Raw genomic sequence first — 72089 nt, forward strand, 5'->3', positions numbered from 1 at the left:
GAAGAAGTATCCCGTGCTGTGGATATAGGGGAACCGTTGGATGTACTGTACTTAGATTTCCAGAAGGCATTTGATAAAGTGCTTTATCAACGGTCCTCATGGAAAATAAAAGCTCATGGTGTAAAGGGAACACATTGGCATGGATAGAAGATTGGCTAGCTAACAGGGAACAGAGAGTAGGCATAAATGGGTCATGTTTTTGCTGGCAAGATGTTACAAGTGATGTGGCACAGGGATCGGTGCTGATGCCTCAACTTTCTACAATTTATATGAATGATTTGGATGAAGAGATGGCAGGTATGGTTGCTAAATTTGCTGTGACACAAAGATAGGTAGGAAAGTAAGTTGTGAAGAGGACATAAGGAACCTAGAAAGGAATATAGATAGGTTAAGTGAGTAGGCAAAAATCTGAAAAAATGTAGCATAATATGGGAAAATGGAAAATTGTCCATTATGGCAGAAAGAATAAAAAATCTAAGTGTTGAGAGATTACACAGCTCTGAGATGCAAAGGGATATTGGTGTCCAAGTGCATGAAACGCAAAAGGTTAGTATGCAGGTACAGCAAGCAATTAGGAAAGCTAATAGAATGTTATTGTTTATTGCAAGAGGAATTGAATACAAACGTAGGGAGGTTATGCTTCCATTATACAGGGCATCGGTGAGACCACATCTGGAGTGCTGTGTGCAGTATTGTTCTCCTTATTTAAGGAAGAATGTAAATGCATTGGAAGCATTTCAGAGAAGATTTACTAGACTAAAGCTCTACACTGAAAGGACTCACCTAGGCTCCTTAGACAGCACCTTCCAACCCACGACCACTACCATCTAGAAGGATAAGGGCAGCAGATACATGCGAACACCACCACCTGGAAGTTCCCTTCCAAGCCACGCACCATCCTGACTTGGAAATATATCACCGTTCCTTCACTGTTGCTGGATCAAAATCCTGGAACTCCCTCCCTAAGAGCACTGTGGCTGCACCTACACCACATGGACTGCCGCAATTCAAGAAGGCAGCTCACAACCACCTTCTCAAGGACAATTAGGGATGGGCAATAAATGTTGGCCCAGTCAGCAATGCCCACATCTCATGAATAAATGAAAACAAAAAAAAAACACCTGGAATGGGCAGGTTGTCTTATAAGGAAACGTTGGATAGGCTGGGCTTGTATTTGCTGGAGTTTAGAAGAGTAAGAGGTGACTTGATTGAAACATATAAGATCCTGAGGGGTCTTGATAGGGTGGATGTGGAAAGGATGTTTCTCCTTGTGGGAGAATCTAGAACTAGGGATCACTATTTGAAAATAAGGGGTCACCCACTTAAGACAGAGATGAGGACAGTTTTTTTTCTCTCAGAGGCTCATGAGTCTTTGGAACTCTCTTCCTCAAAATGCAGTGAAGAAGAATCTTTAAATATTTTTAAGGCAGAGCTAGGTTGATTCTTGATAAACAAGGGGGCAAACAGTTATCGGGTGTAGGTGGGAATGTGGAGATGAGGTAACAATCAGATCAGCCATGAATGGCGGAGCAGGCTCGAGGTGCCGAGTGGCTCGAGGTGCCGAGTGGCTCGAGGGGCCAAGTGGCCTACTCCTGCTCCTAGTTCGTATTTTTGTGGTGCAGATAAAGAGGAAAAGTTCAAAGAAGATTAGGTATGCAGATAAAAACGATTTTTGGAAGTTTGGGTAAAGGGAAAGATCTTTTATATGGATGCATGTTTAGCTAGAATGAAACAAGAGGAATTTGGAGTGAAGAATTATTGTGTTTTCATGACACTGTTGCCGTGAATGTCAGGTGCTTATTTCAGTCTTTAAGTGACTTTAATAAAATGAAAGAAGACAATTGGGCAGCTGTGGCAGGATTTATTGTAAATTTCACAGAGAAATCATCTCCTCTGAATATTCCCAGCAGGTGAGTTTCTGACAACATTGAGTTTGTTCATTGAAAAATGAGCAGTCCTATGTATCGTAGTTTGGATTTCTTGTCAACACTTTTCTCAGGTTCCCAGATTTTCAGAAGTAAACTGAATCCCCAGATTGAACTGAAGATTGTGTCTTTTTTTTTTCTCTGCTGGTGAGTGTAACTCAGGTTTAACCATTCAACTCCAATCATTGCTCATCACTTATTGGAGAATACATGGGATGCCCACATTAATCTATCAGCAGAAGGCAGAAAAACAACAAACCGCTAGCCCAAGCTGTGCATACTACTTGAGCATTTATTTGTAGCTAAATGAAGTATTAAAACAAAAATACATAGCAATGTATTAATACAGAACGATAACCAAACATGCACGATATATAAAGACTGGCCGAACTGTTCAAAACAAAAGGAAAGACAGAGTGCTAAACGTTCACAGACCTTTTCAACAAGGTCTTGGCATTATTAATTGTGTATTTTCTTTGCATCTTTGCTTTTCTTTTGTTCCACATACAGTTTACCTATCAATGCCATAAATCAGTGGACAACACTTTTCTGACCCTGGTCCATTTGATCCAACAGCACATGGATAGATTAGGCAACTATGCTCGCACTATCTTTGTTGATTTCTCCTCGGCTTTCAACACCACACAACTGAAAAATCATGATGTCAAACTTACTCCCCTGCTTTGGATCAGTGATTTCCTTCACAACAGGACCCAACAGGTTTTAGTCTCTGGGATTTACTCAGAGCCCATGTTAACAAATACTGGATCTCCTCGGCATTGTGTACTGTCACCTTTACTTTTCATCCTCCTCCTCTATATGAATAATTGTCAATCAGAGCTCAACGTCATGACATTCCTGAAATATGCAGATGATACAGTTCTTGTGGGTCTCATAAGGAATAATGAAGTAAACTATAAGAACTCAATGGAGAATTCATAAAATGGTGTGATAACAATTCCCTTAAAATGAACAAAAACAAGATGAAAGAACTACTTACAGGCTTTAGGAAAAAACAATTAATGGCATTGTTCCCATGAAGCTTCATGGTGTGGGCAGTGAAATAGTTACTAATTACAAATATCTAGGTATTGAAGTAGATGATAAGTTGAATTGGGGGGAACAGTGTACAGATGTGATGGCCAAGAAACATGCATGGATCTACCTCAGAAAATTAAAACCCTTTCAAGTAGACCCCGCAATCATGAAACTCTTCTATATATCTGTAGTTGAGAGTGCCATCCTTTTTAGATGTCACTTGTGGTACCATTGTCTTAAGAAAGTAGACTCTTTAAGGATACAGAAGTTATTGACTCAGGCAGGAAGTGTATTTGAAGAGCAGATCTTCTTGATGAAATCTGCTCTTGACAAATTTTGACAAAAGTAAACAGAGTCATGAACAATGAGAATCACCCCTTGTTTTAATGTGTTCCAGGAACAGATTACAATCTCTCAGATGCAGGACAAATCATTCCTGAATTCATTTGTGGCCTTCTCTATGAAAACTTTTAACAGAAGTTTGTTGTATGGATAAGGATATGTATTCATGGGGAACTCATTGACTGATTATTTTAATGCATGGGAATAGTTTTTAATATCTACTTTATTAAAGTTAGACCTCTGTAACATGGCAATTTTCTTTCTTTTTATTGTTATTATTCATTTGTATGTAATTTTTTAACAAACGAGCAATGTACCCGAAATGAATTTCCATATGGACAAGAAAATGAAATTGAATTGATGTGAATTGAATTTTACTACTGGATTAAGGAGAAACCGTTCTTCCACAGCCAACATAGTAAATAATCTCACCCTTGAAAGAAACAAAGTTCACAAAGCTGGATGTGGAAGGCAAAAGATTCTAAACCTTTGGAAAATGGAAAATGCTGTCAAAGGAGCCCTGGCGAACTGTTGCATTGCAGCTTGCAGATGGTACAAATTGCTGATACCTTGTGCCGATGCTGGAGGGAATAATATTTAAGGTAGTAGTAGGGCTTCCAATCAAGCAGGCTGCATTGTTCTGGATTATATCAAGCTTCTGGAGTCTTGTTGGAGCTGCACTCATCCAGGCAAATGGAGAATATTCCATCAGTCTTCAGATTTGTTCCTTGTAGAAGCTGGACAGACTTAGAGGAGTCAGGGGCTGAGTTTCTCACTGTAAAAATTTCCCAACCTCTGACATGCTTTTGTAACCACAATATTTAAATGGCTGGCCCAGTTAAAGTTTTGGTCAATGGTGGTGCATTCAGAGATGGTGATGTCATTGAATGTCAAAGGGCACTACCTAGATACTCTTTTGTTGGAGATGGTCATTGCCTGGCACTTGTGCAGCACAAATGTTACTTGTCACTTATCAGCACAAGTCTGAATGTTGTTTGGGTCTTGCTGCAAGTGAGCACAGACTGCTTCAGTATCTGAGGAATGCAAATGGGATTGAATACTTTGCAATCATCACCGAACATTCTCACTTCTGTTGGAAGGAAAGTCATTGTTAAAGTGTTGAAAATGGTTGGGCCTAGAACACTACCCTGAGGAACGTCTGCTGTTGATATCCTGGGACTGAGATGATCGATTTGCAACAACCAAAATTACCTTCTTTGCATTGTGTATGAGTCAAGTCAGTGGATAATTTTCTCTCTGATTCCTATTTATTCCAATTTTGTGAGGGCTCCTTGGTGCCACAAATGGTTAAATGCTGCTTTGATGTCCAGGGCCCTCACTCTCACCTCACCTCTGGAATTCAGATCTGATATGTTTGGACCAAGGCTGTAATGAAGTCAGGGGCTTATTGGCCCTGGGGGAATCCAAACTGAGCATCAGTGAGCATACTATTACTGTGTAAGTGCCGCTTGATAGCATTGTTAATGATGCCTTCCATCAATTTGCTTTTTTTTATTAATTTATGGGATGTGGGCATCGCTGGCTAGGCTAGCATTTATTGCCCATCCCTAATTGACCTTGAGAAGACAGTGGTGAGCTGTCTCCTTGAACTGCTGCAGTCTCTGTGGTGTAGGTATATCCACAGTGCCGTTAGGGAGTGAGTTCCAGCATTTTGACCCAGCAACAATGAAGGAATGGCGATGTATTTCCAAGTCAGGATGGTGAGTGACCTGGAGGAGATCTTCCAGGTGGTGGTGTGTAATATAAGGGGTTAACATGGTGTCCCAATACATGCAAGATTGGATCCAGGCACCAGTTGACCTTGAACACAAGACGTTGCTAAGAGACTTCCTGTTATCTACTGAAGGGAGTCGGAGCCGAAACCGCATGGGAACAATGCCCAGTACTAAACAATGTGTTGGACGAGTGCCCAACGCGGACTCAGTGAACTCGGCAAGTAGCGCATATATAAGCCTGGAAAGTCCCCAGTTCGGGGAGTCTGCTCCGGGTTAAGCTAATCGCTGAGCGTGGGTCACAGGCGGCACCTCCGCAGAACTGACGGCTCCCAGTTCCAGTAATTCGTGGAGTAAGTATATAGCCAATTATGCCAGACCCGTTGTGAGTATCGGACCTGGTTTCTATCCTATATAGGCTAGGTAGGAAACAAGCAAAATAAAATAATATTATCCTAGCAAGCTAGTCTCCTGTTCTTTGTTTCCGCATCAAACTACCCGCCTGCGAACCTGATCCTCATAATTTCTTAGAACATTTTGGCGTAGTCGGCAGGATCAATCGCAATTGAGGAGGGATTTTGATGCGAAACAATGTTTGGGAAAAGGAATAAGAAACCAGAAGGGCAGGCCGAGGCGGTTGCGGTCCCAGGATGGCAAGGGCCGTGGCATAGTGTAGTGGCCTGTTTGCGGAAGGGTGGGGGGCGACCGGAAAACTGGGAGGCCGAAGGCGTAGGAACCACCCCAGGGTCGCTGCTGTCCACCCTTGAGAAAATCCCGGTCCCCTCAAGGAACCCCTTGCCAGGGATCCAGAGGCGGATGTGGGCTTGTGCGGCGGCTTGTAAGCAGCAGTCTGACAGGCGTCAGAAGTTGGAGGCTGAAATAGCAACCCTTAAGCATGAGCAGGGGCTCAGTAGCGGGGATGCCTCCGTGTTAAGACAAGAAATTATAAAACTAAAGGCAGAAATAGCAGCACTAACGGAATTAGCGGGGCGGGCGATCACACATTTGTCGTCTAGTAAGCGGAAGAGTGAGCGAAAGCGCCCGCGCTCCGTGAACCCCACTCAAATAAGGGCGTTTGTGGCACAGCTAAATAATGGGGACGGCTGGGATATTGACCACTGGGACGGGAATATATGGGGGGACTCGGATGATCAGTACGAAGATGAGCTGCCACCCCAGGTGCGAGCGAATCCGGTCGTCCGGAGAAAACAGGTTCAGAGACGGCCTCCTGTTAGGTTTGAAGTGTTGTTGGATGATGAGGGAAATCCCCAACGAAACGAGCGAGGCGAGCCTATCCATCATGAGATCCCCCAGTTGCAACCTCCTCCGGAATTCTCCGAGTTAACGGAGGATTTTACTACGGAGGAAGTATTATACATTACTCAAAAGACCCGCCGAAATCCTGGGGAGCCCATTGAATTGTGGTTGGTGAGGCTTTTGGAAGAAGGAGGACAGCAAGTCCAGGTAGACTTTCAGGATGCGCCCAAATTTGGGGGATTGGCCAAAGATGCGGCAATAGACCTGGCATATAGACGACAGGCCAAAGATATGGTAGGGGAGAGGGGTACGGGGACTCTGTTCGGGATGTACGCCCGAGCGGTAGTAGAACAATACCCGTTCCCGTCTGACTGGCCACCCCTGGAAGGAATATGGACCACGATTAAGGAAGGAATACAAAGATTGACCCGGCTATGTGTACGGGATGCCTTGTTGTTAGGAGTCTTGGATGAGGTAGAAAATGTCAACGTGAGCAAACAAGCCAGGGATCACCTGGTAAAAACGGCTCCCCCACATTATAAGCCGTTACTGCTTACCATAATGTTGAGTGGCAAAGGAGAAACGTTGGGGGAGGCTCGGAGTATGATGCGGGAGATGGGAGGACTGGGAGACTGGGGGGCGCAGGGCCGGGGTAATAATGGGACTAGGGAGGGACGTCGCTCGGAAACTCGAGGTGACTCTAGATCCAACCCCAATCAAGGAGCCAACCCCGGACCCTCCCGCCGAGCCCTATGGCAAGCGTTGATGCAAGCACAAGTCCCGGTTGCGGACGTTGATGGGAGACCCACGAGAGAGCTGCAGGAAATGTGTAAACGAAAGGGACTTAAAGTGTCCAGGGTAGAAACTGAGGCCCGTGAACCACGGGTGACGGCAGAGGAATTGGTAGAGCTACTAATACAGAAATGCCAGTTCAGGGAGGCGGGGAACGTTGCTTCAGATAGAGGGAAAACCCCCACCCGACCGCAATGGGAGTCCTCCGAGGAGGAGGAAGGAGAGGTGACAACCCCTTACAGGGAATGTTGCAAGGTAGACCGGCGCACTCGCAATGCGAATAAGAAGGGGAAGAATAAGAGAGGAAGGGGTGCTAAACGCCTGTACCCGGCGTTGTCAGAAGAGGACGAGTGGGAGGACCAATAGGGATTGGGCCAAGCCCCGAAGATTTGCCCACAAACGAGCCAATGGTCGGCCGATGACATCAGACCACATGTGGCGGTGACCATTTATTGGCGCAAATCTGTTCAGACGGTTATGGCTCTAGTGGACACTGGGGCGGAGGCCACCCTAATCCATGGAACTCCCCATAAGTTTAAAGGAACCCCAGTCACATTAGTGGGATTGGGAGGAAACTTAATAGAAGGAAAAATGGTGCAATTACCCTTAGGGATAGGGGCAATGCCGATCAGGACCCATTCGGTAATCATAACACCGGTCCGCGAGTGGATCCTAGGAATGGACGTGTTGGCAGGGCTAACCTTATACCTGCGACACGGCAAATTTGAATTTGGAACCTTAATCCATTGTCGCACGGTATTGGTGGGAAAAGTGAAAATGGACCCCTTTCCCATCCCAATAGCCGAAAAGGTGATCAGCCTGCGACAGTATAGAATTCCTGGTGGGCACAAAGAGATCTCCGCCACCATTAAGGAATATTTAGAAGCGGGGGTACTAAAAACGTGTTCGACTGCTTGGAATAACCCGTTGTGGCCGGTCCGTAAGGCTGATGGATCCTGGCGGATGACGGTGGACTATCGGCAATTGAACCGCCATACCCCTGCCCTGACGGCGGCGGTACCTGACGCCGTTACCATTATAGGACGAATACAACATCACCCTGGTACTTGGTACGGAGTGATCGATTTAGCTAATGCCTTTTTTACTATCCCAATCCCCGAAGATAGACAGGAACAGTTTGCCTTCACGTGGGAAGGTAGACAGTTCACATTCACACGGTTGCCTCAAGGCTATCTGCACAGCCCCACTATATGTCATAGGATAGTGGCGGAACATTTGGCAAGGTTCGAAGTGCCGGACCATGTAATGGTCTCCCACTACATTGACGATATAATGATACAAGGTAGTGGGCAGGCCCAGATACAAACACTGTTGGACGCATTAGTCCAACACATGAAGGGGTACGGATGGGAAATCAACCCGGCAAAGATACAAGGGCCTTCCCAGACTGTGAAGTTCCTGGGGATAATTTGGAATAAAGGGGAACGAGAAGTTACCGAGAAGGCCAGGGATAAAATTCAGGCCTTCGCAGTTCCTCACACGCAAAAGGACGTACAGCAATTTATCGGACTATTTGGCTTTTGGAGGCAACATATACCACATTTGGGACAGATACTGAGACCATTATACCAAATTACCAGGAAGAAGGCAGAGTTTGAATGGACTAACAACCATCAACTCGCCTTCGAGATGGCCAAACAAGCGATACAGCAGGCTGTATCCCTAGGAAAAATACAGTCAGGACCGGTCGAATTGCAGGTTTCGGCACAGGGAGACTATGCAAATTGGAGTCTATGGCAAAAACAAGGACGCGTAAGGAAGCCGTTGGGGTTTTGGTCTCGTAAACTACCCCCGGCGGGGGGGAGGTACACCCCCTTTGAGAAACAACTGTTGTCCTGCTACTGGAGCTTGGTGGAAACCGAGGCCCTGACAGCGAGACACGAAGTAATTATGAGAACGGCTATACCCATTCTCCCGTGGGTAATGAGTGATCCCACTACACATAGGATAGGGACGGCCCAAGAAAGTAGTATCATCAAATGGAAATGGTATGTGTCAGAAAGGGTGAAGACTGGGCAGAAGGGGGTGTCAGTCTTACATGAGCAAGTGGCGGAGGCCCCTGAGGGAGGGGAAGTGAGATTCGAGGTGATTGAATACACAGAATCACCTGTGAAACTTGGGAAAAGGTACGATGAGCTGACGTCGGAAGAGCAAGCCACTGCTTGGTTCGTGGACGGCTCGGCTCAATGGAAGTCAGGACGGCGTAGGTGGAAGGCCGCTGCGTATAATCCAAAGCAAGGGATTACATTGGAAGAATTGGGAGAGGGTAAGAGCAGCCAGTGGGCCGAGCTCAAGGCGGTGCATATGGTAATCATGCAGGCCGGAATTATTGGGGTACACCTATTTTCCGATTCATGGTCAGTAGTTAACGGGATGACTCAGTGGATGCCCACATGGCAGGCCAATCAGTGGATGATCCAAAGTCGGGAAGTATGGGGTAGGCCGCTGTGGGAGGAAATTTGGGAGAAGGCCCAGCATTTAAGGATATTTATCACACACGTGGACGCCCACACGTCCCGAAATGACGCAGAAGCCCTCCATAACCGATATGTTGACGGCATAGTTCGAGCTATGGTAATACAGAGGGACACCTCGGTGGACCTAGCCAGATGGGCACACCAAAAGGCTGGGCATTGGGGGGTACAAGGGACTCTACAATGGGCCCGGGATCGGGGTATAGACCTGCTGGTAGACGATGTAAAAACCGCAGTGAATCAGTGTGAGCAATGCCAACACCAAAGACAGGGAGTGCCTCAGCATATGATGGGGCACATTCACCGAGGAGAAGGCCCCGGCCAAAGCTGCAGATGGACTTCGTGGGCCCATTGCCCACGTCCCAGGGATGCAGGCACATTTGCACAGCAGTGGACACCATGTCTGGGGTCCTGGTGACCCATCCTTGTCGCCATAATAATCAGCAGGCAACCCTGCGATGCTTAGATATGATAGAACAATTCTATGGGATGCCTATGCAGGTCCAGAGCGACAACGGTTCGCACTTTACGGGAGGGCGGATAAAGAAATGGTGCAACGATAATCATGTCGAATGGATATACCATGTGCCGTATCATCCGCAAGCAGCAGGACTGATTGAACGGATGAATGGGATCTTGAAGTCCTCTCTTCGGAAGGCGGGGGGGGCGAATGATTTGACAAATTGGAAAAAGAACCTCATCCGAGTTGTAAAACAAATTAACAATCGTCCATTGGGGAATGGAGTTACACCCTTAAATAGGATGATAAAGGTATGTGACACGCCCGAGGCGCGTCCCATTAAAATGTGGAAATTCGATGCGGAAGCGGAACTGCCAGTCCGGGCCACCCCGGCATCAGCGGGGCTTGATTTGCGGGCCTTGACTACCCGGACGTTGGTGCCCCAAGTGCCAACGGCAGTTAAAACCGGCTTGGGATTAGTTTGCCCTTCCGGGACTTATGGACACATTCTCCCACGATCTGGGTTATCACTGAAAGGGATCGATGTCATGGGTGGAGTTATTGACGCAGACTATCAGGGAGAGATTGGGGTTATCCTAGTCAACATCACCACCGAGCCCTACGTGGTTAATAAGGGGGATAAGATCGCCCAATTGGTAATTAAACCTTGTGACATGTCCACTGTGGAGGAGACGGGGGCCCCTACGAAAATAACCGAACGGGGAACGGGAGGTTTCGGATCCACTGATGTAAAGGGGGCTAAAGTTTGGGTACGCCAGCCAAATGGCCCTCCAAAACCGGCAGAAATAATCGCCCAAGGGAAGGATAGTTTGGTGACAATAATGTATCCAGGGGACTCAGCCTGGCATAATGTGCCGGCAAACCAATGCTACCTCCGAGAAACATGAGCCCACGTCTTCTCGTCACCATAGATCCGGATCATGGCATGGTGGTGGGCCCTGAATGTGCTATGGACTGTTGGAATCCTGGGTCGGAGTATGTCAAGACCCGGGTCGGAAGAAACGAAACACAATGCTGGTGCTCTGGGACAGATCGTCAGCTGGGAAGCCAGTGACCAAGAGCGAAGGCAGGACAATTTTACGTGCCCCTCCGGACAACGATGTGACATTATGACTATCACCAGCAATTGCACGTTGTATCGATGCAAGGGCAGCTTTGAGGATGCAAACACAACAGTGGCCCCGGGCTGCGCACTGACCATTCACACCCGGGTGAATATGTGTTCCGAAGGACAGTGTCATGAGGGTGGTATTGAATGGACTATTATTACCGCCAACGACGAAATGAGGATTACCAATGGGACGCCAATCACTGGCAGAGGCCCAATGGACTGGTTAATCAGGGGAGAGTCTGGCATCCCAAAACATCAACCACCTTCCGACTGCCAGTCATACCCGAATGTAACCCTAAACGGCGACGACGGGCATGGTACGATACCTTGTTAGGAGGGGCAGGGACAGTAATGGGGATATCCAATGCTATAGACTCTGAAGTGACCCGTACTAAATTATCCAGTACGGGGCAAGCAACTGCACAAGGCCTGTACACTATTGGCCGATGGATGCCGTCGGCCATGATGACGCAGGAAGAGACTGCACGAATTTTGCTGCATTCCTTAAAATGGGAATTGGACGTGTGGGATTCGACTCAACGGCTGTTCCAAAATTTTACTGTACAGATGAACTGGACAATTTGCGGTATCCAAATGCTGCATGCACATTTGCAAAAAGAACGATTTTTACGAATAGTCACTTCGCCTAATGTTCAGGCCTGGCGAGGGGTGTGGAACGTATCTGAGAAATTATGGATGAACACCTATCCGGACAAAACATGGTGTAATGCAACGCTGTGTAAAGGACATTTTGTAACCTTGAATGTAACTGATTTTGTGACGGTGTGCCGATATTACGTATTGCCGGTCATTACATCTGATGGATATTACTTTCTCAAAACAAAAGGGAATTGGTTCAGTCCGGACACCAATCTTACCTATGACTTGTCCGCGTGTGAGCAGGCGGATCAAGGAAAGGCCTGTCTGTTGATGGATCGATATCGAGACCCGTGCCTTACAGAAGACACGGCTTTGTGTGAATGGATGATTGAGGCACCCCGAGATATGATGTGGCAGATTGGTCCCCATACGCTCTGTGTGGCCACTAGTCATGCCCATGCCTTACTCCCGACGACCCCTTTTTCAGGTTGCCTTACTGGCATCTATCGATGGCGGTGGCAGAACCATACTTACCTATTGACCAATTACAGCGGAACGCAACACCTCACCACTATGCAGTGGCAGGTATGGCTGCACCCTTGGAGTATCTCGCTAGAGCGTTTTAAACAGGCCCTCGATCGCTCGGAAGAGCTAAAGCAGATATTGCGACAACATCAAATCAATGTTACCCGGGTGACTGTGTCCACCTTTATACATGGCCAAAAGGTAGTACACGCTGCTCATGTAGTAGAGGTGGAATCCGCCCATCACTGGTGGGATCTGTTCAATGGGCTGTCAACTACGGCACGACGTTCCCTATTTCCTCCGTTGTTCATTTTAATCGGAGTTTTAGTGATTCTGACCTGTTGTAATATACTGACCTGTACGTATGTTTGCCGTGTGCGGCAGCAACTGGAACAAAACATGTACATGTTATAACAATGTATTGCTTATTATTATGTATTTGTATAATCGTTACATGTATTGGGCCAATCAGTGGAATGTAATATAAGGGGTTAACATGGTGTCCCAATACATGCAAGATTGGATCCAGGCACCAGTTGACCTTGAACACAAGACGTTGCTAAGAGACTTCCTGTTATCTACTGAAGGGAGTCGGAGCCGAAACCGCATGGGAACAATGCCCAGTACTAAACAATGTGTTGGACGAGTGCCCAACGCGGACTCAGTGAACTCGGCAAGTAGCGCATATATAAGCCTGGAAAGTCCCCAGTTCGGGGAGTCTGCTCCGGGTTAAGCTAATCGCTGAGCGTGGGTCACAGGCGGCACCTCCGCAGAACTGACGGCTCCCAGTTCCAGTAATTCGTGGAGTAAGTATATAGCCAATTATGCCAGACCCGTTGTGAGTATCGGACCTGGTTTCTATCCTATATAGGCTAGGTAGGAAACAAGCAAAATAAAATAATATTATCCTAGCAAGCTAGTCTCCTGTTCTTTGTTTCCGCATCAAACTACCCGCCTGCGAACCTGATCCTCATAATTTCTTAGAACATGGTGTTCCCTGCTTCCAGAAGCTGGACAGACTTGAAGGAATCCCCCACCATCAGCACAAGGTATCAGCAATGTGTGCCACCCACAAACTGCACTGCAACAGTTCACCAGGGCTCCTTTGACAGCATTTTCCATTTTCCAAAGGTTTAGAGTCTTTTGCCTTTCTCATCCAGTTTTGTGAACTTTGTTTCTTTCAAGGGTGAGAATCTGCTGCCCTTGTCCTTTTAGATGATCGCAGTCGAGGGTTGGGAAGGTGCTGTCTAAGGAGCCTTAATGAATTCCTGCAGTGCATCTTGTAGACGGTACACACTGCTGCAACTGTTCATTAGTGGTGGAGAGAGTGAATGTTTGTGGAAGGGGTGCCAATCAAGCTGGTTGCTTTGTCCTGGATGGTGTCAAGCTTCTTGAGTGTTGTTGGAGCTGTACTCGCCCAGGCAAGTGGAGAGTATTCCATCACACTCCTGACTTGTGCCTTGTAGATGATGGACAAGCTTTGGGGAGTCAGGAGGTGAGTTACTTGCTGCAGGATTCCTAGCCTCTGACCTATTCTTGTAGTCACAGTATTTATATGGCTAGTGCAGTTCAGTTTCTGGTCAATAGTAGCCCCCCAGGATGATTGAAAGTAGACTGAGAGGGCGGTAATTGCCCAGATTAGATTTTCTCTGCTTTTGGTGGACAGAAATATACATGGGCAATTTTCCACATTGTCAAGGAGATGCCAATTTTGAAGTTGTACTGGAATGGCATGATTAGGGATGCAGCTAGTTCTAGAGCACACATTTTCAGCATTACAACTGAGTTGTTATTGGAGCCTACAGCCTTTGCTGTGTTTGCTGCACTCAGTCACTTCTTAATATCACATGCAATGAATTGAATTGGCTGAAGATGGGCATCTATGGTGCCGGGGACCTCAGGATAAGGCCAAGATGGATCATCCACCCAGCACTTCTGGCTGAAGATGATTGCAAACACGGCAGCCTTAGCTTTTGCACTCATGCTGGACTTCCCCATCATTCAGGATGTGATGATCATGGAGCTTCCTCCTCCTGTTGGTTGTTTAATTGTTCACCACCATTCATATTTGAATGTAGCAGGACTGAAGAGCTTTGATTTGATCTGAGCTGTTGATTGTGGAATCATTTAGCTCTGCCCAAGACATTCTGCTATAGGCTGTTCTTTGGCATGCATGCAATCTTATGTTGTGGTTTGAGCAGATTGACATGCCTGTTGCTGCTGCTGGCATGTTGTCTAGCCAGGCTTTTTCCCTGGCTTGATGGTAATGGTAAAATAAGGAATATGCTGGGCCATGAGTTTACAGACTGTGGTTGATTGCAATTCTCCTGCTGCTATTAGCCCAAAGCACCTCGTGGATGTCCAGTTTTGAGCAGCAAGGACTGTTCTGGGTTTATTTAGGATTGGGACAATGCCACACAACACAGTGTACTAAGTCCTCAGTGTAAAGGTGAGACATGGACAGATGCATCCTTGCAGGGAGATCGATGAGGTGAGGACAAGTAGATTTTTATCTTGTGCTGGTTCACTCACCTTCTGCCACAAATCAAGTCCGGCAGATATGGCCTTTAGGACTCAGCCAGATCACTCAGTAGTGGTGCTACCATGCTGCTCTTGGTGATGGGACATTGAGTTCTCCAACCCAGAATACTGTTACACTCCCAATAACTTTTTTTAAAAAAGAAATGGAAACTTCCAATGACTGACTGAAAGGATCACATCACGAGATTTCAAGTCTAAGACTTTTACTGTAACAAACAAACTGAAAGCAATTCTAACTGAACATTATTTTTGCAGGCAATTTATAGTCTAAACTACAGAAAAGATCTTGTTTATTTTTAAAACAATCAAAAATCTCTCTCCACTAATATACTTTACTCTGTCCCTTAAGTGGACACTTAATTCTCCAGGAATCAGTCTAAAATGATGCTTATCTCCTGAGGGCTTGTTTCCTTTCTTTTCCTTTCCCAACTGGGTAACTCATAATCCTAGAACTGACTTTCATGGAGAGGGATGAATTATAGATTCTTCCCTCTAGCCAAAGCTTGGAGAATCTTCTAGCCTCATTTAAATCCTCACAAACCTGGTCTCTTTAATCTGAGCACAAGCTCTCATCTGCATTCTGCATGGGAAACAACAGAGACTTGCCACCCCTGCCTCTCAGCTCTTTCTCTCTCTCTCTCTCTCTCTCTCAGATTCTTGCAAATCGTCCCTCTTTGTGAAATTCAATGGTATTTTCGGAAAACCTGCAAACCGATTGTACAATAGCTTCCTATGGACTCTTCCTCTCTCAAAGCCCAACTCTATGGCAGCATGAATCACAAGGACCTTGTATCCAGATAGAAATGCTAATAAGCCATCATCTCAACCTCCAACTTCGTTCTATCTTGAAATTAAATATAAAGTTTAAAGTATAACCATTTAGAAAATCTGACATTTCTAACACCACCCCCCACCCACCCTATGACTTGGAGACTAACAACCTATCCACTGTCAGCACAACTGCTCTTGTCATTGTTTACAGATGCTGCTGAAAATAGAGACATATTATCGAAGCTTTTCATTTTGCATTCAACAAAACAAACATGAGAATGGCAAATTTCAAACAATTACTACCATTTATACTCCGGGAGAAAAAGGTGCTGATTGATTGGCAAGTTGACTCTGGTTATTAGTTACTAGATACATTGATTGATTATCTTAAATTAATTGCTAATCTATTAGCATGGCTCATTCACACTTACTAGAAATGACATACATTTATACACAAGGACTTGTTTTCTGCCAACAAAAGGAATATATTCAAGCCTTGCACCTTTTCTTTTTAATTACCGGGGAGCTTGGGGAGCTGATACTTTGTTTTCTCCTTGGCAATGCCTCAGCCAATCAGAGTTGATTTGTCAACCAATCAACACCTATTTTTCATGTATTATAAATAGTTGTGATTGTTTGAAATTTGACTTTCTTGCGTTTGTCCTTGTGAGCGCAAGACTACGAGCTTTGGCAACATGCCTCTCTTTTCAGTGTTATTCAAGTTATATACTACCAAATGACTGTTTGTTTACAGTTGTGATATCTTCCACTTTCTTCCCAGTTAGGCAACCTTTAACCTTTGCCAACCAAACCACCGAGGCTTGTTGCTGGGCAGAATTCAGAATAGGTCACATGGTGCCCTTCATTCCTCCATATTACCTTAAATTAAAGAGACAGCCCCAAAACGTAACAATGTTACAAACTTCATATTTGTAACAATACATTCAGTGCCCTTGGCACCCTCAGTGTCTCTTCCATGTGGTGTCGAACATGGAGGAGCACTGATTTATCAGCTGAAAGAGGGTAGTAAGTGGAAGATTAATATTCATATTAACAATGTAAAGATTTGCACTTATAGAGCACCTTTCACAATCTCTGTATGTGTCTCAAGGGTCTTCACATATTCTGATATAGGAAATAGACATATAAACTAATGGCAGGAATAGATCTTTTTCTAGCAAGATTGCTTGAGATAATTTTGTCACGTGATACGTGTTCCTAATGCACTTTCAATTTAATGAATCACATTCTCCAGGAGTATTCTCTGCCCCAGCTCCTCGAGCACATCGGGCCACATTTGCTCTGAACATCTCCCCCGCCCTAGATCTCTCTTGCCCTAGACCTGATCTTACATAATTACCTAGTTTCTCTCTAATCACCTCCCATGACCCCTCCAAACACATCTTGCCCAAAGAACCATCTCCTGATTCCTTGACAGTATTCCCATTATGTTTATGACTACCCAACATTGCTCCCTATTTACCATGTTAGCTGACGTTTTTAATAGTCCTCCCTCCTCTGTTATTGCCCCCATCTCTTCAAATCTGGCTTTATGCTCCTGTGCTCATCACCACAGATGCACTGGTGGAATACTGGAGGCTATTAGGCCCAGTGAACTGAAGCATAGCAGTCTAAAGAAAGCTGGAGGTATTCCTTAGTGAAGGAAGCTATGGCTAGGAAAAAGGTGTCTGCAGCTGTCATATAAATGAGATAATCTCTTACTAATTGCATAAACTTCAGCAAGATCAGCAGCCCATGGTACTATTGACCTGTTTACAGGTTTTCTGGCAGGTTCTTTGTCCAACAATTTCCTGCATCTCTATTTACTCATTTTAATGTTAACCATATAGCTGAGATCATTGTGGTAAAATATTCGCTTTGAGTTTACCAGGTATCAATGCTGTTTGGGACAATTTCTATGAGGGTCCAAAATAAGTGAGTTAAACAAGATGAAAGTATAATAGAGAGTATTTTATTAGGTTCACAAATGTTTTTCAATAACAGTCTAGAAATCTCTCATTCTCCTGAAAGATCCGATAGTTGAGTTATAACCACCCCAGTCACCGTATCTCTTATATTCTCCGGGTCTCATGAAGTACTGTCGGCCTTTGTAGTTGGGATGTTCATAGAAGATCCAGTAACCATCCATCACATGGCAGGAGTGAATGTCACGGTAACGGAAACGATCGTAGACAGATGAACAGTCATCCATGAATTCCATCATCTGTCCTCCAAAGTCAGGTTTCTCGTAAATCCTCATTCTATAGTTTCCACCTCGGTACTGTAATAGAAATAAGATGCACAAATGTACATTTGGTATATGCAGAAAAAGAGGAACACTGTAAAGGAAGGAATATAACGGAGCTCAGATGATGACATCAACAATGAGAGCAAAGCTGAGATAATTTATTAACTTCGATTGAATAGGTTGACTATGTTTGAGATTGTTTCTCTGAGTGGAAACAGTTTTCTCTTTCCTATAATGTATTTAAAAATTACAATAAGACAAATGAGGTGAGTACCAATATACCTGTAAACAAGTTGTAGCCAGTCCTATCTTAGACTGGCTATGGGCAGCTTTATTACTTTCTACACTGTTAAAATGCCAACTTGGCATATAGTGCCAAATATCTGCTAAGTTGCAAATATATGTTTACAATTATATCCTAGATATTCATGAGCATTGAAATAGGCTGCCATCATAAGGCACCTGGAGCTAACAGTTCTGAAAGAGACTCATATTTGACTCAAAATGTTAACTTTGTTTCTCTCTCCATAGCTGCTGTCAGACCTGTGGAGTATTCCCAGTTCTTTCTATTTTTATTTCAGATTTTCAGCACCCAAAGTGTTTTTCTTTCCTTTAATACCCAGAACTAACTTCCCAGTTTACACAACTATTGACATATGAACCAAACTGTATAACTTAACAGCAGCTACAAAATTATAAGGGCTGATTCTAACTTCTGGCAGTGACATAGAAACATAGAAAATATGAGCAGGAGTAGGCCATTCAGCCCTTCCAGCCTGCTCCACCATTCATTATGATCATGGCTGATCATCCAAATCAATCGCCTGCTCCCGCTTTCTCCCCATACCCTTTGATCCCTTTCGCTCCAAGATCTATATCTAACTCCTTCTTGAAAACATACAATGTTTTGGCCTCAACTACTTTCAGTGGTAGCGAATTCCACAGTCTGGATGAAGAAATTTCTCCTCATCTCAGTCCTAAATGGTCTACCCCGTATCTTCAGACTGTGACCCCTAGTTCTGGACTCCCCCATTGGGAAGATCTTTCCTGCATCTATCCTGTCTGGTCCTGTTAGAATTTTATAGATTTCTATGAGATCCCCCCTCATTCTTCTGAACTCCAGCGAACATAACCCTAACCGACTCAATGTCTCTTCATGTGTCATGTGTCAGTCCCGCCATCCCAGGAATCAGTCTGGTGAAACTTCACTGCACTCCCTCTATAGCAAGTACGTTCTTCTTCAGATAAGGAGACCAAAACTGCACACAATATTCCAGATGTGGTCTCACCAAGGCCCTGTACAATTGCAGCAAGACATCCCTGTTCCTGTACTCGAATCCTCTGGCTATGAAGACCAACATACCATTTGCCTTCTTTACTGCCTGCTGCACCTGCATGCTTACCTTCTGCAACGGGTGTACAAGCACAACCAGGTCTCGTTGCATATTCCCCTCTCTCAATTTACAGCCATTCAGATAATAATCTGCCTTCCTGTATTTGCTACCAAAGTGGATAACCTCACATTTATCCACATCATACTGCATCTGCCATGCATTTTTCCCACTCACTCAGCTTGTCCACATCACACTGAAGCATCTCTGCATCCTCCTCACAGCTCACCCTCCCACCCAGCTTTGTGTCATCTGAAAATTTGGAGATAGTACATTACATTCCCTCATCTAAATCATTAATATATATTGTGAATAGCTGGGGTCCCAGCACTGATCCCTGCAGTATCCCACTAGTCACTGCCTGCCATTCAGAAAAAGACTCGTTTATTCCAACTCTTTGTTTCCTGTCTGAAATACATGTTAGTGGATTGGTAAATGAGGCTGGGTGTGTGACAGGCAGGCAATCCTGTTAACTACCACTGGCAAAAGTTAAAATCAGGCCTCTAAAATGCATACAAACTCAAAAGTTGAGCACATTGATCATTTTCTCAGTATCAGTTTCTGTAGAATATATAAACCACTAGAAGTAACTTACATATGGGTAGGAGCGACATGACCTGATACAGTCATTGAATCCCATCCAGCGCTGGTAGTCAGGATATTCTCCCCTGCTCAGAACATACTGGTATCCCATGTAATTGGGTCTCTCATACACCACCCACCAGTCACTCATGACACGGATGGAGTTACAGCGGCTGAAGTAAGAATGCAGGTCAGCACAGTCACTACTGCACTCATAGTGCCGACCTTGGAAGTTTCTGTCCTCGTAAAAGATAATCTGTGAAAAGATATAGATTTGTAAGTTAATAATTCTCAAACCAGGCTATACTTAATGAAGAATACCATATATAAACTCTAAGTAATCCTTGCCTTTCCCATTTTGAGATCAGTATTAGTTGACTGAACGTTTCACTGCATCACACAGCTTGGTATTTATATGCTAGACAGAAATGCCTCTCTGAGCTGTACTTTTGTTATTTTAATGTTTGCAATTGTTTGAAATCAGCACAAAAGCAGCAAACCACATGTCACATACACTCATTGTAAAGAAAACCATTTTAAGGCACCTATGTTTCATTGAATGTGTTTTGCCTCCATATCATTTTAATTGTTGAGCGCAAGAAGTAATAATGCATTGGAATCCAGTGAGTTCCTGATACTGTACTTACACAGAAATTTGTGAACAGTTGTCTTTACACATTCAACCAGGTATGTTTCCAATATTTTAATGTAATGACCAAAGTCGAGACTAAAACTGGTCAAGATGCAGATGTACTTTCCCAGAACAAGTTGCTTTTATTGCAGTGCATAATTGGCGATTTATAACTGCCAGGGCGATTAGATTCCAGATTGCGGTTCAAAGCCCGTAAACTTTTATCACTGCCTGTATCCATTTGGTAATATTAGAACTGTGAATGTTGAGATTTAATATTTATGAATAATGGTTACGGTTTATACGAGGTTTTGTATTTTAATGAATGTCCTTTTATTCCACAGATGCTCATGTGTGAACAAAGTCATATTGAGAATGTATGTACTGAGAGAGTGGAACTGGAGTCTTTAGTGGTGACTAATAAAAAATCAGTGAAGGAGAAAAGAGGCTCTGGAGTGACCCTGTTCAAAGGATACCGATGAACTGAAATCTAATACATGACATAATCACACATTCGCTTACCAGAGCTGACATCCTGAAGCTCAGAAAAGGTCAGGTGAAAGAATCATTCAATCTTGTAGTGTAGAATAAGTTATTGTAATTTCCAGTGGTTTCTTTCATCTATGTTTGGTTGGTTAGTCTGGTTCATTGATCCTTGTATGCTTGCTTTATTGCTTAAACCTGTGGGTGGACCAGAAAGCTGACACCACTAAATGTTTCAGAAAAGATCTGGGATCCAGCAAAGCTTATATGTGTTAGAAATCTTGTTTGTTCTGAGATGTTTTAAAGCATTGTACATAAAGATTTAGAACTGGAGTCATCTCTGTCATGCTCTGAGATAAATAAGATAGACAGCAACCCAGAGCAAACATACAAAAAAATGGCCACCAGGATGATTGAGAAAAGTTTGTCTTTACGAGCTCCAGACCATTTCTTTCACTGCCAGGAGACCCTTCCATGTTGTGGGGTAGTGGATTTCAGGGTTCCAGCCCTACTTGCTTAATACAGGGATGGACAGGCCAATGTAGCAGTGATTTGTAAGAAAGTAATTCTTGGAGCAGAAGGCCAGCAAGTATTCGAGCAGCTCACATAAGATACGTCTACATTTGATACAGCAGTAAGTGTTCTTGAAAATACTTCAGGCCAAAGAAAAGTGTGATGATATACATTATGTCAGAGATCCCAGGGAAATGGTGAGACTATAAAACAAGACATGGCAGCAATTGGCTGCTACATGTAAGTTTGGTACACTAATGAATGAACTAATTTCTGACGAATTAATTGAAAAGACTTCATTTCCATTAAATGGAAACATTTCCTCATGAAAGATAATGATTTAGCTTTGGGAAAAAGCCATGACTTTGGCTGTCCAAATCAAATCTGACATGTTAGATTCAAAGAGGTTACACAGAAATGCAACCTTAGACTCAGGGTTGCAGACACCGTTTGCCCAACCAGCTCAAGTGCAAGAGCTCTGGACAGGGAGACCTCAGCAGTCTCATCAACACGTGCCCCATCAAGGCCAGATACCTTCAAAACTGTACCCAAGTTGTGGAAATGCTCACCGAATCACAAAACCATGTCCAGCTTGAGGGAAAAAGTGCAACTCATGCTTAAAATGGAATCATTTTGCAAAGGTGTGTAGGTTGGAAAAGAAGAAGACTTCATGGTTCAATACGCGGAAGTGTCTCTTTCTGGAAGTGAGGTACAGCATAGATATACCATTACACGAGGTAAAGCACCAGGTTACTTTAACAAGTGCTCAGCTGAGGACAAACCCTATAAAGCCAAACCTTGTGCAAAAGTATTTGCTCAAAGAAATGTGTACAAGAACCACTAAAGGACACATTCCAGTGTAAGGCTTTGTTCTGGACGACCTTCTTCCTGCAGAGATTTCTGCTGATACACAATAGTGAACAAACTTTCAAATGTGATCTATATGATAAAAACTTTGCAACTCCCTCTGTGTTTTAAGAGTCATATAAAGACACATACTGGAGAGAGTAAGATTTGTCCATATTGTGGCCAGAAATCTGCCAGCAATAGAATATCCTGGGCACAATTTTATGGTGGTAGGATTTTATGGTCCTACTGAAGACTTATGAATGGATTGCCACATTTTTGGCCCTGCTATGACAAGGCCATAAAATTCCACCCTATGTGTGCACATTTTTTGAAGCTACACAGGTGAGCACCCCTACCAGTGTCCCCACTGTGACAAAGCTTCCAGAAAGAGTGATGGATTGACGATGCATATTAGAACACATGGGACAGAATTTTACGCCTTGTGTGTGGGCACATGCCTGACCCAATCCAGCATAAAATTGCGCAAGAAGACGTAGGACAAGTGTCCCGATGTCATCCCATATGCGCGCAATCCTCAGGCCGGCGGGCGCACACGGGTGTCAGAGCCGCACCAGCCAACAATTAAAAGATCACTTAAGGCCATTAAAAACCAAATTGATCCAGATTTTACATTGGCTGTGTGATTTTGCACTCACCGCACAGGCAAAATGGGCAGGCGGGAAGCTCACATTTTGCAAAACCTCATCCAAGGGTGGGATAGAAAGGGTCAGCAGCATTGCCATTGTGATTAGTGAGGAGTTTAGGAGATAGTTTGCTATTGGTTGCTTATTTGAACTTGACAGCCTCATCTTAGTTCTGAGCTTCAATATTAGCATTTCCAGGCTTCATTTCAGAACTCATTGCTGTCTCCAAGGCCCCCGGAGGATTTTGACCATGTGGACCCTTCCAGGTATCAGACAGCCTTCTCTTACCCTGGTAATGGGGATTGTGCTCTCCCCCAGAGGCACCTCCTCTGAGGAGGAAGAGAGGGGCAGAAAGTGAACGAGGCTAGGTGTCCCAATGCAGATTCCAGGAGAGGGACCTGTGGGAGGAGAGACACAGTCACAAGGGGCACAGGGCCAGCAGATAGTCCAAGGTGGAAGGGGCCGCAGAAGACGCCACTTTCCTGCTGCCAGGGTTTACATGCAGCAATGCAGCTACCTCAATATGTTCGAGGTGCAGTGCCAAAGGAGGTTCTGCCTCTCCAGGGAGGCAGTGACCGCCATTTGTCAGATGATTGGGCCTGAGATCAGTTCCAGCTGTGTGGTTTGCCACCCCATGGAAATGGCTCTGAAGGTCACAGTGGCCCTCAACTTCTATGCCTCCAGCTCTTCCCAGGGCTTAGTAGGGGACCTTTGTGAAGTGTCCCAATCAGCTGTCCACAGTTGCATCAAGCTGGTGACAGAAGCTCTCTTTAGGCGGATAGTGACATTTATTCATTTCCGAATGGATGATTGCTGGGTTCCCCTGCATCCAGGGTGCAATCGACTGCACACGTGGCCATCAAGGGGCCAGCGGGTCAGCCAGGTGCGTTCATCAACAGGAAGGGATTCCACTCGATGAGTGTCCAGATAGTGTGTGACCACAAGACTCAGATTCTGCAAATCTGTGCAAGGTACCCTAGCAGCTCCCTTGACCTTTATGTCCTCAGACACTCCCAGATGCTGAGGCTCTTCAGTGCTCCAGTCTGACTGGATGGATGGCTACTGGGTGTCAAGGTCAATCTGTTGAGAAGGTGGCTTTTGATGCCTCTCTGCCAGCCAAGAACAGAGGCAGAGCAGTGTTATAATCGGAGTCATGCCTCCACAAGGTCAGTAATAGAGAGGACCATAGGTCTTCTGAAGATGCGCTTCCGAAGCCTGGGCCATTCAGGGGGTGCACTACAATACCCCCCAGAGCGGGTGTTACTGATGGTGGTTGTATGGTGCACTCTCCACAATCTGGCACTGGCAAGGGGGGACCTGCTGGAAGAAGAGGATCTTGAGGCAGCTCCACAGGCCACAGAGGATGAATCCAGTAATGAGTCAGAAGAGGAGCATGGTGAGGAGAATGCTGAGGGCACGGAGGGAGACCCCTGGATCCTTCAGGAATGCAGGGATGCCATAATCCAATGCTCCTTCAGTTAGACTGCCAAGGATCAGTTTCCACCTCATGTCAGGGCTGCTGCCTCCATCCCGGGTGTCTGAAATGATCCTTTCATTTGAACCCAAAGTCCACTCAGTGCCTGTGCAATAAAGTTTAGAGCCACCCATGTCCAGCTTTACATAATGGTGTACCCTGCACTAAATAAAAAGGTGAAGCATACTCAGGCCAGTACAACAAAAAAAATTATGTTATTTCCACTCTCAAAGCAAATTAACATTACTAACTCTGGTAAGTCTGGTCAGGTCCAATCCTGACATTGTCATCAAACCTGCTGACAAGGGTGGTGCTGTTGTTGTCTGACACACTGACCTCTACCTCGCAGAGGCTGAGTGTCAACTCACAGACGCTTCCTCCTACCTCTCTCTGGACCATGACCCCACCACTGAACATCAAGCCATTGTTTCCAGGATTGTTTCTGACCTCATCTCCTCTGGAGATCTTCCTCCCACAGCTTCCAACCTGATAGTCTCCCAACCTCGGATAGCCCGCTTCTACCTCCTACCCAAAATCCACAAACAGGACTGTCCCGGCAGACCGATTGTGTCAGCCTGTTTCTGCCCCACGGAACTCATTTCTTGCTATCTTGACTCCATTCTCTTTCCCTTTGTCCAGTCCCTTCCCACCTACATCCGCGATTCCTCGGACACCCTACATCATATCAACAATTTCCAGTTCCCTGGCCCCAACCACCTCCTCTTTACAATGGACGTCCATTCCCTCTACACCTCCACCCCCCACTGGGATGGTCTGATGGCTCTCCACTTCTTCCTCGAACAGAGGCCAGAACAATTCCCATCCACCACTACTCTCCTCCGTCTGATTGAACTTGTTCTCACACTGAACAATTTCTCCTTAAACTCCTCTCACTTCCTCCAAATAAAAGGTGTGGCTATGGGTACCCGCATGGGCCCCAGTTATGCCTGCCTCTTTAAGGGGTATGTGGAACTTTCCTTGTTCCAATCCTACTCTGGCCCTCTCCCACAACTCTTTCTCCGGTACATTGATGATTACTTCGGTGCTGCATCATGATCTCATCTGGACCTGGAAAAATTTATTAATTTTGCTTCCAATTTCCACCCCTCCATCATTTTCACATGGTCCATCTCTGACACTTCTCTTCCCTTCCTTGACCTCTCTGTCTCAATTTCTGGTGATAGACTGTCCACCAATAGCCATTACAAGCCTTCCGACTCCCACAGCTACCTCGACTACAGCTCCTCACACCCCACTTCCTGTAACGAGGCCATCCCATTCTCTCAATTCCTTCACCTCCGTTGCATCTGTTCCGTTGATGCCACTTTCAAAAACAGTTCCTCTGACATGTCCTCCTTCTTCCTTAACTGAGGTTTTCCACCCACGGTCGTTGACAGGGCGCTCAACTGTGTCCGGCCCATCTCCTGCGCATCCGCCCTCATACCTTCTTCTCCCTACCTTGTCCTCACTTATCACCCCACCATCCTCCACATTCAAAGGATCATCCTCCGCCATTTCCGCCAACTCCAGCATGATGCCACCACCAAACACATCTTCCCTTCACCCCCCCGGCGGCATTCCGCAGGGATTGTTCCCTCCGGTACACCCTGGTCCACTCCTTCATCACTCCCTACACCTCAACTCCCTCCTATGACACCTTCCCAGGCAACCGCAGAAGGTGCAACACCTGCCCCTCTACTTCCCCTCTCCTCACCGTCCAAGGGCCCAAACACTCCTTTCAAGTGAAGCAGCATTTCACTTGCACTTCCCTCAATTTAGTCTACTGCATTCGTTGCTCCCAATGTGGTTTCCTCTACATTGGAGAAACCAAATGCAGACTGGGTGACCACTTTGCGGAACACCTTCGGTCTGTCCACAAATATTACCCAGACCTCCCTTCACCTGTGTGGCACAGCTTGCCATTTCAACACTCCACCCTGCTCTCATGCCCACATGTCTGTCCTTGGCTTGCTGCATTGTTCCAGTGAAGCTAAACACAAACTGGAGGATCAGCACCTCATCTTCCGACTAGGCACTTTACAGCCTTCTGGACTGAATATTGAGTTCAACAATTTTAGATCATGAACTCTCTCCTCCATCCCCACCCCATTTCCGATTTTCCCGCTCCTTTTTGTTTTTTCCAATAACTTATATAGATTTTTCTTTTCCTACCTACTTCCATTATTTTTAAGTGTATTTCCATCCATTGTTTTATCTCTACCTTTTAGCCTATTTAGATCCCTTCCCCCCACCCCAACCCCACTAGGGCTATCTGTACCTTGTTCGTCCTGTTTTCTACCCTTAATTAGCAGATTCCTTTAGATAATATCACCACCTTCAACACCTCTTTGTCCTTTTGTCTATGACATCTTTTGGTTATCTCCACCTATCACTGGCCCTCTGTCCAGCTCTTCTTGTCCCTCCCCCACCTTAATCCAGCTTATATTTCACCTCTCTTCTATTTTTACTTAGTTCTGTTGAAGGGTCATTCGGACTCAAAATGTTAACTGTGTTCCTATCAGCAGATGCTGCCAGACCTGCTGAGTTTTTCCAGGTATTTTTGTTTTTGTTTTTGTTTTGGATTTACAGCATCCGCAGTTTTTTGCTTTTATCTTACCAACTCTGGTGTTCATTTTCACACCAGTAAACATATAAACAAAACATTATAGAACAGAAAATCACCCGTGAACAGTCCCCCTTGTGCTCAAGATGCCTTAAGCTTACGTTTGTGAATGCTGCGTCTTGGTGCCCCCACACCACTACCACACGCTACCACCCACCTTCCCACCCACCCCCCCAACCCCCATCCCTCACTGGCAGCGGCATTGGAGATAGCCTGCTGACTCTGCTGACTTGTTGGCCTTGATGACCTTGGCGGTTGTCCTCTGGCCTGTGGAGCACGTGCTGGCCCCAACTGGAGGGAGTGGCCAGTGCCATGACTGGCATCTCCCCAGTCATCAAAGCCTCATCAGATGCCACGGTCACTGGCAGAGGGGCAGAGGAGTTGCTGCCAGCATCCAGAGTGCCCTGAGAGGAGCCCACAGAGATGACAAGCAGCTTGCGCACCAACGTGGGGTTGCTTTGGACTTCCCTGCTCACCATTGATAGACAGGCACCTAGCTGGGATACCACATGCTTCATCCATCTCCGACACCGGCACTGTCATTGACTGTGTGAGAGCTTGCAGGTCCGTGCACAACCTCAGGAGCCCCGATTCTGTCCCTGGAGATACCTCTCCATGAGGGTCACCACTCTCTCAATGGAGGAGTGGCAGTGTTCATACTCTGCATGGACTCTTCCACAACAGAGAACCTGGCATGCATACACTAATGGACTTCTGCCAGATCCTCCCTCATGTCCCACTGGACATCCAGCGTGTGCTGCCTAATGGACAACTCCAGAGGCTCAGCATCCACCTTTGACTCAGCATCGTCCTGGTCTCCAGCAGTCCTCCGACTGCTGGCGCCCTGGGATCTCTCTGCCTCCACCTGCACCTCAAGCGAGTGTGACGTGCCCTCACCACTGTGCACCAACATTCTAGCTGAAGATCTAATACCTACCGAGGTGCTGGTATCTGGGCTGGTGCCTGGTTCAGAGAGCGGGTGTGGCACAGCTGACGTCTGGCAGTCCTCTGGCATCAGGAGTTGCTCTTCGGGGTCCTGCGAATAAGTGCCTGCTGGTGTATCTAATGGAGAACAATGACATGTCATTAGTTTAAGTCATCACAATGTCACTGTGCATGCCAGGCACCCTGGTGAGACAATGGAGATCTGCATTATGGTGCCATCATCTTTCAATGATCAATGGGGACTCCAGGTTTGAGGCTTCCATCAACTACACAAGAGTCTACACAAGAATGTTTTCACAATCTGAAACTCTCACCTCTGTGCTCTGCACTCATACCTTTGTCTGACACCTCGGCCACTCCATGACTGGCTGGATGAGGTGTGTAGTGGCTCTCCAGCTCCAAGGTGCCCTGCTCAAATCATTTCAATATTAGGAGGTTTGGGGGGCCTCCGCCTGTCCGTGACCTCTCAATGTTGTTATGGGTCATCTTCTCCTGAAAGGACAGAGAGCATTGATTAGTCCACTCTCTACCTGCAGCACCATTATAGCCTGGCCAACCCCAGCTAAGGAACATCTCACAGGGCACATCCAAGTCGTGGCCCTTGAGCCGCAAGGCACTCAGTCTAAGCAGCCAGGGCTCACCCCTTTGGCCAGCTCTGGTGTCATTGACAGTTGGCACTCAGACTCTAACACCCCTGAACTCCTTAACACTTCTCCACACTGGTCCATGCCAACACGGTACTCACCTTTCCTGAGTGCAGCAGGTCCTTGAACTTTTTGTGATACTGCCACCCATGTGTGCTGCACAACATCGTGGCTGCTGGTCCCAGCTGCTGCCCCCTCCCAGGCTTTTTTGCCTCGTGCAGTGGCTTCCTCTTGCCATCCCTGAGAACGAGGGTGTCCCGCCTGACACCTGCTTCCTCCAAGAGGACCACGAGGCACTCGCCCAAAAAACAGAGGGCCCATTGCCCACCCGACCATCCCTCCCACCTGACGTCTACAGCTGCTGTTGAAGCCATAGCTTCACTCCCTAGAACACAGAATGTATGATCCTTTCCTGGCAGCCTTCAAGGAGCTGCCTCTGCTGTTTTCAAACCGCCCGCCGGGTCGCCATTGGACCCAGCGCCAACAGGCCCCCGCTCCCGCCCAGCCCTTCCTGACCATTGGGAAGACGCATTTCACGCTGGGTGGACCTTAATTGGCCAGTCAGCATGAAATCGCGGTTGTGGGCCGTTTGCGGTCAGTGGACCTGTTTCCCAATTGCTCCCGGGCCCACAGTTCGAGCACACCCACCAAGGGTAAAATTCAGGCCATGGGAAAAATCTTACCAGTGCTTAGAATGTAATCAAAGAGGGGCCTAGATGAACATATGAAGGGACCAGCCAAACTTAGCATAAGTCATAATTTTCACATGCCACTGACCATTCTTAAGCCATCAACACTAGTTAACGAGAATGTCAGAGTAAAAGCAGATGAAATCAAAAGGTGACAAGGTAAAGTGAAAACATACTTTGTCAAACATAAAGACACAAGGGAACCACGATTTGAGCTTGGACACTGAGTTTGATTCAAATGCCAAATTACAACAGCATACTTGAATCATCTCTATCAGATCCAAAGCAGATCAAGTGGTTGCTCTGTACCAATGCTTATCTGTTGGGTGACAACACCAAGTGGAATACGAGACACATGGTAGTGAGCAGACCAGATTATTTTGAGGACCACGATTAGGAGGATACATTTCCTTTTCCTATAAGTGACACTGATCACCTATCTTATCAAGTTGATTATACAGAAGCACAATAACAAATTCATAGATCTAATCACAAATCAAAGAGATCTTCATATCTCAAAGACTATTTCAGTACTTAAAGAAAACAGATAAGTTGAACTCTAAGAAATGATGACATATATGTGCTTGTTGTTTATAATGATTTAATTGAAAATATGGTCTTTCATTAAAATGGGGGAAAGATGTGGGGTGGGATTACGATCCCATTGGCATCAGGCGTGTTTGGCAGCGTGAGCGGACAATATGGTGAGAAGGCCAAAAATCGGTTTCACGATGTTGTGAAACCAGTTGGCAATCATCCGCTCAGCCTATCAATGGTGGGCCGTGTTTCCTGCCATCAGATGTCGGGAACTTCATTGTAACACATCTGTATGACATTATAAGCCCAGTTTGTCAAAATCATTCCCCCAAACTGGATCATCCGAGCACATCAGCGTGATTGACACCTGTACTTAAAAGACGTGTACCTGGTGAGCTGCACTTCACTCAGGACTTTGAGCTGTGTTTGCCTCTCTGGCTTCGGGCAGCACTCATAATTATCAGCACCAGGCTTCGCAGGCAGCACCACATCACTTTTAGGGGGACTCACGGGCAGGACTTTACCGACCAGATCAGCCGTAAAGCAGGGATGACTTTTTAATGGCTGCAGGGCTAGTGCTTGCTTGGGGAAGGGGGAAAAGCAGCCTCAGGCAAGGAAGAGGCTGCAGGGCGAGGGCTGCACTGGGGAATGGGGGTATCCTAGGGCGTGTGTGGGGCACAAGTTGACCTGTGCAAGTGAAGTCCTGTAAGTTCTGAGATGTTTTAAAGTATTGTAAATAATGAATTAGAACTAAAGTCATCTCTGTATTGTTCTGAGATAAATAAGATTTACAGCAACTCAGTTATTCATCCCATTGTGCTTGTTCTGTTCTTTGAAAGACCTATCCAATTTGTATTTTTTTTTTCCTTTTCATGTCTGTGTCAGTAAAAGAAAGTTATGGGCAACTACAGAGATAGGAGACAAAATCAAAAGATAAATTGTATATAAAAATCAAATCAAAGCAAAGATCCTGGCAATTGGGAAAGATACTAAGAAAGCAATGCGCGACAAAACAATTAGGAAAAGCTGCAAAAAAGTATGCAAAGAAAATCGCAAGGGATATCAAGATCAAAATAAAAATGATTTACAATTCTTTTTGAACAAGATGGTGGTCAGGAACAATGTGATCCTCTTAAAAATTGATAATGGTGATATTTCAATGACAATAAGGAAATGGTTGACATGCTGAATATTTGCGTCAATATTTACAGTAGAGGAGGAGGTCAAAATGTAGACATACCAACAAAATACTATTGAATCAGGATTGGGCCCTCATCCAGATTAAATTAAGTAACATAACAGTAATGAAAATAATGGCACTAATGAGTGACAAATCATTATGGTCCGGATTTGAAACAAGTAGGTAAGGACATGCCAATTAGGGACAGACAATAAATGCTGTCCTTGCCGGTGACACCCACATTACATGAATGAATATAAACAAATGTCACAGAATCACAGAATCTCACAGTGCAGAAGAAGCCCTTCGACCCATTGAGTCTGCACTGACACATGAGAAACACCTGACCTACCTACCTCATCCCATTTACCAGCACTTGGACCTCACTATTCCTCATTATTACCTCACTATTACCTTTCAAAGTTCTCTTGTTTTGGGGCCTACTCTTTTAGAATGGAAAGTTGAACATGTTGCTGAACTATTCAAGAAAACCAACAGATTGAAACCAGGGAATTATGGAGCAGTGACTCTAGAAGAGTCATAGGTAGATTATTGCTAGAGTCTATAATTAAGGATAAGATGACTGAAACCTTGAAATCTTCAACCTGCCAGAGAGAGACAGCATAGAGTTGTAAAGGGTAGGTATTACGATCAGGTGAGGAGAGATAGAATGGCTCCCTTTTTTTCCTACTCCTTGTTTGACCACAACAGGTTTTTTTTAAAGGATGTACTTGCCAATTCAGTGAGTTTTTAACTATTAACATGCTGTGACTGTAAAAAACACACACAGATAGGTCTCCTTTAGTTTTGAAAAAGGAAAGAGGCCATTATTTATTTTACTTAACCCTATCTAAGTAAAATAATAAAAACATTCAAACCTTCATGCGCACATGGAGGAGACGTTTTAGATCGTAAGGCAGGCACGCACCTGACCTGACCAAATGTAAAATGTTGCACGATGACATCGGGCGAACGTCCCGACATCATTGTGGACTCGCATGATATTTCAGTCAGCGGGCATGCACCAGAGTTGGTAGTGCACCCGGTGACAATTAAAAGGCCTACTAAGGCCATTGAAATGGTAATTGAAATAAATTTTTTGCTGCTCGCCCAACCTTATGGTTGGCAGGCAGGCGAAAAGGCCAATTGGCCTTTGCGTTTTTTAGGAAACCTCATCCACGGACAGGATGAGGTTTCCAACAGCAAATAAAAATAAAATAAAAATGTTAACATTTCATTTATAACATGTCCATGTTCATCTGAGAGAGTCACATGAGGGGACATGTTTTATAACATTTTCAAAATCTTTAGTTTTAATGTTTTAAAATCTTCATCTCCCTGAGGCAGCTCTGTGCCTCAGGGAGATTTTCCAGCGTGCACCCGTGCACATGCACAAAGCCCGTGCTTGCACTCCTCCAACCACCCCCCCCGCCCCACACACAGGCAGTACTGAGCACTGAAGCACGTGTTTCACACTGGGTGGGCCTTAATTGGCTCACCATCATGAAATTGCAGTCTGGCCCTGATCACGGGTGGCAGTCAGCTTCCCAACCGCCCACAGACTCTCCTGCCAAGCCTGCCCAAAGAGGGAACAATCCTCCCCATGCACTCTGGTTCACATACACACACACACACACACACACACACACACGCAAAAAGGTTAGAAAGTGAGAGGATAGAGTAGGTGATATTTTAAAGTCCAAAAAAATTAAAATTATATGGATCTCGTAGGTTGATAACCCGGATGGATTCCAGGTCATCGATTCAAGTAGCGATGTAAGAGATATGATTACAATACACGTAAACTCGCTACAAAGGTGATTCACAAGAATATAAAATGCAATGTGTTATGACCGATGCAGTTGGTAAAACAGTTATTTAAAAATCCCAGGGGGAAACTTTAAACAACTGTTATAACTTATAATTTTATGTGTTATGTTTGAGATGCGACTCCAAATTCAGGAATCAGACCCCCATTCTCAAGGTTTTACATTAAACTAAATGAAGCATTTTATTAGTTTACATAGGTTAAAATATACATACACATGACTACAAATTACTACGATCATAACTTTTAACAAATTCCCAAACTAATCTCCATTAAGGCAACAGCAACCCATAGACTAAACCAAACACCAGGCAAAGCATTTTCACCTTACAAATTTAAAATGAGGCTCTTTTCACTATGGAGCCAGTTGGAAGCTTGCATTTGCCTTTTGATCCTACATTGCCTCTGATCTGCACACCCGAAAACTGCTGAAGTTATATCTACCACCACTGATTGAATTCAAATTCTCATTGTCTCACCAGCCTCTTTGAACTTCATCTTTTAACAATGAAACCCATTTCATAGTACCAATTTTATTAGTAATATAAACATATTGCTTGGTGTCTGTTGGAAAGATGTCAAGTTTTCACTCCACTTCTTGAATGCTCTATTCAAAAAATGCAAATCGCTCTGTTTACATCTCAAACTAGTGCATTTCAAAGCACCCAGGCTTAGATGACTTTAATCTAATTAAGACACACCTGCAGACTAAACTCTATTTTAAAAGAAAAATATTTTCCAAAATATTATATGCATTAATAGTTTTATGACAAATATACTTCATTTCCATGTACCAGAGGTATTTGGACTCTAAGCTCATTCTGCAATCCAATGCACAAACATCTGTGATGAAAGATTCTATAGGTGGTAGAGGAATGTTATTTCATATGTTTGTGTACTGATGGAATGTAGATCTTTTGATTTAATAATGAAGAATTCCATTTGCTACAGATATGTACAGAAGTCGAACCGATTACCTGTAGCATCACTTTAAAGGCACTGAGAGTTAATCAGCTGGAATGGAAACTTGAAATTGTTTACATCTTAGTCACTTGAGTTCCAGGGCATGTGTTTGAATCCAATTCAAAGTACTGAAGCAATCTGCTATCATCTGAACTGATCTAGAATCTAAAAAGTTGGCTGTTGCAAAAATAATGTCAGCTTTGTTGCAGTTGTGTGTGGAGCTCAGAGAGTGGGGTTATAGCACGTCAGAAGAATGAGATAATGCTCCTGCATTTGACTTTTGGTTGTATTGGCTCATGAATGTTTGAGATATATAGAGATCAGAACAAGATCCGTCCTATAACATTGATAAATTTCACAGCAATCACAAAAAAATCCACATCTGATTGCTATTTATTTCTGAACTGCAATTTATATGCTGGAAATTGAATCAGAGAATATCAGCTATGTCCATTTGATCTGAAAATATCTGATAAATCACTATTATTTATAAACATTCACTTAACCATTCATTATTACTTGTTGGCACTTGGGACTAAAGAAAGAAGGATTTGCATTTATATCATGCTTTTCATAACCTCAGGCATCATAATGCACTTTATGTGTTTAAATAGGAAACAGTTGAATGGACTAATAGCAAGAATAGATATTTTACAAGGTTGCTTTCCTGAAAAGTTGCTTGATATTGTCATTTGATATGTTTCTAAATGTGTTTTTACAATCAATCTCATTCTTTTGGTGAACTCCCTGTCTAGCTGCTTCTGCTGCTTCCCTCCCTTCTTTAGCCCACTGGAACAAAATGTTTCTGAGGATTCCCTCACCCTATCCCTGAACTCTCATCTTTCTCTAGTTTCTCTCCTATCTCCCTTTATGCCTTCGCCAAGTTCAATTTGTCCATGAGACCAACCTGCTAACTTGACCCTTTGCCCACCAAACTAAACTTCCCTGTCTGTCCTACCATGTTAGCTGATATTGTTAATAGTTCTCTCTTCTTGTGTATCGACCTCCTTTCCTTCAAATCTGCCGTCATCACTCCTCTGCACAATAAAACCCGTAGCCCCCTCTGTCCTTGTAAACTACTGCTCCTTCTCCAAACCCCCTTTCCTCTACAAAGTATTTGTACATGATGTTGCCTTTCAAATCCTTGGCCATCCTTCATGGAACTTCAATGTTTGAATCCCCTCTAGCTTGTTACTCTGCCAGAGCACAGAAATGACTCTTTTCTAAGTCACAAATGATATCTTAGGTGTCTGTGTTAAATGTAAACTATCTTTCCTCATCCTCCTGGATCTGTGTGCAACCTGACATGGTTGACCACACCATTGTCCTCCAGTACCTCTCCATGTTGTATAACTCTGTAGGCCATTACTTGCCTGGTTCAATTTGCTGCTGTCCAGCCAGAGAATTGCTCTTCCCACTCCTGCACTGATCCTCCCCAAGGATCTATCCATGGCCCCGTCCTTTTTCTCGTTTACATCCCACCCCTTGGTGACACAGAGTCACTTTGTATTTATATGCTGATGATGCCCAGTTCTATCTCACTCCCACCTCTCTCAAAACCTCACTGTCTCTGGATTGTCAAACTGCTTGCCCAGCATCTAAACTGGATGAGCAGAGCGTTCCCCTGACTAAATATTGGAAAGACCAAAACTATTGGCCAAGATTTTCCATGCCCGCCGACGTCAGCGTGTTCGGTGGCATGAGTGGACGATATGGTGTGATCTGTTTCACAACGGCATGAAACCAGTTCACGATCGTCCACTCAGCCCACCGATAGCGAGCTGCGTTCCCCACCATCGAACGTCGGAAACCTCATTGTAATATACCAACATATTATTATTATGCCAGGCCACTGGAACCATTCCCCCGACGCTGGATCATCCATCCACAATGGCGGGAAAGCACACCAACGTGTTTCACAACAGCAAATAAAAGGCTTGCAGTTGAAAGGCTGCACTTTGAGGGGAACCCAGAGGTGAGTACACAGCAATGTTGTGTAGCGCTCGCCAGGGTTGCCTGTTGGACTTCAAGCTTGATGGGGGTTGGGGGGGCCGGGGGACTGCAAGGGCAGCTCTGCCATTGAGGTGACTTGTGGCAGTAGGGGCGCAAGGCCAGCCTTGCATTGAATATAGCGCACAATCATTCAGTATGGTGGGAAGGGTGGACGAGGGAAGCGGCCATGCATTAGGGAAACTTTGTATAAAGTGACCATTCCTCTGCTGCTGAGACAGTTCAGGCGCAGTCACATTGATATGATTAGAGTCGGACCTGTAGCCTATCTGCTCACTCAAGCAACGCAGAGGCATCAAAGTGCCACCAAGTGCTTCAAAGCTTTTCACCACCCCCGGCAAAGACTGGAAACTCATGAGTGTATTAGTGGACTGCAGAACAGTTGGACAACTGCATATGTTGTACAATCTCCTCGCTAAAGCTGGCCATGAAGCAGTCGCTGGTGGAAGTGTTCACAGCCCCTTGCAATGTCATCATTCAGGTTTGTACCAGCCTCTTCCATGGTTCAAGCTAACAATGCAGCCTTGCAGTGTGGGTTAGGAGAATGCCTGCACCTGAGCTGAGAGCACAGCATGCAGTCCAATGGGCAAAGGTGCCACCAATCGGTCGGATGGAGTGGGGTGGAGGTGGGTGGGGTTTCAGGCAGCAGTGCAGCACACTAATCGCTGGACATCCAAGTGGAGGCCAGCACTCTCAGGAAGCATTAAGGACCCTTCACACTTAACCAGGACAGGTTCTTAGTACACCCATGCTAACCACGCATCTCTCTCTCTTTCATCCTGCAGGGGGGACCACATCAGGATCATGGAGCCTGGTGAACTATCTGTGTGCCTGATGGCCTACAGGGAGTGAAGATGACAGAGGAGAAAATGACGGAGGTGCCTGGCTGCGCAGAGGCAGGAGCAGCAACCCCATGAAGAAGGGGCTGCTGGGGCTCCCACTCACCCTGCCAAAGAGCCATAGCGAGCCATCACTTGTCAGTGCCTAGCGACACCCAGGGCCTATAGAAGCCACCTTTCTTGCTGCAGATGACCAAGAACCAGTGTCGCCGAAGACTACGCATGTCAAGGGAACTGGTTGGTCACATCTGCCTGCTTCTGCAGGATTTGGTTCCATGGGACTTCGAGGACATCGGCTGCCAGTGGCTATGAAAGTGACCTCAGTGCTCAATTTCTATGCCAGTGGTTCCTTTCAGAGCTCCACAGTTGACCTCTATGGGGTTTCACAATCCACCACCCACAAATGCATCCATGAGGTCACGGACATCATCTTCTCCATGGCACACAACTTTATGCATTTCCGCCCAGGACCAGGACAACCAGGATGCAAGGGCCATTGGATTTACACATATCTCAGGTTTCCCACAGGTGCAAGGTGCAATTGACTGCACTCATGTGGGACTCAGATCTCCGTCGCAAATGTGGCGAACTACAACGAGAGAATGACGGAACTCTGCGGTATCTGCTCATTATATTCTGGCAGCAATGACAAGCATCATCGAGGTGCAGGCATCAGTAATGTGTCCAATGAGTGTGAGGCCAGACCATCATTTTAGCCTGAAGGCGATACAAAGCACAAGGAAGAGGCACTGGACTGAGACACCTGTCTTTATCCTGTGCAGAAAGGTTTCAAATCTGAGTGACAAGAACACTGTTCATCAGAACAAGGAGCTGCAGGCAGGGATAATTCTTGAGAGTTTATTGACAATAGTGAACAGTATGTACAAGTGATTAACACCCATGCTCAGGCTGTACAATTAATTCTTCTTAACTTTCTTAACCCTGCCGCTATGCCTTGGTGCTCCCCAGACATCCACAGTGGAGGTGGAGGCAGCCTGCGAACTGCAATGTCCTGTATGTGATGAACTTGGCAGGCATCCTCTGGAGGGCCGAGACCTGGAGGGTCCCAGCCTGCTGTGTGGCAGTGGCACCCTCCTCAGCCTGTGGAGCTGCAGCTACTGAGGTCACAGGAAGAGGGGATTATAATGGGCCCCAGGCTGACTCCTTGAGGAGCAGGGGTAGCTGGAGTGAGATCGAGCTGCCTCGCACCCCTCTCACGTAAACACTGTTGGAGGCTAACTATTGCACCAGCATCTTTTTACCCGCCTGCTACCGCACTTAGCGCAAATCTGGGACAATTCTGCCCATTGTCTTTGTTCCTAGCCATGAACTGCATTCGTTCACTGCCACCATCCATCCCTCTTCCTGGCAAATGTCTGAGGTTAAACCAGACTGTTTGCGGTTTTGGAATTCTATTTGGCCCTGAAGTGAGTTTCTGATCACATCCCCACACTATCACTAAACCTGTCAATTCCAACTCCATAATTGTGGTAAAATGGAGTGCTATGTACCTTTAAGAGAATGTAATTAGTTGACCATGTGACTGTGTTGACCAATCACTGCACAGCGCAGGCTTCCTGGGTAACTGTAAGTCTAGAGCTGGAGGTGATTGAAGAAGCACACATGGGGCTGAATATTACCTATGTTGGGCAGGCTGGGCGGGAGCAGACCTGCCCAGCACAATATGCATTCTGTAGCTTTCAGCGCTACCTGTGCGGGCAGGGGGAGGAGGGAGAGTTGGGGTCTGCGCTCTTTTGTGCGCATCACAAAAGAGCACAGAAATCTCCCTGAGGCACAGAGCTGCATCAGGGAGATTGAGTGGATGGTAGAAGTTTTTAAAAATTCAGATAAAAAGTTATTTAAACATGGCCCCTCAAGCAACATGAGCTGGGACATGTTTGTCGATTTCACCAAACTTATTTATTGATTTTATGAAACCTTCAGGAAACCTCATCCCGCCCATTGATGAGGTTTCCTGGAAAACACAAAGGCCACTTGGGCTCTTTGCCTGCCTGCCAACCTTAAGATTGGATGGGCAGCAGTGTTAATGATGTTAATTAATTTCTTAATGGCCTTAATGGGCCTTTGACAGTTCAGCAGGTCCACAGCCGTCTCTGGCGCGCACCCGCTGAATGCAATATCGAAATGATGCGTGATGATGTCGGGACGCACGCCCGATGTCATCTCACGTCATTTTAAGTATCAGCATGTCAGGCCCGCCTCCACACACCAACGGCAATGTTCTAGCCATGGTGTTAGTGCTTAGTTTTTAGTTCCAATAAACCACCAGTGTTTGTTCAGTTAACCAGTCTCTCTGCCTATATTGTTTCAAGCCCCAACTAATGTGTTAATATCAAAGGCGCAGCTAGCTTTCGCAGGACAAAGCGAACCTAATAACCAAAAACATAAAACTGGCAACGAGGATAAACTGGATCAATTGACAGCAATCAAGAAAGCCGCGGTAAGCCAGCTATGTTATTTTGCCACTACCTTGAAAGTTGTTTGAAAGCACAGTCTCCTTAGACACCGAGTATGCCACGGTTTGGGCATCTTGAAACATTCGACCCTGTTTCCAATGACTGGTCTCATTACGTTGAGCGCCTAGCGCTCTTCTTTACCGCTAGTGACATCATGGGGGAGGACAAGAAGAGGGCAATTCTTTTGTCCTCATGCGGAAGCAAAACATATGGGCTGATCCACAGCCTCACATCACCTAACACCCCCGATACAAAGACCTTCGACAAGTTAGTAAACATTGTAAAGAAACCACCTGAAGCCAAAGCCCTCAGTCACTGCAGCATTTTAAATTCAATTCAAGGAATAGGGTTCCAGGCGACACAATCGCTGGCTGCATAGCTGCTTTAAAGGGATCAAGGGAATACTTTGAATTCGGAACTTCAATTAATGACATGTTGAGAGACCGATGGATATGCACAATCAGGTCGATGCAATTCAAAAGCGATTACTATCTAAAACTAACCTAGACCTCAGTAAGACAGTAGAATTGACAACAGCCATGGAGAGCACTGTTAGAGACTCGGAGGCAATAAAGATACACAAAATGGCTCTGTTCATCTTGTAGGACGGGAAGGACCGGTAACAAAAGGTGTGAAAACGTCGGGTTCCGCAGAAAGGCGGGTAATGCCCATTATGTACAGACCATCAAAGAACAACAGTACTACAGTGAAAACCCACCTTAATGAGAGAAATATATCCAGGCAGCCTGCAGGCGATCAACAGTTCAAAAATATGAAATGCTTTTTCTGCCACCGCAATGGTCATATAATGCGGCACTGTCAAGATAGGCTGGGACAGCACTTGAAAAATGAAGGTAGATATCAGAGGAAGCAGAATCTGACATCTACTCATTATACAACCTAAAAGTGGGTAGAACTAAGCCAATCCAGGTAGTCATTAGAGTCAATGCACAACCCATCAAGATGGTGGTCGATACCAGGGCATCAATGTCTGTCATAGGAGAGCATACATTCAGACACTTGAATAAAGGAGTCCATCCTTTAAGTTTGGAAGAATTGGACACTAAATTAAAAATATATATGGGCGAAGAAATAAGAGTGAAAGGGATATGTCAAGTCCTGGTGCAGTATGGGGATCAGTCTGTATATTTACCCCTTTTAGTAGTAGCTGGGGCAGGCCGCAGTTTAATTGGTCACAACTAGCTCAAAAAAATTAAATTGAAATGGGCTGAGATTTTTCAACTTAGGATGAGAAACTTACATGAATTGTTACAAAAGTATGCTTCCATTTTCAGTGACGAGCTAGGAAGGATTCGTGGGCTACAAGCCAAAATCCACATAGACCCCTAACATAACCCCCAGATTTATCAGAGCCAGACAAGTCCCTTATGCTCTTTGAGACAAGGTTGAGACCGAGATAATCAGGCTGGAAAAGTTGGGTTTCTTACAACTGGTGCAATTTTCCGAGTGGGCGGTACCCATAGTAACCGTACTAAAACCAGACCAAAGTGTTCGCTTACGGTGACTATAAGTTACATATTCAATATCACATATTCAAAACTCAACATGAGCCACACCTACCATCAGGTAAACTTGGAAGGCAGCTCTAGGGAATTTGTGACCATCAATACACATCGAGGATTGTATCAATATACTCGACTACCCTTTGGGGTCTCATCAGTGTGTGTTATTTTCTAGCATACCATGGAAAATCTGCTTCAGGGACTGCCCCATATCGTTGTTTATCTGGATGATGTCTTAGCCACTGGACAAACCGATGAAGAACATTTAGTTAATTTGGAGGAGCTGCTGAAATGCTTCTCACAAGTGGGGGTGCACTTGAAGTGAGAAAAATGTTTTTTCCAAACCAAGGAAGTTGTTTACTTCGGCCATAAGGTCAATGCGCAGGGTCTGCATCCTGTGGAAGAAAAGGTCAAGGATATTCACGAGGCACCTGCACTGAGAAACACTAAAGAACTAAAGGCCTTCTTAGACATGATAAACTACTATGGGCAATTTTTCCCAAAGCTATCAATTGTACTGGCTCTATTATTTGCATTGCTTATGAAAAACCATAAATGGATTTGGCAAGCTCCACACCAGGATGCGTTTCTGAAGGTAAAACAATCGTTAAGATCATCGGCCCTAATGATCCACTTTGGCCCAAAGAAAGAATTGATTTTAACTTGCGACATATCTCTTTATGGAGTAGGAGCTGTGCTTTCACATCGGATGTCTTTGAACAACCCACTGTTGTACATCTCGCACATTCAGTGCTGCAGAGTGACAGCATTCTTAAATTGAGAGAAAGGGCTTGTCTGTTGTGTTTGTGTTCAGAAATTCCATCAATACCTCCACAGTCGCCATTTTCATATTACAACCAACCACAAGCCTCTGCTGGGATTATTTGGAGAGGATAAGGCGATACCCCCCATTGCATCTGCTCACATCCAGCGGCGGGTATTGATATTGGCTGCTTACGAATACACTTTTATTCACTGATCAGAAAGCCAGATCGCAAATGCTGGTGCACTGAGCCATCTCGCCCTGCCAAATAACAATATGAAGGTTCCAATTCCCCAGGAGCTTGTCTTAGTACTAATTTTTTTGGATTCCTCCCCTGTCCAGGCCAAACAAATCCGTGAGTGAACAAGCTGAAATCTACTTTTATCTCATGTCCGGGAGCAGGTCTTGAATGGATGGTCAGGCGAGCCAAAGTCTGATGACATGAAGTCCTATTTCAATCGCAGATATGAACTCACCTGCCAGGACGACATACTGCTCTGCTCCGTGCCCCAGAGAGGGTGAAGGCTATTACTGGCCAAATTACATAGCGCTCACCCTTGCATTAGTAGGATGAAGATGCTAATGTGCAGCTACTTGTGGATGGACGTGGACATCAAAACCCTTGTCAAAAGTTGTCTTCAATACCATCATGTACAAGAGCTACACCCCTTAGCTCCATTGCACCGCTGGGAATGGCTGGGGCGGCCATGGGTGCACCTCCACTATGTGAGTCCCTCCTTGGGCACGATGTTCCTTTTACTAATAGATGCCCACTCCAAGTGGATGGACATCTATGAAGTCTAGTCACCCAGGTCTGCTGCCAGCATAGATGGTTTGCTATAAAATTTTGCAGTGCACAGGTGTGCGATGAGAGTAAACTTGCAAGGAACATAAAAACTGACAGTAAAAGCTTCTATAAATATGTGAAAAGAAAAAGGTTAGTGAAGACAAAGGTAGGTACCTTACAGTCAGATGTGGGGCAAGTTATAATGGGGAACAAAGAAATAGCAGAAGAATTGAACACATATTTTGACTCTGTCTTCACAAAAGAGGACACAAATAATTTCCCAGAAATGTTAGGGAAAGAAGGGTCTAGTGAGATAAAGGAATTGAAGAAAATCAGTATTAGTGAAAAAATGATGCTAGAGAAATTAATGGGGTTAAACACTGAAAAATCCCCAAGGTCTGATAATCTACATCCCAGAGTACTAAAGGAAGTGGCCTTGGAAATATTGGATGCATTGGTGGTCATCTTCCAAAATTCTATAGACTCTGGAGCAGTTCCTACAGATTGGAAGGTAGCAAATGTAATCCCACTATTTAAAAAGGAGGGAGAGAAAAAACAGAGAATTACGGACCGGTTAGCCTAACATCAGTAGTAGGGAAAATACTAGAGTCTATTATAAAAGACTTGGTAACAGAACACTTGGAAAGCATTAATGGAATTAGACAAAGTCAGCATGGGTCAGAAAGGGAAATCATGCTTAACTAATCAACTGAAGTGTTTTAAGGATGTAACTAAGTAGAATAGATAAGGGAGAACCAGCGTTTGTGGTGTATTTGGATTTCAAGAAGGCTTTTGATAAGGTCCCACATAAGAGGCTAGTAGGCAAAATGAACGCACATGGGACTGGTGGTAATATACTGGCATGGATTGAGAATTGGTTGACAGACCGGAAACAGAGAGTGGGAATAAATGGGTCTTTTTCTGGGTGGTAGGCGGTGACTAGTTGTGTGCCACAGGGATCTGCTTGGGCCCCAGCTATTCACGATATATATATATATATTTTTATATATATATATATATATATATAAATGACTTGGATGAGGGAACCAAATGCAATATTTCCATTGATGACACAAAACTGGGCGAGGTTGTGAATTTTGAGAAGGATGAAAGGAGACTTCAGGGCAATTTAGACAAGTTGTGTGTGTGGGTAAACACATGGCAGATGCAGTATAATGTGGATAAATGTGAAGCTTTGGTGTGAAAAACAGAAAGGCAGAGTATTATTTAAATGGCGATATATCGGGAAATGTGGATGTACAAAGGGATCTGGGTGTCCTTGTACACCAGTCAAAGAAAGTAAATAGGCAGGTGCAGCAAGCAATTATGAAGGCAAATGGCATGTTGGCCTTCATTGCAAGAGGGTTTGAGTTCTGAAGTAGGGATGTCTTACTGCAGTTATACAGGGCCTTGGTGAGACCACACCTGGTGTATTATGCACGGTTTTGGTCTCCCTACCTAAGAAAGGATATACTTGCCATAGCTGGAGTGCAGCGAAGGTTCACTAGGCTCATATCAGGAATAGCAGGACTGTCGTATGAGGAGAGATTGGTTTGACTGGGCCTGTATTCAATAGAGTTTAGAAGAATGAGAGGCAATCTGATTGAAATGTATAAAATTCTAACAGGGCTAGACAAACTAGATGCAGGGAGGCTGGGGAGTCTAAAACCAGGGGCCACAGTCTCAGTCACAGGCTGAGCCAAACCATTAGAAGCGGGGTGGTAAGGCAAGGTTTTCACATGAGTTATTCGATTGAGTGTTGTAAACCTGTGGAACTCCCCGCTAGTAAATGCAGTCCCATTGTCTGACAAGAGCACCTCTGGTAACACATAGAACACAGAGAAACTAGGAGCAGGAGGAGGCCATTCGGCCCTTTGAACCTGCTCCACCATTCAATATGATCACGGCTGATCATGGGGCAGGGCATTTAGGACCGAGATGAGGAAAAATTTCTTCACTCAGAGGGTGGCCAATCTATGGAATTCTCTACCACAGAAGGCTGTGGAGGCCAGTTCACTGAGTATATTCAAGAAAGAAATTGATAATTTTTTGGATATTAGGGACATCAAGGGTATGGAGAGAAAGCGGGAATATGGCGTTGAGATAGAGGATCAGTCGTGATCATATTGAATGGTGGAGCAGGTTCAAAGGGCCGAATGGCCTCCTCCTGCTCCTAGTTTCTCTGTGTTCTATGTGTTACCAGAGGTGCTCTTGTCAGACAATGGGACTGCATTTACCAGCGGGGAGTTCCACAGGTTTACAACACTCAATCGAATAACTCATGTGAAAACCTTGCCTTACCACCCCGTTTCTAATGGTTTGGCTCAGCAGGTGGTCCAAACTTTTAAGTCCAGGATGAAAAAGCTGGACGGGGTTCCATCAGCACCAGATTGTCACAGTAGCTGTTCGTATACCAGACAACGCCACACACGACCAGTAGTATTACCCCCACAGAGATGTCTCCGCTCCCGTCTAACTCTTGTGAGGCCGAATTTAGGGGGGAGGGTGGAGAGAAGCCAAGAGGCCCAGAAGGCTAGACATGATGATCATAATCATGATAGAAATTTAAGGTGGGAGACACAGTTCTCGCTAAGAGCTTTGGAGATGGGCCCAATTGGCTATCAGGCAAAGTGAGTGCCGTGACACTATAATGTGTCGGTAAACAGCCGAATAATTAGATGACACATGGAACATCTCCGGGGAAGAGAGACAGTCCCGATAGAAGGAATGCTGCCATCATTTGCATTTGAGTCTGCACCGCACGCGGAAGAAATGTCACATGATTTGGAAGAATCCGTGGGGCCTGTTGGACCCGAGAGGGTCGAAGCCACAAACGTGTCCACTTCCACCAAAGAGCCTGGTGGACAGTTGACCCCTGAGAAGGGGATCTCAGAATAACCAGCTGAGGCCGCTGAGCAACGACACTTGACACATCTGAGGAAGCCTCCTGAGAGACTTGACCTGCAAATAGTTATTCATATATATAATTGGGATGTTGTGATACTTGTCAATTGTACTTTCAGGTAAAGGGGGAGGGCTGTAGTAAAGTGCAGCGTTATGTACCTTTAAGAGAATGTAGTTAACTGACCTTGTGGCTGTATCGACCAATTGCTATACAGCACAGGCTACTTGGGTAACTGTGAGTCTAGAGCTGGGGGTGATTAAAGAAGCACACATTGTGTTAGTGCTCTGTTCTTAGTTCCAATAAAGTACCAGTGTTTGTCTAATTAATCGGTCTCTCTGCCTATATTGTTTCAAGTACCAACTGATGTGTTAATATCAAGGGCGCAGCTAGCGTTTGCCGGACGAAGCGAACCTGATAACCAAAAACATAAAAATAATATAGCTTAAATCTGCCCTGCTTTAGCTTATTGACTGCTGAAAGCCTCTTCCATGCCTTTGTTTCCTCTAGCCTATTGTAATACACTCATCGCCACCTGCCATGTTCCATCCTCCATAAATTGGAGGCCATCCAGAACTCTGCTGCCAGTGTCCCAACTGGCACTATGTCCCATCATCCATCACCACACTGCTCCTGACCCACTTTGACTCCTGGTTAAGCACTGCCTCAATTTTAAAATACTCTTGTTTGTTTTCAAATGCCTATGCAGCCTGAACTCTCCCTATCTTTTTAATCCCTCTAACTCTTCAACTGTCCAAGACACCTGTGTTCCTTCAGTTCTGGCCTCTTGAGCTTTCCCAATTTTAATCACTTGGCCATTGGTAGCCGTGCTTTGAGCCAAACTCATAAGCTCACCCAGTCCTAACGATGCCGACAGATAGTTCCCAACATGGCCACACTGACTGGTCATCCTATCACGTGAATGTGAAACCACATACCCAATTCACGGGGCTTACTCCTGAGCAGGTGTACTAGTACAAGTGTAAGACACACTCTGAGTACTTATGGCTCTTCATTATTCAGCTGGTATGGTAACCAGCATCTATTCAACCACTATCGATATCATCAACATAGTACTGTGGTTGCCATTTTACTGAAAGGAAAACTCTGCACCACAGACCAGAAACCAGTGGCACTTGTAGCAATGTTCTCCCAATTTTGAATGGTGTTAAAAGACAGGAGGGGCCTTTCTACAATGGGAAAATAATGGCTTATAGCAAAACAGGATACCCACAAGCACATGGATACTCTTTAATTGGCCAATATGCCAAGACAGCCGCACAGCATCTGAGGCCAAGGGAATCTACTTCCTTGCAGCAGGACTCAGTGGCAAACTCTCCTGCCCCTCCCCTCACTCCACTGCACTATTGCCGTACACACTTTACAGATTCAACATGAGCTCTATTGACAGACCAACGAGTGGCAAGACAAAGGGAAACCTCTTCCACAACCCACATCACATGTCCACTGTATGAATCTCCCAATCTGTGAGTCACAATCAGTCCTCATGTATAAAGAGTCTTGGCGCTACTTCCCAGTTGCGTGTTTGCCACCGAGTTATGTGGGGGACTTCTTCTAAATGTTTCACTCAACACCTGTGGACAGTCAAGGGTCATTGGAAGTGATTTTCTCTAAAATCATAGGATCAGCCTGGTGACCCTCTAAATCTGTTGTTGTCCAGAGAGTTGGTCAACCTTTAATTTGCCTGCAGCATAACCCAGGTGCTAGTCGAAATAGAGCATTTTTAAGGTTGGTGCCTCTGCCAGATTCTCCTTCAACTGCATTCAAATTGATTTTATTGAGTCATTACCACAAATTTCAGGTGGTTGTGTTCACTATCTAATCATCTTGGATAAGGTTACTTCATGGATACAAGCTGTCCCAGAGCTTGGCCTAAATAGCCAAGTGGTTATGGTACTGGTCTTATAACCCCAAGATCAAGAGTTCAAATCTCACCATGGCAAATTATGAAATAATGTAATTTCATCTGAATAGAAACAGATGGAAATGTGTTTGTACTTGAAAGAGTTACAAGCTGTCCCAGTATATACCAATACAGCTTTAACTGCAGTCATGTGTAATTGTGTGAGGTAATCTGCAGGTTGAGGACACAATTCCTGGTGGTCCCAGAACTAGAGTCATATCTCACAGGGAAAATTTTCACTGAGTTACAAGTGATGGTGGGAGCCAAACAGAAGGCACACATTTCCCATCAATGTATCAGGATATGACCAGAAGGTTGGTGAGGATACCAGGGGAGTTATTTTGGCAAAGGGTGAAATCAGGCCTGAATGCATACTGTGCTAATAAGACCTATTAATTTGAAGATGTAGATTTAACACACAATTTTGGTCCAAATTGCTTATTGCAAAAATTTCAACTTGCCTGAGGTGCTAAACAAGACACCAACAGATTTACCACTCAAATGCTCATTGAGCACAATGTTCATAGGCTTGTATATGTGCACTCACCTCCATTGAAGATGCATAGTGCACTGCTTAGCACATGGTGGCACATTACAGGATGACTGAGGCACCAAAGGAGAGTGTGCACAGGTTCTCAGAGGTGACACTGGAGGTCCTTGTCAAGGAGATCCAGAGGAGGAAGGATGTCCTCTGCCTATCAGGCATATATACATCACCTCATCCTCCTTGCACTCTCTCCTGTAGCTGTTGGAGCTGCTGTGTCTCACTTCCTCTTCTCAATCCTAGATCAGTCAAGAAGAACCTAGTAAGATGCTCATAAACAAGCGCTTCCTTTCTCCAATTGCCTTCTGTAAGGTGTCCAATAAGGTGGAATAGGCCAACACTTAATTTACTTCTCCATGCATATTTTTTCCTCCCCAGATTATAAAATAACTGTAATGGCAGAACCAAAGAAACACAATCCAAAAAAAGGAAATCAGTTCTGATGAAAGCACATTTATTATGTTTAAGAATATTTCAGCATGACAAAATTCAGTTTACAGTAAGGAATCAGAAATCCCTCATGCGCCTAAAAGATCCGACAGTTGAGTTGTAACCGCCCCAGTCACTGTATCTCCTGTATTCACCGGGTCTCATGAAGTACTGTCGGCCTTTGTAGTTGGGATATTCATAGAAGATCCAGTAACCGTCCATCACTTGGCAGGAGTGAATGTCACGGTAACGGAAACAATCGTAGACAGATGGACAGTCATCCATGAATTCCATCATCTGTCCTCCAAAGTCAGGTCTCTCGTAAATCCTCATTCTGTAGTTTCCACCTCGGTACTGTAATAGAAAGGAATTAAACATTTGGGACACAGGTATAAATATATATACACAACACTCAGGAAAATAATTGCAAAGGGGTTTGTTTTCATACTTGTAAACCATCAGCAATTTTGATGAAAATTCTCCACCGAGAACATTAGCCATCCTTTTCAGTATCCAGTTATTGTCAGGCTTTTTGTACATTTCCAGCATTTTCTATTTGGTTATCATATATGCAGCAAAAACAATTTTACCATTTTATCAATATTATCAAACATTCAATGAAGGTATTACCGCTAAAAACTATGAGCTGAAAGGTTTTAGATTGAAATTCCACTCCAGACTCTTGGGAAATGGGAATGAGAAACCAGTCTCTGGATACTGATTTTGCATTTGATGGAACATAGCAACAGGAGGTGAGTATTTAGCCCCTTGAGTCTGTTCTGACACTCAGTGAGATCATGGCTAATCTGTGACCTAAATCCATGCACATGCCAGGAGAGTTACTTTGGACAGTCTTGGATGCATCAACTGGGAGATGAATGGAAGAAAGTGTGGCAATGTCTTCTATGCCATGTTTCCTCATGAGTCACTTAACAAGTAGCATCAGCTGTTTCTATGAACATGTTAGTTGGCTGATTTATTATGAGTCCTTAGGCACACTTATTCTTCATTTTGTTAAACACATTTCACTGGGTGTTTGCTCAGAGGTTGTCCTGATTGGTTGCCGCAACATCTGTGGAAGATTAGTGGAAATCCATCCTTGCTCCCACTGGCGTATCCCACAGCTCCACTGATTTTCCATGAGCATTACAGCGATCAATCAGGGCAGCCCTAAATGTTACAATGTATACCAACAATTGCAGCTACAACTTACATTTCAACTTAAAATTTGGATTAACTATTAAGGAAATCCATCAAAGGAAAGAGGGAATGACAAACCACTGGAATTCTTGATTTATTAAATGAATAGGTAAACAGGTCATTAAAAATATAAATCAGTTGATGAGGTCCATAATGCCTATAAGACAAAGAATTTATTACTCACATATGGGTAGCAGCGACATGACCTGATGCTGTCGTTGAATCCCATCCAGCTCTGGTAGTCAGGATATTCTCCCCTGCTCAGAACATATTGGTATCCCATGTAATTGGGTCTCTCATACACCACCCACCAGTCACTCATGACACGGATGGAGTTACAGCGGCTGAAGTAAGGGGACAGGTCAGCACTGTCACTACTGCACTCATAGTACCGACCCTGGAAGTTCCTGTCCTCGTAAAAAATGACCTATGGAGAAATAAAATATATCAAAATAATTGTATTTCCCAATTAATTATTAATAAAATTGAAAAAATGTGAGAGTTAACCTTACCTTTCCCATTTTGAGCTCACAGTTGGAAAAGCAAGAGACTGAACATATTATTGCTCTGGAAGCTCAGTATTTATATGTTTGTGAGACCATTGCAGAGATTACCTTTGTTATTTCAAACAATCTCAAGTGCACATCAGCAAAAACAGAACAAGAATTAAAAAGTGTCACAGAATATACCATTATTCAGAGCAGTCGACTATTTGTTCTTTTTGTTTTGCTTTCATGCCATTTTGATTGTCCAGCAGCAAAAAAAGAAACAAAGCAATAGAGGCCATAACTATTCTCAAAGTAGAATACACAAAAACTTTGACCTGTGAACTCTGCTGAACTGTCATAAACTGGGCATCATTGTTTTGTTTATGATTTATTTTGCTTGTGTGCCTAAAATGGGTGAATACCAACATTCGAACATATGAATTAGGAGCAGGAGTAAGCCACTCAGCTCTTCGAGCCTGCTCTGCCATTCAATAAAATCATGGCCGACATGATTGTAACCTCAACTCCACATTCCTGCCCACCCTTGATAACCTTTCACCCTCTTGCTTATCAAGAATCTATCTACCTCTGCCTTAAAAACATTCAAAGACTCTGCTTCCACCGCCTTTTGAGGAAAAGAGTTCCAAAGACTCACAACCCTCGGAGAGAAAAAAATCCTCCTCATCTCTGCCTTAAATGGGCAACCTCTTATTTTTAAACAGTGGCCCCTAGTTCTAGTTTCTCCCACAAGAGGAAACATCCTCCCCACATCGATCCTATCAAGACCCCTCAGGGTCTTATGTTTCACTCAAATTGCCTCTTACTCTCCTAAACTACAGCAGATACAAGACTAGCCTGTCCAACCCTTCCTGCTCAATCTAGGCATCGGTTTAATATGTCTTCTCTGTACTGCTTCCCATGCACTTACATTCTTCCTTAAATTAGGAGAACAATACTGTACACGGTACTCCAGATGTGACCTCACCAATGCCCTGTGTAACTGAAGCATAACCTCTCTACTTTTGTAATCAATCCCCCTCACAATAAATGATAACATTCCATTAACTTTCCTAATTACCTGCTGTACCTGTGTAATAGCCTTTTGTGATTCATGCACTAGCACAGTTAGATCCCTCTGCACCACAGAGCTCTGCAATCTCTCACCATTTAGATGATATGCCAAATGGACAATTTCACATTCCATTTGCCAGGTCTTAGCCCAATCACAATCTATCTATATCACTTTGTAGCCTCTTTGTGTCGTCTTCACATATTACTATCCTATCTATATTTGTGTCATCAGAAAATTTAGTAACTATACATTTCATTAAGTCATTTATATAAATTGTAAAAAGTTGAGGCACCAGCACTGATCCCTGTGGCACTCCATTCATTACATCATGTCAACCAGAAAAAGACCCATTTATGCCTTACTCTCTGTTTCCTATAAGCTATCCAATCTTCTGTCCATGCCAATATGTTACCCCCTATACCATGAGCTTTTATTTTATGCCAGAACCTTTGTTGAGGCACCTTATCAAATGCCTTCCGGAAATCTAAGCACATTGCATCCACTGGTTCCCCTTTATCCACAGCATGTGTTACTTCTTCAAAGAACTCCAATAAATTGGTTAAACATGATTTCCCTCTCACAAAACCATGTTGACTCTGCCTGATTACCCCGAATTTTTCTAAGTGCCCTGCTATAATGTCCAACTTCTAACATTTTCCCTAGGACAGATGTTAAACTAACTGACCTGTAGTTTCTTGCTTTCTGTCTTCCTCCCTTTTTGAATAAAGGAGTTACATTCAATATTTTCCAATCTAATGGAACCTTCCCAGAATCTAGGGAATTTTGGAAAATTAAAAACAACACATCAGCCAGCTCACTAACCACTTCATTTTAGACCCAAGGATGAAATCCCGGGGACCTGTCAGCCCACATTAGCAACAATTTGCTAAGTACCACTTCCCTAGTGTTTGTAGTTTTCCTGCATTCCTCCCTCCCTTCCATTCCCTTCTATTTCCTGATTTCCAGCTATTTCTGAGATGTTACTTGCATCCTCTATAGTGAAGATCAATGTAAAATACCAGTTCAATTCTGCCATCTCCTTATTGATTCCCCAGACTTATTTTCTATAGGACCAACACTCACTTGGTTAACTCATTTCTTTTTAAATATCTATAGAAACTCTTACTATCTGTTTTTACATTTCTAGCTAGCTTTCTATTGTACTTTATCTATATTTTAGTCATTCTTTGCTGTTTTTTATATTCTGCCCAATCTTCTGACCCGTCTTTTTGCAATTGTATGATTTTTCTTTGAGTTTGATGCTATTTTTAGTTTTTTTTAATTAACCACGGATGGCAGATGCTCCACTTGGAATTTTACTTTCTCACTGGAATATATCTATTCTGTGTATTCTGAAATGTTCCTTTAAATGTCTGCCACTGAATTTCTATTGAAATATCCCTTAGACTCATTTGCCAGTTCACTTCTGCTTTCATGCCCACTTAATTGCCCTTGTTTAAGTTTAAAATACTAGTCTCTTACCCACTCTTCTCTCCCTCAGACTGATTGTGAAATTCAATCATATTATGATCTCTTCTATCTAGGGGTGCCTTCAGTATAATGTCATTAATTAATCCTTTTTCACTGCACAATACCAGGTTTGGTATAGCCTGCTGTCTGGTTGGTGCTGTAGATGAATGTGCTGTTCTAAGAAATTATCCCAAAAAACATTCTAAGAATTCCTCATCTCGGCTACCTTTGCCCAACTGATTTCCCCAGTCTATATGCTGATTAAAATGCCCCATGATTATCACCATACCTTAATGACAAGCTCCCATTATTTTTTTCCTTTATACCCCATCATTGAATGGCTACCGTTAGGGGGCCTGTAAACCATTGCCACAAGTGACTTCTCTTTATAATTTCTCATCTCTGCCCAAACGGTTTCTACATCCTGGTTTCCTGAACTTAGGTCATCCCTCTTTAATGTATTAATACCATCATTAATTAACAGAGCCATCCCTCCATCTTTTCCTAACTTCCTGTCTTTCCTAAATGCCATGTGTCCTTCAATATTCAGGTCCCAATTTATGTCATCCTGAAGCCATTTTTCTGTAATGGCTATCAGATCATACTTATTTATTTCTATTCACGTCATTTGTTTTGTTTTGAATGCTACATGCATTCAGATGCAGAGCCTTTAGTTCTGTCCTTTTATTTTTTTTTAACTTCCAGCCTTATCTGCTGATGTACTCTTAGATTTGTGTTCCCTGTACTCACTGCCCTTTCCTGTCATGGTCTGTTCATCATTTCTCACATTAATACCTTTCTCTTTTGCCTTGTCTCTATTCTTTGATTTACTACACCTTCCCAAATTTGATGCCTTGCCCCGACTATTTAGATTAAAATCCTCTCTATTTCTCTAGTTATGCGGCTCACTAGAACACCAGTCCCAACGCCATTCAGGTGTGAACCATCCCAGTGGTACAGCGCCCACTTTCCCCAGTCCTGCTGCCAGTGACCCATGAACTGGAAACCACTTCTCCCACACCAATCTTTGAGCCATGTATTCATCTCTCTAACTTTATGTACCCTATCTGCATGTGGCCCAGGAAATAGTTCAGAGATTATTACCTTTGAGGTTCTGCTTTATAATTTAGTGCCTAGCTCCTCAAACTCTCTACAGAGAATGTCTTTCCTAGTTCTACCTATGTCATTGGTGCCTACATGGACCACAACAGCTGGATCCCACCCTCGCACTGCATGTTCCTCTCCAGCCCTGAGCAGATGTTGCAAACCCCAGCAACACAGCCTTTTGGACTCTCACTCTTTGCTGCAGAGAACAGTGTCAATCTCCCTCAGTATACTGTTCCCTACTGCCACTGCATCCCTTTTTGCTCCCCCAACTTGAATGGCTTCCAATGCTTGAATGGTTCCATGTTCAGTTTGCTCATCCACCCTGCAGCCCCCAAACAAGCTGAGAAAACCTCAAACCTATTGGACAATTCCAGAGGCTGAGGCTCCTGCATTCCTGCCCTCTGGGTCCCCTTACCTGCCTCACTTGCAGTCACACCCTCCTGTCCCTGACCACTGATCAAATCAGAAGACCCTATCCTAAGTTTGTGTGACTGCCTCCTGGTACAAAGCATCCAGTAACTTTCCTCCTCCCTGATGTGTCACAACATCTGCAGCTCAGCCTCCAGCTCAAGACTCTGAGCCAGAGCTCCTCGAGCTGCAAGCTCTTACCGCAGACGTGTTTTCCCTGGATCACACTGGCATCCAGGAGCTCCCACATGCTGCAGCCTTGATACATCGCCTGTCCTGCCATCCTTAATGTGTTTTAATTAATTACTTAATTATATTATTCGCTTTTTTATATTCCCTTTTTATATATTTTATTAACTTTACCACCAGTTCATATACAAAGTTAAACCTTAGGACTGGAATAGATCTTAACTACTTATCAGATCCTCACCAAACAGCTAGCTTCTTCCACTGTAATAGAGTAAGAACCAATTCTTACAGGGTGAGAAAGTTAGAAAAGGAAAGGAACACCTCCTCACCTAACTCCCTCAAAATTATCACTTTGACTAAGCTTTATATCTATACAACCATTTTGATGTTTTAGCAGCAGACTATCATAATGATCATCACCTCTTTCTAACTCTCCACTCTCTCTGATTTTTCACACTGTTTAACTGATCTGATGCACTCCAAGCTGGCCTCCCATGTTCCACCCTTTGTAGCTCCTCTAAACTTTAGCTCCTCTAAAACCCTGCTTCCCATTTCCTAACTCACAACATGTTCCATTCACCCATCACCCCTGTGCTCAATGACTTGCATTGACTTCTGGTCTTAGCAACACCTCAATTTCAAAATTCTCACCTTTGTTTTTATATTCTTCCATATCTTTGTCCTTCCATATGTTACAACTCAGATGGCCAGGTGGTGAAGGATAGAGCTGGTGACTGGCCTTTATACTCTTACAAGCTTCTATTTACAGAGACACAAGTTGTAAATCACGCACCTGTAAATCAGCAATCACAGGTCATGAATATGAGCACCAGTGAATCGCCAATTAATGCCTACAATCTGATGCTATTAACAGCCAATTCATGTACAACCACCAAGTGGGGCTTGGCCTAAGTAGCCAAGTGGTTATGGTATTGGGTTTATAACCCTAAGATCAAGAGTTCGAATCTCACAATGGCAAACTATGAAACAATGTAACTTCATCTGAAACAGATAGAAACAGGTTTACTCAAAAGAGTATCAAGAGTTCAAATCTCACAATGGCAAACTATGAAACAGTGTAATTTAGTGTTCTAGGCTTGGCCTAAATAGTCAAGTGGTTATGTTACTGGGTTTGTAACCCCCAAGAGCAAGAGTTCAAATCTCACAATGGCAAACTATGAAACAATGTAACTTCATCTGTATAAACAGATGGAAATGGGTTTGTACTCGAAAGAGTTACAACCACCAAGTGAGGGCTTGGCCTAAATAGCCAAGTGGTTATGGTTCTGGGCTTGTAACCCCAAGATCAAGAGTTCAAATCTCACAATGGCAAACTATGAAACAATGTAACTTCATCTGAATAGGAACAGATTGATATGTTTTTGTACTCGAAAGAGTTACAACCACCAAGTGTCTCTGCAATCTCCTACAGCTCTACAATTATCACATTCAATTTTATCCATTCCACCTTCGGGAGCTGTGCCTTGAGCTCTGGAATTTCCCCCCTCTACCTCTATGCCCTTCTTTAAGATGCATATTTTTTGGACTAAGCTTTTGGTCATCTGTCCTAATGTGCGGAACCTTTTGCTCCTGCTAGCAGTGGGTAGCCATGGCAGACAGGGGCACTTAATTTGGCATGAACTAAAAAATCAGTTTCCTGATGGTGGGAAATTACTTTGGAATTTTGTTTTCCCAACTTTCAAAGCAGGTTAAAGGTAGGCCGTCTTTCCCACTGAGTGATGTTGGGAACCCCATTTGCATCCATTAGCATGTTATGAATGCTTATTAAAAGGCCAACTTGCTGAAATCATGTTTCCCATCCAATCTAAGTTCCCCTGCAGCAGCTGATTAGAATGTCCTGTTTTACGACCAAAGGTAAGTGCTGTGCACCTGGTGAGCTTTGCTTCATCCACATCTTGGAGGTCAGTAGCTGCTGCTTTCACCTTCCTCTTGCACCGTTATATATCGAGTGCCAGTAGAACAAGCTACACCAAGGCTGGGCACGGCAGGCATGATCAGCAGTGAAGGGTGGGACAGAGGAAAGACTTGGTTTGGGGAGGGTGTGGAAATACCAGCAGGGACGAGTGAGACGGAGGCAGGACGAGTGCTGGGAGGAGATCAAATGGGGAAGGGTAAGACAGGGATAGGGTTAAGTGGGATGGGGAAAGACCAGAGCAGAAGGGTGAAAGACTGTCTGGGGGACATGTTTAAGAGACTTTCTGGGGAATGTGGCCACACTGTCAGGAACATGTTTAAATTACTCCTTCTCCAGTCAGACCCTACTCCAAACTACTGATTAACATTCTAGCCCATACTACCCAGCAATTGTGTAATACAGTCATGTGGTCAATCTGCTCACATTCTCTGAAAGGTGTATTGAACCTCAGATTACAACAGGGGTTCTCTGAGAATGAGGCCACACTGTCTGGGACATGTTTAAGAGACTGTCCAGGAAGTGAGGGTACACTATTGAGGACAAGTTCAGAGGTTTCTGCATGGCATGCATGTCTTGGTCCTGGTCTTGGGCAGCAGAAATCTTCTCTGGGCAGCCAAAGTTGTGCGTAAAGCATGATCGGTCAACTAAGGCATTTGGTCCTGGGGTTCAAGGCATGGTACTGGGTGCAGAGGGCACAGTCACACAGGGGTGGCCTTTAGATCCAGTAAGTCGTTAATTCTAAAGTCATGGAGGGGCATTTGAATTGGGGGGGGGGTGGCGGGGCCTCTGAAGGTAAGGGTGCAGATGGCTCAAGAAAGGGAGGGGTCAGATCAACAAAGGGCTGTCATCATTGAAGGGCACGGGGTGAGAACAGGAACAACCACTTGAACAATAATGAGGTCAAGGGTAAAGGGTAGGGGGGAAGGCTGGGTGGTTATATGATGGAATGGAATTAGGAGGAGGTGATTGTGGAGAAGGATGGGAGGAACTTGGTGTTTGACAGGGAGGAGGTTGGAAGGTGTTGGTCACACTCAAGATTTTAACAACACCATCTTTATCTTTGCTGAGCAATGATCCAGTTTGAAAAGTGAGCATGAAGAAAATGAAATGGAAGAGGTCTCAAAATGTGTGGGAAGAGTTCAGGACTACTCTTTTGGCCAAGTGAAGGGACACCTTATTAATTATTTGCTCAAGCAATGGAGAACAAGTCCCAGCTGAGTACCGGTTTTGTGGGTCAAATGATCATTGAAGGACCATTTCTCCTTGACTAATGGTGAGCATTCATGTAATTTTCCATTAAGTTTTGGGGCTACATTTGGAGTAGGTGTGATTGACCATCTGTTCCTGACTGAGGCATGTGAAAAGGGATGGAGGTTAAATCAAACTCCAAGCAATATTCCCAGTTTAATGATCATGGTTTACAAGGCACAATGCCTAAAGTCATGACATTATGACAAGGTTATGTCCTCTATATAGAGTATCTAGGCTCATGGAGGCAAGCTGACAATTGGCTGAAGGAGGGTTCTCGCACATGGCTATAATGACCCTGATCAAGGCGCTATGTTTGCAGGCGCAGTCATGTATGAAGGGGAGGATCAGCTACCTGTGGTCCTCCAGGATGTGTTTTACCTGCAGGGGATGACCTGGGGATGCTATGCCTTAGACAGAGGCCAGGCCAAGGGCTTTGTGCTGGCTTCCTGACTTGGAGATGAAGGGAAACCAGCTAAGGGATAGAATTAATAAGTTCTCAAATGTATTCACTGACAGATACAAAGAGGAATGGAGAATGCAGGCTGCCAGCAACCCTGCCTTGGTTATTGCTCTAATATGAATGAGGAGAAGAAGGACCTGTCACCAAATGGCACAGGTCCAGGAGGAGCAGCATCCTGAGCAGCAAGAGGGAGCAGGGCCCCAAGAAGTCCAAGATGCTCCCAAAGAGGGGCAAATGCAATGATGAACATTGGCACGATCACAGGTATAACAAAGATGCTGCTCATTTATGGAAATGAATAAAAGGTAGGTGCCTTCGCTTGTCCAATGGTGTGGTAACTCACATTAGCCACCTTTTCCATGAAGAACTTATGCTGCAAGTTCTTGGAAGGCATCCCATGCTGGTGGCTTTGAAGGTAAACGCTGCACTCCCCTGGGGACCTTTGTGGAATCTCCCAGTTGGTGACATACAACAGATAAGGAAGGTGACTGATGCTCTTTTCAGTAAAGTTCACCAGTATGTCCAGTTCCTCATGGATGCCGAAAGCCAGGCTGTCAGAGCTGTGGGATCCGCAATGATATGTGGTTTCCCACAAGTGCAGGGTGTCATCGACTACACACATATGGCCTTGAGAGCCCCCTGGCAACAGCCAATGAGATGTACCAACCGAAAAGGATTTTGCTTTCTGAACATCCAGTTAATTTGTGGTCACTAAAAGCAGATCCTGTACTTTTGAACTAGGTACCCAGGGAGCACTCATGACTCTTACAACTTGACATACCCGCAGGTGTCACAAATCTTTAAGGGACCCATGGTACTTTCAGGGCTGGATCCTCGGGGGCAAGGGGTACTCCAGAAAACTTGGCTGATGATGCTTATTCGTCATCCAAATAGTGGCGCTGAAGAAATATAATGTTGCACATTCCGTCACCAGGTCCTTGATGGAGCAGACAATTGGCCTTCTGAAGATGCATTTCCGAAGTCTGGATTGGTCAGGCAGGGCTCCCCAACACTCACCACAGAGAGTGTCCCAGATCATCATTGTTTGCTGCACCATGCACAACCTTGTGCTTCAAAGGGGGGATATGTTGCCTGAGGGAGAAATAAAGGAGCGAGATGTCTCCTCGGATGAGGAGAACACTGAAGGGAATGCACCTGATGAGGACCAGGATGTAGATGAGCCACGTGAAGAGGCCATCGCATGGGGATGATGTGGCAGATGTGCCCAAGATAACCTGATAGTTACAAGCTTAGAGGAGGAGTAAAGTTCAGACTCATTCTCCCAATAGTTAGTTGCTTTCACCTTTGCTGCATGGAAGGCCCCATCACCTTTTATCTCAACAAGAATTTTTTCGGAAAATTCAATGATTCCATAATAATTATTGAAATGTCAGTACTCGTCGTCTGCCCTAATGTGGGATCATCCTTGGAAGGGCTTAAACCACAGTTAACTGAGTAGCCTTGGAAACATATAGCCACTGTAGAACATGAACAACATACCTTCTCACACATCCTTAGTCAACTCCATATAATATGGTACTTTTACCCATGCCCTCACCAGGTCAGTGTACATGACAGCTTATAAACGGCTGGAATTCCAAATCATGCAGGGGCGCACTCATGTGAGCCTGACACCTACTCAGGAAGGTGCTGTGACCACACCTATCACTCTTTCAGGCATTACCAGCTGGATTGCTCAACAGGGAGCAGCAGCACGAGAGCACCACATTTCCCATTGCCAGATCTTCTCAATGCAGAATGTTAAGGCATCATCCTGCTACTCCCTACCAATCGCTATTCGCACGTCATGAAGCAGTAACCATTAACATTGAGATTATGCAGTAAATTTTCGAAGTTTGTTTTCATTGTCCTCACTGAGTGTGTCTCACCAGGACAGTGGTTTGTTGAGGTTTGACAACTCGGGACCTGCCTGATAAGCCTCTGTCCTAGATGATCTTTGCATTAAGGTGATACCTTGTAAAGGCGTTCTCAACACAACAGCCAATGAGTAATTCTTTCCTGTATGGACCCTGCTGAGGTCTTAAGAGAGTTGGATTTACAACGCATTGAGAGCATCGCAGTCCTCAAGACACCACAGCTCAAAAGGCCAATCCTGTATATACATCTTAAGTCAATGAGAGCCCTATCATGCAATGAATTCCACATCGAGTTGAATGCTGTGCCTTTATCCAAGGACTACCAAAAGCCTAGTTAAGGAGCCTTGCGGCTTCAAATAAAAATCGTGGGAGATCAGAAAATGGCTTCATCAAAATGAACACCTGCCCCTTAAATCATGCACTCTAACCCCTCTTGCAGTCAAGTCTAAGATGCCCATTATATTCTTATTTGGCTAGTTCAATGTTATGCGTGCAGAGAATGACAAATCACCAAGGAAGGGCATTCAGCCTTAAACGCAGACATTATATCTTCTTCCTACAGACAAGTATGGAAGCATATGGGCTTCGAAGGCTGACATTATGGTGCTCAAAAACATTTCACACACATAGTCATTATAAACGACACATTGGACAGACAAATCTAAGTTGCAACAATTACTCGTGCCATCCACAAACAAGCAACATCAATGCAACAGCTGCAGTAAAATCGATAACATCAATGAGCACTTCTCCCTGGGCCAAAGCAAGGTTACCTGTGATAATTAACTGACAGGTGTATTGGCCAGGCTGCACTTTCACAAATGATGGGCATTGCCTGATGTTGCTGATGTGGAATTATAGACTATTCACTGTGGTGACAATGTGGGAGAGTTTGTGCAATTGAAGATCCTGATGGTACTATATTGGTGGGGGCGGGGGGTGGGGGGGGCAACATTCTGGACCCTTAAATTACATTTTTAAACATTCATTCATGGAATGTGGGCTTTGCTGGCTAGGCCAGCATTTATTGCCCATCCCTAATTGCCCTTGAGAGGGTGGTGGTGAGCTGCCTCCTTGAGCCACTGCAGTCTGTGGTGTATGTACTCCCACAGTGCTGTTAAGGAGGGAATTCCAGGATTTTGACCCAGTGACAGTGAAGGAATGGCGATATATTTCCAAGTCAGGATGGTGAGTGACTTGGAGGGGAACTTGAGGTGGTGGTGTTCCCATGTGTCTGCCGCCCTTGTCCTTCTAGATGGTAGTGGTCATGGGTTTGGAAGGTGCTGTCTAAGGAACATTGACAAGTTCCTGCAGTGCATCTTGTAGATGGTACATTCTGCCCAGTCCCCCTCTCGCCTAGCCACTGCTGAAACTCACCCATGACTAGAGTGATGGTGCGTTGGTCTGAGCGCAAATCCACCAGAAACTGCTAGACATGGGTCTCCAAAGCACCCTTCCTATGGAGACTTTGATGCGCTCACATGCCAGAGCCACAAAAGCAGACAGAACGTGGACGGACTTCTGCAGCCTTCGGTCCAGTCTGCAGATGGCCTCTGCTAACTCTGCCTGGTGTTCCCCTGCCTGTCTCTGCAGCTCCAAGAGGTGAATTTGGGCCTGATCCAGAGACTGATCATAAGATTCCATCTCAGCAGGTGTCTGGTCTTCAGCAGTTCTCCGAGTGTCAGAGACCACCTCCAGCTGTGGACCTATGTCTGTGAGGTGATCACCAGATTGTGACTACAAGCCTACTCTGGAACTAGGACATATCTGCGCTGATGAAAGGTACAGGTGAACGCAGTGACAGTTCTTCCTCAGAGGATAAAAAGGCTTACTCCTCAGAGGTGGGCTGGCGGCTAGGCATGTGGCATGTAGAGGATGACATCCACTCCCTTTTCTTGCTGGTACCTGGAATAGAGAAAAGAGAGAACTCGTGATTTATTAGTGCATGAATCACAAAGGCTAATACGCAAGTACAGCAGGTAATTAGGAAATCTAATAGAATCTTATCATTTCTTGAGAGGTCAATTGAATATAAAAGTAGGTTATGCTTCAGTTGTACAGAGCACGATTGAAACCACATTTGGAGTACTGTGTACTGTATTTAAGGAAGGATGTAAATGCATTGGAAGCAGTTCAGAGAAGCTTTAACCAGACTAATACCTGAAATGGGTGGGTTGTCTTATGAGGAAAGGTTGGGCAGGCTAAGCTTGTATCCTCTGGAGTTTAGAAGAGTAAGAGGCGACTTGATTGAAACATGTAAGATCCTGAGGGGTCTTGACAAGGTGGGTGTTGAAAGGATGTTTCCCCTTGTGGGAGAATCTAGATCTAGGAGTCACTGTTTAAAAATAAGGGTCACTCATTTAAAACAGAGATGAGACGAAATTTTTTCTTTCAGAGGGTCATGTGTTTTTTGGAACTCTCTTCCTGAAAAGGTGGTGGAAGCAGAGTCTTTGAATATTTTTCGGGCAGAGGTGGATAGATTCTTGATAAGCATGGGGATGATAGGTTATCGGGGGTATGCCTGATGCAGATTTGAGGTTACTATCAGGTCAACCAAGATCTTATTAAATGGTGAAGCAGGCTCGAGGGGCCAAATGGCCTACTGCTTCTCCTTGTTAGTATGTTCGTATGACTAAGCATTAAAGATCATTCACACTCATTGCCCAGATCTTGTAGATGTATTCTGGTTGCATCGTCACTGACTTGTTGGGGGAGGCCCATCTCACCTTCCGTGCAGGCATGTCCTCTCTCCTCTCCTGCCAGCTCTGCGGCCTATTACTCAAAATTAGTGAGGAGACAGATCTCTGGAATGCCACCTCCTGTCTGGGTATGCTCTCTCTTGACATGGGCTTTCTTGCCCTACAGAAAGACAGAGGGGTTGATTATGAGGCCAGTGGGTGAATGAGCAGTTCAGAAACATGCAGGCCTATTGTGGCGGCTGATCCCTCACTAGTAAGGGATTAAGAAGCGGTTTGTCCAGGAACTAATATGAGATGGAGAGATTAAAGTGGCTGGCACTCATTCAGTGCTGATATCCCATCTGCTGGTCGTGTGTGACATCCCTGTGTATTTTAACCCTTAGGCCGTCTGATGCCCTTGTGAGAGTGAGAGTTTGCAGTGAGTAGACAGTGCACTTACCCTGGCATAGCACAGCAGGTCATTCATCCTTTTCCTGCACTGCAGGGCAGCCTCTTTTTGGGTTCCATGGATGATAACCACCCTGGTGACCTCCTCCCAGGTGACCGTGGTCAGGTGGGAGGACCTCCTGCTCCCACCCCTCAAACAGAGAGCTTCCTGCCTTTCCTGGATGGCCTTGAGGAGAGTCTGCAGGGAGGAATTGATGAACCATGGGACCAAAGGTTGTTTCCATTTTGGGACTATCCTGGATGGGTTATCCGATGCACCTGGCCTGCAGTGAATGGATGGATGCCTGGGCAGCCTTTAAATATAGCCCCAGGACATTTGACCTCATGAGGTAACAGCAGGATGGATGACTTCATGCCCACCCCACCACGAGATTCGCCGTGCTCCTCATAGATGCATAATTAATAAGCTGAACAGTGGACAACCATTTGTGTTCAGCCAATCCACCACTCAGCGAGAATCACGCCAACTTTCCCATCTGCCACCAGACTCATTCTCCAGAATGGAAAATTCTGCCCAAAACTTTTTTGTAAAAGTTGATGTCAAATTTTGTTTCAAGGGCCAGAATTTTTACCTCGTCGGGCAGGTTCGGCGGGAGCGGACAGGAGCAGTCAGGAAGCCGGGAAACTGCGATCGGGGCTGGACCGTGATTTCACGCTGGTGGGCCAATTAAGGCCAGTATGAAATGTGGGCTGCAGCGCTCAGTGCTGCCTGTGTGAGGGGCGGGGGGGGGAAGGAAAGCGAGCATGCATGTGGGTGCATGCAGGAAAACCTCCCTGAGGCACAGAGTTGCCTCAAGGAGATGAAGATATTAAAAAAATAAAGAATTTTAGGTGTTAAAAAGTATGTCCCCTCATGCAGCTCTGGCACATGAGCAAGGGCACGTTAGAGATTAGTATGAACATTTTTAATTTTTTTTAATGAAGGATCGAAACCTCATCCCGCCCATGGATGAGGTTTCGCAAAAAATGCAAAAGCCGCTTGGTTGGACAGGCAGCAAAAAATTTAATTCAATTACATTGTTAATGGCCTTAATATGTCTGTTAATTTTCAGCATGCCCACTGACCGAAATATCGCCCGAGTGCGCGATGACATCGGGACGCTGGCCTGGCATCATCGTGCGTCATTTTACGCATGTTCAGAACGGGCGTGCGCCGATCCAATGAGCTAAAAATTCTGGCCAAGATGTTCTTTTGAAGCATCTTGGAATGTTACTATGTATAAATACATTACGTATAAATGCTGTCGTTACAGATAAGCATCAAAAAGAATTGCAGAAAACCCAATTCTGATATTAACATTATTTTCTTGTATCAGTGCTGGGGAACTGATACTTTTATTTGTTTCAAGCCAAATTTTTTACTGTTTACTTACAACCAGGTGATCTTACCCCAGTAGTCTGACTCTATTGTATAAATTTCCAAACCAAATAGTAAGAATGTTAAGGAAAATAATATCATCTTACATTGAGGTTGAGAATGAAGTGTGACAGTTTTCCCAAGGTTTAATTCTAAACATTTTTTTAAAAAAAAGGTTGAACGAGACTTCACAAATTTTTAATTGTGGAATCTTATGTTTATGCCTCTGTGACTGAAGCTGTAGGGAATTATTTTTGATTTTACATTCATTTGGTGAAATCCATCTATTAACACCAAGGAGTCTTGTGAAATGAGCTGTAGGCTGCAAAATAACAGTGGGGGTTTTGCTTATATGGTAATGCAACCTATCTAATCACATTGAATCCAGAAGAGTCATAATTTGCTGAATTTGGGAAGGGGAAACTTGGAGCAGATAGTTTGCTGCCATTAAAATTGTTTTAATGGATCTCTGTCAAACACAAGGGGCCTTTGTAGCAATCCTAAACAAAAATTGCAGGACATAACTGGCAGAAGAACATACTTTTTCAGAAAATATGCACTTGAATCTACAGACCACATACATATTTTATATCTTTTTAGTCCAGAATTTTTAATTCAGTGCAGTTCTTCTCGTTAAAAATTGGAAAATAATAACATTTGACACAGATAGTCACTGTTTCTGGATTTGATTGGAATAGTGTATGATCTGTGTTAAAGAGCTGTTTCATAACTCTCAGCAAATAAGGCACATTCCATTGTGAAACAAAGACTTTATGAGAAAAATGCACCATCTCTGGCTAACTAAGGAAGTTAAGAATAGTATCACTTTGAAAGGAAAAGCATATAATACTGCAAAGATTTTTTGGCAGCTCAGAGGATTGGACAGTTTTTAGAAATTAGCTAAGAGTGACTAAAAAAATGATAAGGATGGAGAAAGAGAGTATGAAAAAAGCTATCTAGAAATATATAAAGACATTGTAAGAGTTTCTACAAGGATATAAAAAGGAGAAGAGTAACTGAAATGAGTGTTTGTCCATTAGAAGGTGAGCTTGGGGAACTAATAATGACGAACAAGTGGCAGAAGCATTGAACAGATATTCTGTGTCTGTCTTCACAGTAGAAGACACAAAATAAAACCAAGAATACGTGAAAATTGAAAGCTAAAAGGGAGGGAGAAACCTAAAACAATCATCATCACTAGGTGAAATGTACTGAGAAAACTATTGGAACTAAAGGTTGACAAGTCCCCAGGACAAGATGGCTTTCATACTAGCGTCTTAAAAGAAGTGGCTGCAGAGAGAGTAGATGCATTGGTTGTGATCTTCCAAAATTTCCTTAATTCTGCAAAGGTCCCAGCAGATTCAAAATTGCTAATGTAACACCTCTATTCAAGAAAGGAGGGAGTCAGAAAAACACAGTTAGCCTAACATCTGTCATAGGGAAACTGCTAGAATCCATTATTAAGGAGCTAATAGCAGGGCGTTCAGAAAATCATAATTTGACCAGGCAGAGTCAACATGATTTTGTGAAAGGGAAATCATGTTTGACTGATTTATTAGAGTTATTTGAGGAAGCAACAAGCAACGTGTATAAAGGGGAACCTGTCGATGTGGTGCATCTGGATTTCCAAAAGGCATTCGATAAGGTGCCACATCAAACGTTACTAGACAAAATAAGAGCTCACGGTGTAACAGGCGACATTTTAGCATGGATGGAGGATTGGCTAGTTGACAGGAAGCAGTTAGTAGGGATAACGTCATTCTCAGGTTGGCAAGCTTGTGGAGTGCCACAGGGCTCAGTGCTGGGGCCTCAGCTATCTACAATCTATATCAATGACTTGGATAAAGGGACCAAATGCACAGTAAGTTTGCTGATGGCACAAAGATAGGTAGAAAAGTAAACTGTCAAGAGGACATGAGGAGTCTACAAAGTGATTTATATAGGTTAAGCGGTGGACAAAAATTTGGCTGATGGAATATAATGTGGGGAAATGTGAACTTGTCTACTTTGACAGGAAGAATAAAAATACAGTATAGCATTTGAATGGGGGAAGACTGCAGAACTATACAGTGCAGAAGGATCTAGATATCCTGATACGTGAATCACAAAAAAGTTGGTCTGCAGGTGCAACAAGTAATTAGGAAGGCAAATAGAATGTTGTCAACTATTGCAAGGGGGATCAAGTATCAAAGTGGAGTAGTGTTGCTGCAGTTGTACACGGCCTTACTTAGGCCATATCTGGAATACTGTGTACAATTTTGGTCTCCTCATTTAAGAAAGAATATAATTGCACTAGACACAGTTCAGAGAAGGTTCATTAGACTTATTCCTAGGATGAAGGGGTTATCTTATGAGGAAAGGTTGAGCTGGTTGGGTCTATATCCATTGGAGTTCAGAGGAATGAGAGTTGCTCTTATTGAAACATATAAGATCCTGAGGGGGTTTGACAGGGTCAATACTCAGGGGATGAATAAAAACTGAGAGAACTTCCTTGTGCTGGACTCTTATGCAAAAGAATGTTTTGGATTGGGGGAGAGCAGATTTTAGTAAAATAAGGCAAGAACTGGCTAAGGTAGACTGGGAACAGCTACTTGTGGGGAATTCTGCAGAAGAGCATCGGGGGCCATTCAAAAAGGAAATGGGGAGGGTACAGGTTCAACATGTTCCCTCTAGGGTGATTTGAAGGACTAACAAGCCCAGAGAACCATGGATGACTAGAGATATTCATGATACGATGAGAAGGAAAAGAGAGGCTTTTAGTAGGTACAAGGGGAGCAAATCAGCAGAGGCATTAGTGGAGTACAGAAAGTGCAGGGTGGAGCTTAAGAAAGCAAATAGGAGAACAAAGATGGAAAGCTCTGGCTGGTAAAAGTAGGGAAAATCCCAAGATATTCTATAAGTATATCAATGGGAAGAGGATAACCAGGGAAAGAGTAGGGCCCATTAGGGACCAAGGGGACAATCTATGGGTGGAGCCAGAGGACATCAGTAGAGTGTTGATCAAATACTTCACATCCCTCTTCATCCAAGAGAATGAGGATGAAGATTTCGAGCTCGGGGAGAGAGACTGCAAGGTTCTTAAGCAAATAGATATAGGGAGTGACAAGGTATTGGAGGTGTTGGCAGGCTTAAAGTGGGCAAATCTCCAGGTCCAGATGATTTGTGTCCCAGGCTGCTGAGGGAGCCAAGGGAAGAGATTGCAGGGGCTCTGACCCAAATTTTTAATTCCTCTCCGGCCACGGGGGAGGTGCCAGAGGACTGGAGAACAGCTAATGTGGTTCAGCTATTTAAGAAGGATTATAAAGATAAGCCAGGGAACTACAGGCCAGTGAGTCTCACGTCAGTGTTAGGGAACTACTGGAGAAAATTCTGAAGGAGAGAATCTATCTCCACTGGGAGAGGCAAGGTTTGATCAGGGATAGTCAGCATGGCATGTCAGAGGGAGGTCATGCCTAACAAATTTGATTGAATTTTTTGAGGAGGTGACCAGGTGTGTAGATGAGGATAGTGTAGTTGATGTAGTTTATATGGATTTCAGCAAAGCCTTTGACAAGTCCCACATGGGAGACTTATAAAAAAGGCAAATGCACATGGGATACAGGGTAATTTGTTAAGATGGATTCAAAATTGTCTTAGTTGCAGGAGACAGAGGGTAATGACCAAGGCTATTTTAGTGACTGGAAGCCAGTGACCAGTGATGTACCACAGGGATCTGTGCTGGGTCCGCTATTATTCATCATTTATATAAACGGCATAGATGATGATTTGGGGGGTAGGATTAGTAAGTTTGTGGATGACACAAAGATTGGCCAGGTGATTAACAGTGAGGTTGAGTGTCTTGGGCTACAGGAAGATATACATGGGATGGTCAAATGGACAGATAAGTGGCAGATAGAATTTATCCCTGAAAAGTGTGAGGTGATACACTTTGGAAGGAGTAATTTGAGGAGGAAGTATTCAATGAACAGCATGACACTAGGAAGTTCTGAGGAACAAAGGGATCTTGGCATGTGTGTCCATTGATCTTTGAAGGCGGACGGGCATGGTGGGGTGATGAAAAAGGCATATGGGACACTTGCCTTTATCAATCAAGGCATAGATTACAAAAGTAGGGAGCTCATGTTCGAGTTGTGTAGAACCTTAGTGAGGCCACTGCTGGAGTACTGTGTGCAGTACTGGTCGCCACATTATAGGAAGGATGTGATTGCACTGGAGGGGGTGCAGATGAGATTCACCAGGATGTTGCCTGGGATGAAACATTTAAGTTATGAAGAGAGGTTGGATAGACTTGGGTTGTTGTCATTAGAGCAGAGAAGACTGTCAAGCCCCCTCAGAATCTTATGTTTCAATAGGATCATCTCTCATCCTTATAAAATCCAATGAGTGTAGTCCCAACCTTCTCAATCTTTCCTCATAAGACAAACACCCTCATCCCAGGAATTAGCCTCGTGAATCTTCTCTGAACTGCCTCCAATGTAAGTTTGTCCCACCTTAAGTAAGATGACCAAAACGGCACCCACTACTCTAGGTACAGTCTCACCAATGCTTACTGTTGGAGAAAGACTTCCCTACTTTTATATTCCATCCCCCTTGTGATAAAGGCCAATATTCTGTTTGCCTTCCTAATTACTTGCTATACCTACATGCTGACGTTTTGTGATTTATGCACAAGGACACCCAGATCCCTCTATCTGCAGTGTTCTGCAGTCTCTCTCCATTTAAATGATATTCTTCCTGCCAAAACTGACAGCCTCATATTTTCGATAAAGTGTCACATAAAAGGTTGCTACATGAGATAAGAGCATATCGTGTTGGGGATGATATATTCGCATGGAAAGAGGACTGGCTAACCAAAGGAAACAGAGAGTCAGGATAAATGACTCATTTTCAGGTTGACAAACTAGCTTGTGGAATGCAGCAGGGACCAGTACTGGGGCCTCAACTATTTATAATCTATGTCAATGACTTGGATGAAGGGATCAAATGTATGGTTGTTAAATTTGCTGCTGACACAAAGATAGGTAGAAAAGTAAATTGTCAAGAGGACATAAAGAGTCTACAAAGAGATTTAGAAAGGTTGTGTGAGTGGGCAAAAATTTGACAGATGGAGTAAAGAATGGGAAAATATGAGGCTGTCAACTTTGGCAGGAAGAATATCGTTTAAATGGAGAGAGACTGCAGAACACTGCAGATAGAGGGATCTGGGTGTCCTTGTGCATAAATCACAAAACAACTGCATGTAGGTATAGCAAGTAATTAGGAAGGCAAACAGAATATTGGCCTTTATCACAAGGGGGATGGAATATAAAAGTAGGGAAGTCTTTCTCCAACAGTAAGCATTGGTGAGACTGTACCTAGAGTAGTGGGTGCCGTTTTGGTCATCTTACTTAAGATGGGACAAACTTGCATTGGAGGCAGTTCAAAGAAGATTCACGAGGCTAATTCCTGGGATGAGGGTGTTTGTCTTATGAGGAAAGATTGAGAAGGTTGGGACTACACTCATTGGATTTTATAAGGATGAGAGATGATCTTATTGAAACATAAGATTCTGAGGGGGCTTGACAGGTAAATGCTGAGAGGATGTTCCCTTCATCGGGGAATCTAGAACCAGGGGGCACAGTTTCAAATTAAGGGGTCTCCCATTTAAAATGGAGATGAGGAAGAATTTCTTCTCTCAGAGGACTGTTGGTGTTTGAAATTCTCTCCCCCAGTGAGCAGTGATTGAATATATTCAAGGTTGAGTTAGACAGATTGTTAATCGACAAGGGGGTCAAGGAATATGGGGGCAGGAAGGATGCTGGAGTTAAGGCCACAATCAGATCAGCCATGATTTTATTGACTGGCAGAGCAGGTTCAGGAGGCCAAATGGCCTACTCCTGCTCCAGTTTCTTATGTTCGGACAGATTGGGGACTTTTAAAGATTTAGATTAAAATCTGGATTCAGAATAGGAAACATCCCCAGAACAATAGGGAAATTAATCCTGTTGTATGTCAAATGTGCAATAATTTCTTTCTCGCATTTAAAGGTAAATGGGGAAGGTACTTAGAAATAAAATCTGACATCATCTCATGGCAATAAATGAGCAGGGGACTTAATGCATGTGGGGAATTACACCAAATTTGCAGGTTAATTGTCAGATCAGATATGGGGCAGGGTTTTGCGAGCGGGGCAGGGCCTGCTCATTGACGCATAAAATGACACGGAATGATGTCGGGCCGAACCCCCGACGTCACCGCGCCCCATTTAAATCTTCAGGAAGGCGGGCGCACAGCAAAATCAGCTGCGGGCCCACCGACCTGTCAATGGCCACTTGAGTCCATTGACAGGATCAATTAAGCAATTAAAGGACCTGCCCATCCAACCTTAAGGTTGGCAGGCAGGCCAGGAGCCCCGGTGGCAACTGGAAAAAACATGAAACCTCATTCAGCAGCGGGATGAGGTTTCATGGAGGGTTTTAAAAATTGTAATTAAGCTGTTTTGGAAATTATGAACATGTCCCAACCCATGTGACATTGTCACATGAGGGGACATGTAAGGGATTTTTTTTTTCTGTCTTTACTATTTTTAAAAGGCGATCTTCCTGAGGCTGCACTTAGCCTCAAGGAGATGACTGCGCTCTTTCGTACGCTTGCATGAAAGAGCACATTCTCGATTTTAGGGATTCCCTCCCGCACGCACAGGGAGCACATAGCACTTCCTGGCAGATGTCAAGCTGGGGCGGGCCTTAATTGGCCAGCCCACGTAAAATGGCAGTGTGGCCTTGATCGCTAGCGGCGATCTGCTCCGCGCCCACCGGCAATTGTGTCAGGCCCACCCACCCGACAAATGGAGAATTCAGCCCATGAAGTGAAGATAAGGAGGAACAAATCAAGTAAGATTAGATATGCAAATCAAGTAAGATGTAGATTGCTGGAAATTTGGGTAAAGGGATAGATCTTTTATATATATGCTCTGGAAGAATGAAACTGGAGGAATTTGGAGCAAAGGAATGCCCTATCTTTCAGTGTTTAGGTAACTGGCAATGTATGAGAAAACAATTAGGCAGCTGGACGCAGAATTTATTGCCAATTTACACAGAAAAATCATCTCAATCATTCCAAAAGGACAGTTTCTGACAGCAGTGAGTTCATCAATTGAATTCTGCAAAGGAGGACCCAGGAAAAGATTAAGAAAGGGAAAATAGAATATGAGAGTAAACTAGCATGAAACATAAAAACAGACTGTAAAAGCTTCTGTCGGTATGTAAAAAGGAAAAGATAAGCAAACAAATGTGGGTCCATTACAACCAGAGGCAGGAGAACTTATAATGGAGAACAAGGAAATGGCAGAGAAACTAAACAGATACTTTGAGCCTGTCTGCATGGAGGCAAAAGGGGACTAGTGTAAACGAGGAACTGCAAGCTATTAATATTTGTAAAAAAATGTACTACAAAAATTAATGAGAATTAAAGTAGATAAATCCCCTGGACATGATGATCTACACCCTACAGTGTTGAAAGAGGTGCTACAGGGATTGTGGATGCATTGGTGGTCATCCTTCAAAATTCTATAGCCTCTGAAATGGTTCCTGCAGATTGGGAGGTGGCATGTTTAACCCCACTATTTAAGAAAGGAAGGAGAGAGAAAACAGGGAACTACAGACCAGCTAGCCTGACATCAATAGTAGGGAAAATGCTGGAATCTATAATAAAGGATGTGATAACAGGACAATTCAAAAATAATGGTAAGATTGGGCAGAGTCAACATTGATCTATGAAAGGGAAACCGTGTATAACAAACCTGTTGGAGCTTTTTAAGGATGTACCTAGCAGAATAGATAATAGGGAACCAGTGGATGTAGTCTATTTAGATTTTCAGAAGGCATTTGATAAGGTCCCACACAAGCGGTTCAGAAAAAAAATTAGAGCACATGGGATTGGGGCTAATACACTGGCATGGATTGACAACAGGTTAACAGACAGAAAACAGAGTAGGAATAAATGGGTCATTATCAGGTTGGCAAGCTGTGGCTAGTTAGGTACTGCAAGGATCAGAGCCTGGGCCACAGCTAATAACATTCTAAATCAATGGTTTGGATGTGGGGATTAAATGTCA

At 44.3% G+C, this 72089-nt stretch overlaps 2 protein-coding genes across 4 annotated transcripts; both read right to left on the minus strand.

Annotated features, from left to right (window-relative positions):
- Positions 1 to 7554: 7554 nt before the first annotated feature.
- On the minus strand, positions 7555 to 29012 carry LOC121284708. Its single transcript, XM_041200261.1, has 7 exons — positions 28740 to 29012; positions 28330 to 28402; positions 28038 to 28111; positions 20181 to 20210; positions 19846 to 20088; positions 17681 to 17892; positions 7555 to 7897 (listed from the first exon to the last, which is right to left on the minus strand). Exons 1-7 carry the CDS (start codon positions 29010 to 29012, stop codon positions 7555 to 7557), a joined length of 1248 nt encoding a protein of 415 aa, XP_041056195.1.
- A 19029-nt stretch (positions 29013 to 48041) lies between these two features.
- LOC121284955 (gamma-crystallin S-1-like) lies at positions 48042 to 53195 on the minus strand. Of its 3 annotated transcripts, none has more exons than XM_041200941.1 (3): positions 53181 to 53195; positions 49414 to 49660; positions 48042 to 48380 (listed from the first exon to the last, which is right to left on the minus strand). In XM_041200941.1, the coding sequence occupies exons 1-3, from the start codon at positions 53193 to 53195 to the stop codon at positions 48112 to 48114; spliced, it is 531 nt and encodes a 176-aa protein (XP_041056875.1). In that variant the 3' UTR covers positions 48042 to 48111. The 3 variants fall into 3 exon arrangements, with proteins under 3 accessions (XP_041056875.1, XP_041056874.1, XP_041056876.1); XM_041200940.1 differs by lacking the exon at positions 53181 to 53195 and adding an exon at positions 49746 to 49754 and having other exon boundaries at positions 48042 to 48387; positions 49418 to 49660; XM_041200942.1 differs by lacking the exon at positions 53181 to 53195 and adding an exon at positions 49746 to 49754.
- Positions 53196 to 72089: the final 18894 nt, after the last annotated feature.

This window comes from Carcharodon carcharias, chromosome 12 (assembly GCF_017639515.1).
Source record: "Carcharodon carcharias isolate sCarCar2 chromosome 12, sCarCar2.pri, whole genome shotgun sequence".
Taxonomy (NCBI): domain Eukaryota; kingdom Metazoa; phylum Chordata; class Chondrichthyes; order Lamniformes; family Lamnidae; genus Carcharodon; species Carcharodon carcharias.

Coding starts and splice junctions, on each gene's coding strand:
- LOC121284708 (XM_041200261.1), bottom strand. CDS start 29,012: ATGGCTTCAACAGCAGCTGTAGACGTCAGGTGGGAGGGATGGTCGGGT. Junction 28,403..28,739: donor ACCTGCTGCACTCAGGAAAG/GTGAGTACCGTG, acceptor TGATTTGAGCAG/GGCACCTTGGAGCTGGAGAG. Junction 17,893..19,845: donor CATGTCGCTCCTACCCATAT/GTAAGTTACTTC, acceptor TTTCTATTACAG/TACCGAGGTGGAAACTATAG.
- LOC121284955 (XM_041200941.1), bottom strand. Junction 48,381..49,413: donor TCGCTGCTACCCATATGTGA/GTAATAAATTCT, acceptor TACAGTACCGAG/GTGGAAACTACAGAATGAGG.